Source organism: Anser cygnoides, chromosome Z (genome assembly GCF_040182565.1).
Source record: "Anser cygnoides isolate HZ-2024a breed goose chromosome Z, Taihu_goose_T2T_genome, whole genome shotgun sequence".
NCBI classification, from domain to species: Eukaryota; Metazoa; Chordata; class Aves; order Anseriformes; family Anatidae; genus Anser; species Anser cygnoides.
Window position 1 is genome coordinate 15,892,555 of NC_089912.1, and position 72,089 is coordinate 15,964,643.

Genomic DNA, 72,089 nt, shown 5'->3' on the forward strand with positions numbered 1-72,089 from the left:
GGTGCAGATGTTGCTGCTGTCCATACCCATGTTGGTTTCACAGAATGACAGAATCACAGAATTGTAGGGGTTGGAAGGGACCTCGAGAGGTCATTGGGTCCAAACCCCTTACCAAAGCAAGTTCCATATAGCAGGTTGCACAGCTAGGCGTCGAGATGGGCCTTGAATATCTACAGAGAAGGAGACTCCACAACCTCCATGGGCAGCCTGTTCCAGTGCTCCGTCACCTTCACTGTGAAGAAATTCTTTCACATGTTGGTGCGGAACTTCCTGTGCTCCATTTTGTGGCCATTGCCCCTTGTCCTGTCCCCACCAACCACTCAAAAGAGGTTGGCCATATCCCATTGTCTCCCACACTTCATGTATTTATAAACATTGATAATATCCCCCCTCAGTCTTCTTTTCTCAAGGCTGAACAGGCCTAGGTCTCTCAGCCTTTCCTCATAGGGGAGATGCTCCAGGCCGCATATCATCTCTGTGGCCCTCCACTGGAGTTTTTCCAGGAGATCCCTGTCTTTTTTGTAGTGGGGAGCCCAGAACTGGACACAGTACTCCAGGTGAGGCCTGACCAGGGCAGAGTAGAGGGGGAGGATCACCTCCCTTGACCTGCTGGCCACTCTCCTTTTAATGAACACCAGGATCCCATTGGCCTTCTTGGCAACCAGGAGCTGCAGCCCATGGAGAGGAGCCCACGCATGAGCAGGGAGTCTGGGGGTAGCTGCTGCCCATGGGGGACCCGTGCTGGAGCAGTTTGCTCCTGGGTATGTATCCTGTGATATGGAGCCATGTGGGAGCAGTTCTTGAAGAGCTGCAGCCTGTGGGCAGCCCCCTCAGGATCAGTTTGGAAAAGACAGCATTCTATGGGACGGAGTCCAAGTGCAGCAGGGGCAGAGAGTGACTGTGAAGGAGCAGTGGATACGAAGCGTCATGGGCTGACCACAGCCCTTATTCCCCGTTATTCTGTACTGCCTTGGGAAGCGTGGATGGTGAGAAGAAGTTGGATGGGGGGAAGGTGTTTGTACTTTGTTTTTAGTTTCTCACTGCACTAGCTTGCTAGTAATAGGTAATAAATTATATTATTCTCCCTATGCTGAGTCTGGTTTGCCCATGACAATAATTGTTGAGTGATCTCCCTGTCCTTATCTCAACCTTTGAGCCCTTTCCATTGTATTTTCTCCCCCTTTCCCCTTGAGGTGGGGGAGTGAGAGAGCGGTTGTGGTGGAGCTCAGCTGCCCAGCTGGGTAAAACTATCACACCCATTTACAAGATTATTGTGTTTTCAGCAAGTGCTAGTAACCGGCATGAAACCATTTCCATTTTCTTTAACTCCACACGTTCAGAACTCCCCGATGAAACATCAACTTTCTTTGGGGAATTTTCCCCAGCTTGGCCTTCCCCCCAAAACAAATCTTTAAAAATACACAGACATACAGGATACTGTGGAGTAGCTCTCATTTTAAGAGGCTATGGAAAAATTCACTTATCAATTCAGAACTTATGAATCTATAAACACAAGATTTCAAACAAGGTTCTTGAACATTATAAATGCCATGCTGTTTTATGTCCAAAGCGAGGACAAACTTTCACAATCACATAGAATCATGTGTCATGGGAGTGGCAGGCCCCCAAAATACAACTTTTTGTGACAAGTGAGTCTTGTGCTAACAACTGATATGGCAACTAAAGTCATAACAACTGGCAATGGCTAGGAACCATTAATTGTAGAAATTAAGAAACTGTGGATTCATGCTTTATACTCAAGCTTTAGAGCTAAAAGTATCCTTCTCTTATAAAAACACTGAGAATCACAGAATTCAACATATATCAAAATCCTTGTTCATGTGAACCACAGTTGTACGATTTCCCAATCTGGTCATCTGCCTAAAATGCAAGGAAATATCAAGCAGCAAAAAGAAAAGAATATAACTGAAAATAAACTGTTAATAAATAAATAAAAAAGAAACATAAAATTCAGAACAGTAGAGTACATGGAGATTTCTCCCCTTATGAGAAGAACCGAGTCAAGATACCATTGGAGCAAAGAAATGTAAAACAGAGTGTGTTACATGAGGAAAAATGAAGAGTGTTTACAGCTGCTGTGACTCAAACTGCCGCAGTCACTCTGGACACCAACAGAGGCAGAGCAAGCATTAGATAAGCCAAAAGACCCAGCCAAAAGACTGGGTAGAAAGTGTGGTGACAAGAGGAATCCTCATGCTGAGCTTAAGCAGTATCAGATAAAGGAGAAGATAAGTATAAGCAAGCAGAAAATTCAATGAGTCAATGGAAGAAGAGATAAATAGAGTTACACTGGAAATACCAATTGAAGTGAACATGACTACGATAGGAAAGCACAGTGTTGTCGGAAGAGTGAAACTGCACGTGTTAACAGCAGAAGAGAAATGTACTGATCAAAAGCAGTGGAGGAAAATTGTTTACAAATGGATACAACCAAAAAACCTCTCGGCATCAGATTCTGGGGAAATAAGAGACTACCAGTCCAATTAACATAAGGATAACCTAAAGGGGAAGAACAGGGAAGAAATCAGAAGTACAGACTGCAAATGAACCACTGAAAACAGAAAAGACATAGGAAGCAATAAATCAACAGCAGGTATAGCAAAAAACAGTTTCTGTACTACCTTGTTAGCCTTGAAAGAGCTGCCCAGAGAAGAAAGGGAAGAGAAATCCCTCCCAGCTGCTATCAGCTTTGGATCATTATCAGAATATTCCAACAGGGACTGTGCAGCTACTGCAAACACTGCAAAGGTGTCTCTGTCTTGTGGGGGAAAAGTCTTCTGTAATGCAATACTATATAGAATGGCGAACAAGGTAAATGAGAGAGGAAAAGTCTAGACTGAGGACACAGAGATGATAGGTAGGCCAGTTATTCACACCAAAAAGCACTTCAGAACTGCAGAATACAGCTGTGTCTTCTCATTCTCAAGTGTAATGACCTCCAAAATGCATCTGACAACCTTCCACAAATCTCCTTTTTGGAAAATTAAATATTGCAAAAACAGAAAATCACCAAAGTTAAACATTGCAATTATTGTATGGATCACACCTATTGCGTATATTTGCAATGCACAAGAAAGCAACCGCAGGAAGTTTAAAACTGTAATGTGTATAACATAAAAAGGCATATGAAAAGTACCTTTCTAACTTCTCTGAAAGGCTTTTACCAGGCCTCAGAATGTCTTTCCCTACTTTCTGTATAATGAACATGCTAAAACACCAGCAAAAAAATTTCTTAAGCAGCACAGAACTACGGCAGAAGGGTGCAAATGAGAAGTTGCTCCCAGTTTTCCTAAGTCATTATAGGTTCAATTGTCCATCTTACACCCAATTTGTCACAACAGTCATTCCTACCCTGCAAACTAAACTAGTATTTTGTTAGTGTGTAATTACCTTCTTTACCAGCAAGGGAAAGAAAAAGAAAATAAACGAATAAATAAATATCATATAAAGTGATTATGCAAAGTTTGGATATTGTGTGAATTAAGGTTAATAGTAAAACTCTAAAGATTCATCCGTTATATGACCATGACCTTTAACAACTTCTACCAGGGTGTTCTGGTTTAACCTGGCAGGAAGCTAAGCACCACACAGCTGTTTACTCACTACCCCCTGCCACCCTACAGTGGGATGGGGAAGAGAATCAGGAAAAAAAGGTAAAACTTGCGGGTTGAGATAAGTCAGTTTAATAGGACAGAAAAGGAAGGGAAAATATTAATACTCAAAATGATCAAAGACTATACAAAACAAGTGACGTACAATGAAATTGCTCACCACCTGCCAACTGACACCTAGCCACATCCCAAGCAGCATCAACCCAGCCCTGGCCAACTTCCCCAGCCTTTATTTGTGACCATGACACCACATGGTACAGGACATCCCTGTGGTCCATTTGGGTCAGCTGTCCTGGCTGTGTCCCCTCCCAGCTCCTGGTGCACCCCCAGCCTCCTCACTGGTGGGGCAGCACGAGAAGCAGTAAAGTCCTTGGTTCTGTGTGAGCACTGCTCTGCAAAAACTAAAACATTGGTGCATTATCAACGTTATTCTCATCCTAAATCCAAAACACAGCACCATACCATCTACTAGGAAGAAAATTAACTCTGTCCCAGCCAAAACCAGAACACAGGCTCTATTAGGATTATGATGAGCCTTAAAGATGAATAGGCTGCAACATATAGAAAACTGGTAAGTTTAATTCCACTAATATCCAGTTGAAAAACATTTAGTGGATTTTTACATTTTCGAAAGACAGAGAATGACAAAAGAAGACAAGTGAATTATTTTGGCTGAAAGCTGTGTTGTTGATGACATCTGGGCCAGAGCTAAATTACCGAAGAATTCCCACCAGCGTCCAAACTGTTTACATTACCCTTTATTTGTATTCATTATTAAGGGAAAGTGGTAAATAAAAACTGATGTAAAACAACCTGGTGCCATCTTGTCAAGAACATGGGCATCTGTCCTGAGTTTGCCAAGTCGATGCTGTTAAAAGGTCTTAGAAACCGATGTCCTCTCTTCCTTATGTAATTATAATAACTACATGAGTAATTTCTTCCTGATCAGGGAAAACTCTCATCTAGACACAATAGGGTGCTCACAATGTGTATTACAGTGACTTGGACCAGAAATGAACACTGAATCCTTTTCAAGAAAGGAAGCTTTAATATCAATGAGCCATAAGTCAAGAACTGAAGCAAAGATATATGAAATAGCTTTCCCCCAGTTGACTCAAGTAGGCATGACACAATAAGGAGCCACATCCATCTCCTTCAAGTACAAAACTAACAGCCTAACTTTTGACTCCCCAAGTTTTCCCTTTGTCTGAGGCACCTGCCAGGAAATTGCTGGCTACTGCCAGTTGTTCTGCTGTTCTCTGCAACCCTGACATCTGCGTCAAAAACTTAATTAAGGCCAGCTCAATTCACAGAGACCACATAAATGGCCAATGGCTGCCAATAGTTCTCTGCCAGTACCAAAGAGGGATAGATTTGAAACAATGTTGGACAATGGCAAGTCCCTATATTAGGTTAGTAGTTTCCTTAATTGGCTATTACTTTCACCAAAGTATCACAATTTTCAACACTGCTGCACATCTATCCCTAACTGCATTACTCCTTCATGTAAACATACCTAGAAACTTATTTTGTCCAGTATTCAAAAGCACTAAAACACTTTGAAAGACCATAGATAGGAACATTTCTAATTAGCAGCATGCTTTGCATACACTCATATATTTAAATAAGGTGCAGCAAATTGTAGATGGATTAAAGCTCAGGATAATTTTTCCCACTTTGTATTCATTTGGTACAGTAGCTATTCTGGTTTAATTATCCTTTCTGGTGTTCTTAATTTGAATCTGACAGGGCTGTGAATTTTTGCCTCTGTAAGTGCATGAATTTTGTCTATGATAATCCTTTGTTTTGTTCCTAAAACTGGGAGGTTGAATTAATATTTATTAGAAAGTAACTGTAACAAATGGCACAAAGTATTTTGGGATGATTATTTAATGCACAGTTTCATATATGCTAGAAGTTGTAGCCAATAGCTGGTCCTTTGTTTTCAATTTCCAGAGACTTTGGAATAAAAAAGCAAAGTTCCACAAAAGTAGTAACATTCACTTTGCCTATTGCAAGATCTTAATTAGAATGTGCAATCCAGTCAGCATGGGGCCTGTTGAAAGACATACAACAACAGTAAACTTTGAGGGAAGCTCAGAAGGGACTGTGCTGTTATCTGTCAGGGTAAAAAGAGCAAATGTACCATAATGTCTGGGTTTTGTTATTATTACTAATGTTATTCATATTGGTTCTTATGATAAATATACCATCTTTTCAAAGGCAGTGAATTTTCTTGGAACTTCATGCGTTATATGAATTAAGATTCAGCAGGGGATTCCTAGCTTAGATAAAAAGGAGTGGGGGAAAAAAAAAAAGCAAAAAAAAAAAAGCAAAGTGGCTTTATTCTGTAGTAACACACACGCACATGAAAATCAGTTTCATGACTTGTTTTTATTTTCCTAAAAAACACTTGCCAGGCATCATAACAGAAAGAAAATAAAAACAGTAGCAGCCCAAGGCTTTTCTTTCAAGACAGAAAGCCAGAACTCAAAACAGCTGCAGTTTATAGCCCTTTTTTCTTTATTATTTTATAAGAAACTGATGCTTGAATTAACATTTTTAGTGTTTAGCTGGAAAACACAGCTGTGCACAGTGATCAGAGCCAAGAAAGCTTTGACTGGGCACAAGCATCCTTGGTGTTATTTTGGTGCATATCAGGGAGAAATGAGCTAGGAATGCCATCTGCTGGAGGAAGGGTTTGCCAGGCCAAGGAGCAATGCCTCACAGCAGCATTGGTCTGGGTCCCAAACATCCCAGGCAGCAAGATCTTACCTGTCCTAACAATTTTTCCCATGACTTACCAGAAGGCAATAGTGGGACCGTGCTCATTTTGAGGGTAGAGGTTCATTCCCCTTCATGATCCTGCTTTGTCTTTGAGTCCAGTACTGCCCAATAAAGGTACAACATCTCTGCTGCCATATGATGGGAATGGAACTGGAGTAACAGAAGGGAAAAGAAAAATATACGGAAGTTAAATATATTTCATTGATTGTGGTTAGGAGACAAAAACAAGAACAGCTCCTCACTTCATGACAGCAACTTTCTGGTGATGTAGGTCAGCTATTACACCCACGCATTTAACCCTGCCAACCAGACTGTCTGGATTTACTCAATTACAGTTTGTCCAGGATGTGATGGGTTGTGAAGGTTGCCAGTAAAGCCTAATCTGGTAAAGGCCACACTAAGACTTGTTTTCTTTAGAAGCTGAACCACAGTGGCTGGAAATTTCCAAGAGTTATGAACTAGTTTGATCTACTCAGCTAAGGTCCTTCTAACTCAGCACAGAAATCATGCTTTTACAGAGAAAGAAATTCAAACAATCATGGCTAGGACAAACAGCCTTGTACAGTATTGACACAAGGCAGCAGGTGTAAGCTACACAAGCTGTTTAATTGATTTCAGCTATCTAGTTAGCACTCTATGACAAATCCCACCCTAGCGATCTTTCTCCCTTTCAAATCAACTGGACAGTCTGGGAGCCAACTGTAAGACAAAAAATATCGTTTGATTACTGTAAGAGCCGCTGTGAATCAATTGTTAGCGACTAAATGTCTTGGTTAATTTCACCCTTGGAAAGGTGCTTTGCTGCCTCAGAGGATGAGGATAAGGGTCTCATGAGCCAATGCCCCATGAGGTAGTTGCATTAGTGGGAATTTCAGGTTGCTGTTGATCCTAACCACCATAGTCCTAGGCCAATAGATCTGGGGATTGATCCATTCTGTAGCAATAAATCCATACTCATTCGGTGAGGTGAAAGAGAGATGGAATCCAAGCACTCTGCTGCGTTAAGAAAGATTCAGGCCTAAAGCCCATCCCTGAACTTGGCAGACCTGAAGCTTGATAATTATTCTCTTACCACTGCATGGGAGCTTACCCTCACTTCGTGCTTGCCTGTATTTCACCTCTCCCCTCCCAAGCCCTCCAAGTTCCTCCCCAAAACTCCAGTCTTGATTATTTAAGTCTTCCCTAAGAACTAAGGACCGAAGCAACATTATTCAGCTAAAAAGTTGCTGAAATATTCCTCTTTACCTGTTTGTAGCTAAAGACAAGATGCTAACTATCACAGAACAGTGAAGCTTCAGCAATTCCAGCATAGGTCCAGTAGCTCCTGTGCAGAGCTTTCAACACAACATCAAAGACTCTGGAGGTCTGAGCACAAAATGAGAGAAGAGAGGAAGGACTGATCTGTACCGTTCAGCCATTTTCTTCAGAGCAGCAGAGGGGCCAAACCTCCTCCCAATGCACTGTGGTGATTACCTGCTCAGGAGGGGTTCCCAAGAGCTGTTTAGATACCACTGAAGCCTCCAAGTACAGGTGAAATTTAGCCTCTGTTAAATTAAATGTGGAAAAATAGTGGGCTACAACAGCTCTACCGATCAAGAAAAAAAGAAAGAAACACACACAAATGTACCAAAACAAAAAACAACAAGCTCTAATGGATTAAGAAAATGGATGAAAAATTAGAGAAAAGAAGTGACTATCTGTTCTGGGAATATGGAGCAGTATATTAATCTTACCTTTACTAAGCACAGACAACTTGTTCAGCCTACAAACTAGCCTCAGGTTTGGTCTGATGATTGATGCAGCTCTGCTGCTAGCCCAATCAACCATCCAACACCTGCCCCTCAGCTCCCACTTGGGGTAGACTGAGCTTTTTCTCCAGATATTGTTATTTGGCAAGGCTGTCTGCCTGTGTTTATGTTCCCAAAGATAAAGGTAGGACTGTTGAAGTTACTGGGGGGGGTTGTGTCTTTTTTTTTTTTTTTTTGGCAGGGAGTGTTGGCCATTCATATTTAGTGGGGGAGTAGGGGGAGGAACAAAACTTATGCTCTTTTACATATTTAAGACAGCTACAAACAGAGGAGCTGCCTAATGCTGGTAGCAGATCACAGCTAGGTTATGCAGAGGTTAAAGTATTTCACTGGTTGTAGGTAGACTGTCCAAGCTCTGAGTTTTGTGGCATACGTATTTTAGCTAAGAAAATCTATGAAGAAGCTACAGTAACAAATCCAGTACTTGAAGGCATGGTTTACTGTCTTCTGAACAAGCATTTAGGATAAAGGACAAAAATGTTATCTACTTCTGCTGCATTGAAGAAAAAAATATTTTGTATATGATTTTGTAATTACAGGGAAATACAAAGCAAATCTGTACACAATTTGCAAGTGATCTCCATCCTGGTAGAAGCAAATAACTGAGAGGTCTCAAATAATAACTAGCTCCTTATGGTACCAATACTTGCATTATGAATTTGAAAAATTATAGAAGGGACTGAAATCACACTATGCACATAATGCTGTTCATTAAGAGTAGTTCTTGTTATGCAGAGTCCACACTTTTATTACGTCTGTCTGTACAGCTGAGTGAAAAACAGACACATTGTTGAAGAATGTCAAGTGTTTTTCTTAGAAATATTTCAAAATGTGAGCATTTTTTTTTTAGTCTTCTTCAAAAAATCTGATTTTTTTTGATGCAGAGATAGGGAAAAGACATCCAAAATTTTACAGAGCTTTATTATAACATTTCTGATTGGATTCATGATGACTTTATACTGTACATATAATCTAGTCGTGAATGTTCTCCATTAGCCACTGGTTATTAGCTGATCTAAAGACAGCAAATGAAGTTAGTAAGTCTCTAATTAACCACCGTGACACTTTGAATTAGTACATACATATTAGCACCTAACATACACATATATTCGCTTTTCACTCTTTGTACCAACTGCCTATTTTATTATTAGCTCTCTAATGCACTGTGGATCTCAATTTAGTTCTTTCTGCTACATTCCCCACAAGAGATGTGCATAAACACAAAGTTTAAATTCTTGTTTCTCCATTTAGTCATCTACCAGTGAGATATTTCTGATAGCCTGCCATGAACTTTGTCAGAGAATTGGCACAACATTTGTCTGTAAAACTTTGCAATGAGATATGGTTGAGTTACATGAAGTTTTTTATAATGACTGTGAGAATCTAAGGTGTCTAAAAACTGTTTCTCTCTTTCTGTGATTAGCTGGCCTGTAAGACCAAATTCAACTACATAATTGTAAAACTGGACTAACTCTGGACAACTGGACCAAATTTTAAATGAAATTTCCTAGCAAGGCTTGTTCCTCCTATTTTGGGATTTCAGGTACAAGGTGCTACCAAACAGATGGCAAATCTAAACCTGCACTGAATAATGAGTTGAAGTCAAAAGTTAAAGGCTGCATATGAAAAGGAGAGGAAAAAAAACACTCAGGATGAAAAAGAGACATGATAAAAACCTCATGTTGACACGGCAAGTTGACAGTTTCATCTTTCAGACCATAAACATGTTTACCTGTGCTGCTTGTCATTTTGATCTCTTTGAACCAAAACATCTCTGAGTTATCAGCCAATACAATATACCTCACAGCTCCTCTCTTTTCCTGGCCTTTACGGATTTAATGGGGTTGTGCAAAATCCAAGTACCAAAGGTAAAGCAGCATGTAAGTATGAGTTCACATGTTCTTAGCTGAGACTGCCAAGCTATTGATAGGTCAGTCTTCTGACCAAGATTACTTTACAAAGGTGTGTTTTATCTAACTATATATAAAACATAAAAAGAACCCATAAGGCAAAAGCTACCATTCAATTTATCATTGTATATATATTTATTTTTTAATTTCAATGAAAGTAATATTAAATATTATTAGATTTCCAATGCATCAGGTTGGGTGTCCTAACACTATAATCCCATGAACATGTGGTAGGAAGGAAATTATGGGAAGCCAGCCTATATCAAGCACAGCTCTACTTCTTATCCATGTAATTCCCCTAAACTTCTCTTCCTCATCATTGTGTCACACTCCATTCTCTTTCTAAACCACAATTTATAATTCATTGAGATAATTTTCATTTGTTAAAAACAAAGCAAAATAAACCTTTTTTAGAAGCAGGAGAAAAAAAAAAAAAAGACTGAAACATTTAATACAGGTCATACAAGTTTTGTATTTGTGGAATAATTTCAACTCAGAGTGAGCATATCTGAGACTGTAAGGATCATAAGGAAACATGTAAAGGCAGAGCAGGTCACATTCTGGCTAAAACAAACAAGGAAAGCCAGGTGAAGTCAGCACAGCTCCTTCAATACCCACCAGCTTAGTTTCTCTCTCCAACCACTACTTTGAAAGTCCTTAGGGCAATCATCATTATAGCAGGTGATACAAGAGTCCCCAGAATAATAAAGCATCTGATCTTGAAAGAAATACTGCAAAATGTTGCCTGAGGAACAAGAAGTGGCTGGGGTTTGGTTTGTGTGTTGCCTTGCATGACAGCTAACTTTCATTCCCAAATGCATCATTAACTGAAGTTCGCTTGTGGCAGAAAAAAAAAAATCTTCATTTTAAGAGCAGTACAACTCTCTTTATACGTGAGACGAAGGCTTGGTCTTCCTTTGCCAAGCATTAGGTTGTGCTTGTTCCTGACCAAGGTAGGCAGACAGGTACCATAGTGAATCTGGCACTCATCAGAAGATGTGTATCCCTGTGAGATACATCTGATCCACAGAGTAACACAAGTTTGGCTCCCAGGGGCTGCTGAAAGATGACATCCTTTCCAACATACCATTAGCCAAGGCTTCACATTCTACCACTGGATCAGAGACTTCAGGCATAACTGATGCCAACTGATTAAGATGTTTATTGATTAATGAGCGCACCATGAGGAAATTGGTAGAGGAGCAAAAGAATAAATGATCTCAGCAATCATAACAATTATATAATAATGCAGACTATTATGCTTGACTATAAAGCTGCTAATTACAGCTTTTAAGTCTAATGAATCACATATGTGAGCACTACTGAATTACAATGCTGTAAGTATGGAGGTATGAATCTGTTTCCCTCCACGCTGCATCTGGATGCTATGTCCATAGAGTGGAGCGGTCCTTCTGGCTTCCTGGTGGGCTGGAGAACACAAGTCAGCACCTCTGCTGGCAAGCACACTCTTGCCTGTAAAGGATCCAATTTGTCTTTTTTTTTTTTTCCTAATGCATTTTAAAATTTCACACTCATGTTTTTGCCATCCTTGCACCCTTGTTCTCCCTCCAAGCTTCTCTCAACAGCACACCCCTATTTGCATTTTCCTTTTTGCTCCCAGTTTGACTACCCTACCTAAATTTGCTATTTCTAGTACCATTTCCTAGCTGGTTGTGGCCATGAGTGGCCTTATTAACAGGATTACTTCAATAAGAGTGGCATTGTGCACTGAAGTTCCCCTATCATTATCCAGTCCAAGTTGGATTAGTTTCCCTTGTTTGATTAATAAACTATCCCTTTACTTGAGCCTCAATTCCCCTGCCAATCTCCCTTTATGCACAAGCAGATTGTCACCCCACATGCCCAAGGTTTGTGTACCAGGGTGCTAAAGTAACTCATTTGTCACACTTCTGCTGTGCACCACTGCAGAGCCCCAGCAGGGCCTTGGCTGTGGTGGGGTCACAGGTACCATGGGACCTCCTCTATCCACAGAGCTGCTTGGACTCGGTCTTCTGCAAGAGCAATACCCACCCGTGGCCCTTGAAAGAAGCAGTGGTCTTCTGAGTATATTTCTGTCACTGTAAACAAGAAATTTTTTTTTTTTTTTAATTCCCCAATTCAAATGTGATTGCAAATTTGTATGAGCACAGCCATGCCCATAACTCAGACCTCCACAGCCTTCCCCTCCAAGCAAAGGTCAGGGACAATTCAGGCCATGAAAGCTCTCTTCATAGCCTGAAGATGTTTCTCAGTTTGCTCCCTCTTCATGTAACAGGGTTTTTCTGCTTTCCCTCAAATGAGGTCACTGAATCAGTCTTCCTTCTGCCACCTGTCTCATTTTTGTCCTCCATCAGTAGTGAACCAACAAGTTATTTTTTATAGGTTTCCTTTTCTCTTAAATTTGGACGGTAAAGGTTTTCTTTAGTTGCTTGTGTTTGTTTGTTGTTTGTTTGTTTGTTTGTTTGTTTGTTGTTGTGGTGGTGGTTTTTCTCCTGAATTTATCTTTCCTAAGCACGCAGGCTTCATTTTTAAAATAAGATTTTAAAGTGCTCATTTTCCGAAGGCATCAGTAAATAAAACTGTATTATTTCATGGTCTGGTTTACTGAGATTGAGTTTTGCAGTTGGAAAATCTCTTATTCCTATGTGCTTTCTGAATTACACTTAAAAAAGGCTATTAAAGTTATTTGATAACCGTATAGAAGAAACAGATTATTTCCTTTTTTTGAAAAAGCACCTTCTGGCACAGTTTTTCTTTAAATTCAAGATAATTGCTTGGTGGACAGAGCAAAACAATATAATTAAAGTGATACCCTTTTTTGTTCAATCTCTTTGCTTAGTGCTAGAGGAAAACATTCAGGTTGGAAACATGCATTATATATTACACATGCTACCACACCAGGTTTCCTCTTCTCTTCTGCTGTAGGCAGCTAGTTCACCCATGCAATCTCTGGCAAAATTCTGGGGGTGTGTTTGTTAATTTTTCTGTAGAAATAGGATACAGTGCAGCTTTTGTCTTGCAGAAATGAGTTCCCTTCCCTTTCTTCCACCATCCCAAATAACGCAGAAACATTTTCTGTCACCATACCAGAGCAGAGCCTTTGTACTCATACCGCAAAGCACACAGTACTCGTGTCCCAGTAGGCATCTCTGCTCAAGATGGAAATGTTTCTGAAGGCGCTGGCTGTACCTAAACTAGGGAATGCACGAGTGTTTCCCAGAGACCAAGTCCAGAAGCATGCCCTACCTGTGTGCCAGATGTGAGGTGGAAACATATTGCTGCTCTATGCTATCTGTTCCTATGAAAAAGGGTACTCAAGCTGCATGGGAGCCAGGACATGCTTTAACAAGACTTTGATCTGAGTCAATGGCTAAACAAGACCTGAAGGTGCATTACAACATGTCCTGAGAATTTATTACAAACTCTGATTTTGTGTGTCCTATCATCTAGGATCATGTTAGGATGTCAGTACAACCATAGCTACCTAAATTTACTCCTACAGCACAATTCCCCCCAGGGGCATAAGTGATTTTACTTTAATGTGCCAAGCTTTGTTAAAATACAAAGTAGGAAATTTCACCTTTTAAGGCAAGACAGAACAATTGGGACGGAGTGTAGAAATACAAAGCGTCCACACACAATTCTTCTCCTGCCATCACTGTCTATGCAAGCAGATCCTTGCTTCTGCAGTAGATTCATTGAAGGTTTGAGCTGGAACACAGCGCCCACCTCCCCTGCTCCTTGGGGGAAATTTCTTTTCTTGGTCAATACCTCTCTACTCCCCAGTCTGTCTATAACTACCTTCTTGTCTACCACAGCCTGTAACCCTTGGAAATTCCACTTGTATGGACAGGCTCAATTTGTCTCCTCAGGGAGACATTGTCTCCTTTCCCTGGCAATGGCCTTTTCCATACATTTTTCCTAGAGGAACATAGTGTATAGCTAAGGCTGAAGAAAAAAAAAAAAAAAAAAGGATTACTAGAAGCCCCACTGCTTCTGTATCCATGGTCTGCCAAGGCTACTGAGACTGTGTGTTAAACTGACTTAAACCTACCTCAAATGGTGATTGCTTGCTGCTCAGCAGCAGTGTGCAGTCATGTAACCAATACCAAGAGATGCATGTGAACTTCTTGGCCTTTGTTGTTTCTTTATTCCTGTATGTTTATTTATTTATTTATGTATTTATTTATGTATTTATTTATATTTATATATATATTCAGAATTTGGTTCTTAGCTCAATTATGTTTGTGGAAAGCCAGGCTTCAGCAAGCAATAACACAGAGGTTGTGCAGGGCTCTGTTCTCCTGTTCTTGCCACCCTGCATGAGGTGCAGCGATAGTTTGCACTGACTCGTGTACACTGGCAGCAATGCCAGCAGTCACACCCTTTGCTTTCCCCTCTGCTGCCTGTATATTCTCATCCTCCTCCTGGTTTCTCAGTTTGGCCCACAGGTAAGATGCTTACAGAATATAAACCATCCAACACAATAAATCCTTCTACAGTAAGAGTTAACAGGCAGAACAACAGCACCAACTTAATCACACTTGAGCAGGTATAGGACTGCAGGAAGCACCAAGAAGCCAAACATCCAAGCCTTTGTTCAGTCCTCCCTCACCTGTCTCTCTTCAGTCCTCATCTTTCCTGTTATCATTGTTATCTTTATTTCCTGCCCGACTAAAGAAAGGACTTTCTTTTTATTCTTTCAAGTTTTTCTACTCTTTGGCAGCAGTCTGGGACAATCATTTCAAAAATGGATGAGCAGTCACTTCTACCATCAAAATAGCCAATGTAAGCTAATCTCACACAAGGAGTTTGGCAGTGTACTGCTAACAAAGAAACAGTAAAAAAATCTATGTAAGGATTGAAGCAGCACAACTGAAAAGGTTTTCTGGCTAGCAGGCTCTAGCAATGTTTGCTGTCTACAGGTTACGGTTTCCCACAACAGAAGATGACATGAGAGATGATGGCTATCAATTTCTTCTGTAATAAGCAATACATTTCATTTTTGCTTATCAAAAGCACACCCACTCTGTTTTGCAAGAATTACCAAAGAGATTTTGATATTTTATCTCAGTAGGTGGAAGTACAAACATGTCATTTCACACAATATGAACTCAGGAGGACTAACCAAGCTAACGATATTCTTTGCAAGCTTCACACAGCTGGAGAGGATGGACTAGATTTTTCTCCACTATATGTATATGTGCTGAACATAAGAGTATTTGGTAAGGAAGGAGTGAGCTCAGCAGAGTTCACCTTAGGCCTTTATTCAATTGCATAAAGTTATAACTCCAGCATGAGATGGAGCAGCCAAGAAACAGGCTTGACATGCCACTGCTCAGACAGGATCCTCTTTTCAGGAAAGCTACTACGTGCAAGCATGCATTGTGCTCTGTCATTTCCAAAAGGACTTCCTAAAAAAACAGATGCTCAACAGTCCCTTCTTAAAGGTAGGAGTGATACTTGCTGTCTTCCAAGCTTTTGGAACCTCTCCTCACTACCATGACATTTCAAAGATAATTGAGAGTGGCCTCACAATGACACCAGCCAGCTCTCTCCCCAAATTTCACTGTGCTCCCCAAAGCTGAACTCATTTAACACAATAATAAAAATATTTGTTAGTGTTCTCATCATGTTTAGGCTCACTGTCACTAGGTCAGAATCTTTTATCTCATCCTGACTTCCATCTCTATAAAAACTCCTGTCTGGAGAGGTGTCTCAGTGGGACCCAGCAGTGCAACAGAAAGTTGGTTCCATGGAGGAACAATTCCACGGTGGAAGGACAGGAAAGATTTTACTTATTTTATATACTGGGGAGTTAATAATCCACTTTTAGATATCCCCATGACTTAAGTCAAAAGTCAAAGCCAGAGATTAGAACAAATAAATATATGGTTTCTGGTCTAATGCAGTTAAGATATGAGAGGTAAAACAGATATGAAATCAATGGATGAGAAAAATACCCTTCAAGGGTTTATTAAAGAGTTTAGAATATACTGGGAAAGCCACCAGATAAGAAGTGAGGAGAAGAACCGTGATTCATCTCTTTAACATAAGTAAGAGCAAGAATAAATCTCTTACAAACACTGAAGTGAAAGAGAATTTGCTGATCTTTTCTCAGATTTGCCACCAAATATATATATATATATATTCTCTGAAAAGCAATAAACGTAGAATTTTAAAGCTTAGAAAGTTTTTTTTAGATTTTTGTTTGTTTGTTTGTTTTTGCCAGAGCCATAACCAAACAGATAAGCCTGAGAAGGATGCACATAACATCCAATATTCTGTTCACAGGAACAGCTATCATTCCTTTGCCTTTAGAGAAGCTATTTGAATCCATAATAGCTGCAAATCTACACCATATTTTTGGACTGTCATTTGTGCTTATTTATGGCCTGAATTTGATTCACTTAGTAGTTCCCACTGTAGAACTGAGTACTGGATGTGCAGGGACAGTGTAGTCTCATCACCACAGCAGACCTCAGCCAGATGGGGACACAACTTCTCAAGGTGTACCCTGACACCTGTTCAGCTCTCCAGTGGAGCTGTAATTATTGGTCAGTCAGGAATTCAAAAGAACTGAAGTTATAATGAACAAAAAGCTAGCACTGTACTTCCAACCTCGAAGCTGCCTGTAAAACGTTATCCTTATTAAAATATTTTCTATAGCCATTGTAATACATTGCAACTGTCTTTAGAAGAAAGTGATCTCAGATAACACAAACACAAAATACCACGATCTGAAGGTGTAATAGCACCTGTAATAGCACCACTTAGAAGAAGAACAATTGTATAGAATGACATTATATTTCCCTCTGATGGTTGCTTTCCTCTTCAGACAATATATACCTCCTGCATGCTAAGTATGAATAGAGGAGCTATTGAGAAAAATAAAGGTAGGTGCCATGAATTGTTAATACTTGCTTTTGTTCACCCGGCATGAATAAATCTAATCACTAAAAGTTTGAGAAAAGGCCCTGGAGAGTTTGTGTTGGCTAGTCCAGCACATACTTTCTTGGAAATATGTATATGTATATATATGTATATTCTTTTGCTTTTGGATGAAGTCTATACAATAATAAATATACAGCTCCTTGTGTACTTACGAACTTTCTTGCACCAATATGTAATATTTAGTGGGAGTCTATATTGATTAGAAAGAGTGTCTGTGCTGATTAGAGCACAACAAATGTGAAAACATTAAGAGTTACACTTTACGTATGAAGACTGCATTATTCTGGTTACACTAAAAATAATCACAGAATCACAGAATCATCTAGGTTGGAAGAGACCTCCAAGATCACCAAGTCCAACCTCTGACCTAACACTAACAAGTCCTACACTAAACCATATCACTAAGCTCTAAATCTAAACGTCTTTTAAAGACCTCCAGGTATGGTGACTCAACCACTTCCCTGGGCAGCCTGCTCCAAGGCCTAACAACCCTTTCAGTAAAGAAGTTCTTCCTAATATCCAACCTAAACCTCCCCTGGCACAACTTTAGCCCATTCCCCCTTGTCCTGTCACCAGGCACGTGGGAGAATAGACCAACCCCCACCTCGCTACAGCCTCCTTTAAGGTATCTATGGAGAGCGATGAGGTCGCCCCTGAGCCTCCTCTTCTCCAGGCTGAACAACCCCAGCTCCCTCAGCCGCTCCTTGTAAGACTTGTTCTCCAGACCCCTCACCAGCTTCGTTGCCTAACAATGTTCTCCAGTGAGAGAGGAAACAAAAACTGCACTGTTTTAATATTTTTGAAACCCCAATATTGGAAGTTCTCCCCAGCCAAGAAAACTTCCTGGTATCACGAATGAGTTTTAGGGCACAGTTGAAAAAAAAAAGTGATTTGCAATTAGTTGCAAAATATGTTTGAATTCACAGGCACAGCACAAAGAAAAAACAAAAAAAAAAAAAACAAAAAAGCTCAATTCTTGAAAGTCCAAGTGGTGCACTAGATGCATTAGTGTGCTAGGACATAAAAAACAACCTGACAGATCCAGCCTTAGTGGATCTAAGGGAAACCAGCTGATGTGATCCTTTTGGACTTCAGTAAAACTTTTGACAGTTTCCCATAGGATCTTACTGGACAAAATGTCTAGCATACAGCTAAACAAAAACATCATACGACGGGTGAGCAATTGGCTGATGGGCAGGGCTCAAAGGGTTGTGGTAAATGGGCCCACACCAGGCTGGCGGATGGTCACTAGTGGCTCCATTTTAGGGCCAGTCCTCTTCAATGTTTTTATAAACGATTTGGATTTTATACAATTTTATAAATGATGTAGGACTAGAAGGTGTTTTGAGCAAATTTGCCAACGACACTAAACTTGGAGTAGTTGTGGACTCTGTTGAGGGTGGAAAGGCCTTGCAGAGAGATCTGGACAGATTGGAGAGCTGGGCAATCACAAACCTCACTATGAAGTTTAACAAGAGCAAGGGCTGGGTCTTGCACCTGGGACTGGGCAACCCTGGCTATCCGTACAGACTGGGCGATGAGACACTGGAGAGCAGCCCCGCAGAGAGGGATCAGGGGATTGTGGTTGACAGCAAGTTGAATGTGAGCCAGCAGTGTGCCCTAGCAGCCAGGAGGGCCAACCGTATCCTGGGGTGCATCAAGCACGGCATCGTTAGTCAGTCAAGGGAAGTGATTGTCCCGCTCTATTCTGCACTGGTGCAGCCTCACCTCGAGTACTGTGTGCAGTTCTGGGCACCACAGTACCGCAAGGACATTAAACTGGTGAAGAGTGTCCAGAGGAGGGCGATGAAGATGATGAAGGGACTAAAAGGGAAGACGTATGAGGAAAGGCTGAGGGCACTTGGCCTGTTCAGCCAGGAGAAGAGGAGGCTGAGGAGAGACCTTATCGCAGTCTACAACTTCCTCTCAAGGGGGAGTGGAGGTGCAGGTGCCAATCTATTCTCCCTAATCATCAGTGACAGGACCCGCGGGAATGGTGTCATGCTGAGGCAGGCAAGGTTTAGGCTAGACATCAGGTAGCGGTTCTTCACCGAGAGGGTGGTCGCACACTGGAACAGGCTCCCCAGGGAAGTAGGCACTGCACCAAGCCTGTCGGAGTTTAAGAAGCGTTTGGACTGTGCACTTAGTCACATGGTCTAAACTTTTGGGTAGACCTGTGTGGTGCCAGGAGTTAGACTTGATGATCCTTATGGGTCCCTTCCAACTCGGGATATTCTATGATGCTGTGATTCTGTTCATTTTAGGCTTCCTCTGTCCTTTTCTTCTGGGACAAAAAGTAAACTCATGGATGGAGGTGACATTCAGGTACTTAAACCTTCAGCTCCTCTTCAGTAGAGGTGTTTTGGAAATGTTTGGCAATCTTTTCTTAGGAAATGAAGACATAAAACACATTTTGTCTAAGGAACTTTTTCCTAGAAATACGGTGTTTTGATTGAACACCTGCAAGGAGGATGTTTTCAGTGCAGAACAGAATTTGTAACTAAAGTGAGATCAAATGAGCCATTAGCTTTCTTCATGATATATGCCCAACACAAACTAAGAGTAAAGTAAACATCTGCATCTCATTTGCTAAAGGTCTGGTCTCTTATCCTTTGAATCTCCTTGGTTAATCATCAAGAGAGATTCAAAAAGGAAAAAATAAACTTGGAAGGTTTTGATGTGCTTCCAGTATAAAGCTGGGAAAAAGTCTCTTTGGATGGGAAGGTGCAGATCTTGTGAGAAGTTCTGCCCCTCCCAAACAACTCTAATCAGGAGAAAGCACTGAAGTATAAAATTGTCAAGCATAAATACAATCTAGTGTGCTCCTTTTCCAATATGTACTTATCCCACTGAGATATTTTTTTTCTGGTTCCATATGTGTGCCCCAATTTCCTGACCCTTCTGCTGCCCAGACCACTAGTCCCTCTCATCACTTACCAGAGGAGTAGGGACTGTGTAACACATCTTTCTGTCTCTCGTGCTCTCTGCAGACATAAAGCCTCCCAGCTTTACAATCTGATCTCTCAGTCTCCTGTGGGGCTAGATTTGTCATTATGGGAGACAGTGGAGAAAGGAGATTTTAGCATTTGCATTCAGCCTTTGAAGGTCTCAACACAATGCATAAATAATAGATAAATTAATTAATATTGGTGAAGGTTTCAGATAGTGTGGTGATAAATGCTTTCAGAAAAGCTCATTCATTAGGTTGTATTCAGAGCCATTAATCCAACTTTGGAGAATAAAGTCTGTCTTGAAAGACAAACAGGAAACAACACACATTTGCACTTGAGTGGGATGGAGAGACAAAACCTTATATTTTTCTTCAAAAATGAAGTTAAATTTTTATGCTTTAAATTCATCTTCAAAAAAAGTGAAATACTGAAACATTTTATATTTTATTGTTCAAGTATTTTGAATATATTTGGTACAAAAAATGTTTTATTATCACCACCAGGCTAAAGTGGGTTAGGAAAAAGTGGGGTAAGCTCTGCTTCCAGTAGAATATTGTCAGCAATTTCTGGTTAACTGATAATGTACTGTTTAAGATATTAGATAGAATGCTGGTCAGATTCATTGCATTTAAGGTCTCGGGATAACATAATTCATTTGGGTTCATTTGGGGGATGTAGAAAATATGTAAAATAGAGTTTAAAGATTTACGGTGAAATTTTCTCCATGCTCTCAACTGCTGACTGTAGAGTGAAAAGTCTGACAGCTCTGTGCAATCTGGGGAGAAAATAGTAACTTTTGAAATATATGGTCAAGTTGTACTTAGGAGGTAAAGATTAACCATGTATAGAAGCTATAAATCAGTGTAGGGACTTACATTTCTGAAGAAAGAACAGTTCTGGGCATAATTAATGACCAAGTGAGTAATATGACAAAAATGATTACATGTCTAGATTTAGATATTTGTGAAATTTGTATTCTTCTGTGTTACCCTGTGCTTACACTGACTCAATTTTTAGAAGTACAAAAAAAAATCATTTACAGCCGGTATAAGAGAAATTATGGTACAATAATACAAATGTATTTATACATGCTATTAGAATATGAATATGACTCCTCAGAGAAATGTAGGTTGTACAAAGTTACACTAAAAGCATTAAGGTTTGACTTAAAACATCGTCAAGGAAATTTCTGAATAAAACCAACATAGTTTTACAGAGCCACAGCATACTCTCAGTTCTGCTGAAGGTGGCATAAGTTATAAGAATTCACAATCAGGGAATCATTATTTGAGTGCTTTATCCAAACACAACAAAGTCTACCTTTTCAACACAAAAAACAGATTTCCTTGAATGGTCAGAGAACTGGATAATGAGCTATTCTGTTTGTTTGTTTGTTTGTTTGTTTTTCATGGAGAACTTAGGAGTAAAAACAAAGTTACAGACATAACTTTAATAGCAACCTGACTGTGTATGACTTCACAAAACAGGAGTGCATCTTGATATGATGCACTACAGGAGTATTTGTCTTGTATTGTTTTTTCTCATAGATCACAACTTACTCCCAGGTAATACTTTGCTTTCTAGGTATCCCCATGGAGCTCACTGAAACAACGGTAAGACAATTCTCAAGAAGGTTGGAATGGAGATGGTGTTTTGATCCTCATGTTTTACCTCTTTTCAGGAAAAGCAACACACAATAAAACATGCTTTAAGAAAAAAACGCTTTTTCATTTCATGTGCTGTTATTGATCTAATTCAAAATAAACTGTGAGCTAATTTGCTCCAAAAGTTTCTCTCATCTCCTGAAAAGTGAATTCCTAGCCACTAAAAAAAAAAAAAAAGTAGCAATTAGGAAAAGACCAAGTTGAGTACAGGATGAACATTTTGGGGAATATATGGTCAGTTCCCAGTAATTATCTGTCTGGATCCTTTCCAATGAAAATGAGGTTATAAGATGCCTTTCTTCCTGGCTTGCAGAAATGCAAGCATATTAGGAGCTTATACCTTGCCACCAGATTGGTGAGAGGCTCCTTACCTCTTCCTATCTTCCCAGATTCTTCTCAAATAATGATTTTATGTGCAGAATCTCATTCTAGACATTCACGTTAGCTCTGGGAACAAGTGACCGATGAGAATGAAAAAGATTAGCCCTTGACAAAAAGGCACAGTAAACTCTCAAAATTCCTATTTGCCTCCAATTTCATAAACACGGAGATTAAAGAAAGGTACCTGCTGTACGTAAGTGAGATATATTTCCCAAGGGATGATGATAAAACAGAGAACCTGCTTGAACACACAATCATCAAATCAGGACGCTGGAAATGAACACTGGCAAGTGTTTGTCAGGGGCTGTCCATTCCGTGCTCGTGGGCAAAAGACTGAGCTGCCTTTCTTTCAGGCTCTGCTTTTCTCTTTTCTGTTCTCCTGGTGAAAATTGCAGTAGTCTGGGAAACACGAGGTTTCTGCTTTTTTTATCATTCCCTCGGAGGGAACAGAGTTACTCAGACCTGAGAGAGTGCACAGGGTGCGGGGGACAAAGAGGGGAGGAGGAACTGCATGAGAGAGATGTGGTCCTGTGGAAGAGAGGTCCTGCTGCAAAATCTGACAAAGATGAATCCTGTGGGTCACTCACATATGCCTGTCATTTCACTCTTTGGTTTGCATCAGCCATACAAAACTAAAAAATATTAGGTGGTAGAACATAAAATTTGTCTCTATGAAACAGAGAACACAGTGAGGGATAGGGGATCAAAAACTCTCCAATCATTATGTATTGTGCTTTCTTTTTGCTTCCATCATCTCTGTCCAAGCCCTCACTGGCTGCATTCACAGGTTGCACTTTGTTCACATCTGAAAACATACCAACAAAATGTGGGGCTTTATATATCATCATCCTCACTTTCTTGTTCCAAACTGAGCACTCCACTTGACCCAAACTGCTTCTTCCTACCTCCTACATTCACTGCAACTGCTGAGCTTAATGCTTTTCATCTCTTGAGTTGGTTTTATTTTATTATGCATTTCAGTCTAAGATTTTTTTGGTTAAGGGAATTCTTTTTGCTTTTGTTTTTTATTACTATTGGTTTTTGCTTCAAGGCAAGTAGGAGAACAGCCTTTCCTGGAAGCTTCCATGCTTGCAGTAAGAAACAGCTGCAACTCCAATGCTACAGGCAGACACGGCAGGCTCTTGCATCCCAGGGATGACTCGTGGACATTGCTGCAGAGCCAGTGCAGCCAGATGTAAGAATAAATTCTGACTTCTCAGGCCTCCTTCCAGGTCTTTGTCAGAGTGATCCACATTTCAGACCACTGAGAAACCACTGACTGTTTTCACAATTTCCACAACATTCATGAGAGCAAAAGCTGGTGCAAAAGTGTTAGAGAGAGAAACTGAATGTATCAAATATCTAAAACTGCCAACAGTTGATCTAAAATAAATACACTGGTTTAAGAGGGAAAATAAATTCATTACATAAAATTAGTTCAGTTAAAAAAAAAAAAAAATCTGACCAGCTCTACTGTAACCATGGGAATAATTATATCAATAAAGATGTTCAAAATTGAGACTAATATGCGAAGGATGAAACCTAGTACAAAGACAGAGATAAAACAATGAACATAAGTAGCAGTGTTCTCTGCCCAAAATATACAAAGATTAAAGACCATTCTGAGCTAACTGATTTTATGAAATTTCACATGGACATTCAGGAAGATGCATTATAGGGTAGACAATTAATACCTTATGGGAGATCCATTGCCTTTAATAGGGTCCAGGGTTAAAAAGCAGCCAAATACCTGCAGTCAAGCAGAGAGCTCTGCTTCAGATTTACCTAAGATTTAAGATTAAGATTAAAAATTAAGAGACCTTTTTTTTGCAATAGCAGCTCCAGCTTGTGGCAGCATCTACACAAACGGACAGATATACGTTGCATGAAGTGGTGCCATTCCCAGCCCTGAGCCAACCCCAGGGCACATGTCTTCTCTGTACCTGAAGGCAACCTGGTGAAGGACCATCATCCTCTGTCTGCCAGATTCTCTTGAAAAAGGAAACTCGAGTGCATGGGGAGGGAGGAAGACATAACATCCTGCAGCTGGCTCCCAGGTCTGGGCAGCTGGAGGTAAACATTAATGGCCCTCCATAAAGTACATCTGCATATTGTGTAAATAAAAGAGCAGCAATGGACCAAGGTCTCCCTAGTGACATGAGTCTAGACTTCTAAACCTGTTTAAATATTTAAATTCCCTTGAGAATGGTATTCTAATTTATTTTTGAAAACAGTGCTTTGTTGTCCAAGAAATTGCAAACACCAAAAATCGAATTCATAGTCGAGGCACATTCCTTCTTGCACACTTTTATTGCGCATATTAAAGCTAGAAACCACTCTGTCATCTCTCCTTCACGTTAACTGAGCCCTTTGTCTATTTCAACCATTTATTCTCACATTATGTTGTGGGAAAATTATAATTCTGCTTCCCCAGCCCCTCTCTCTAATTTATTTAGAATTGACCAGTGAGTTTAAAAAATTATCAGCCAGAGGTGCATATATATATATATATATATATATGCACATTCTTTTACAAATGCTGGGTGATCACATAACCTTCATTTCTTCAGGAAACCAATCTAAATATATTTTTACAAACTGTGAAGATTTCAGGAATGCAAGGCTACCTATGGACAATGTGTTTTGTCCATACCATATTCAATCACATGAATTTTAATTGATTTTAAATCTAAATGAATTTCTGACACCTTGAGAATTGGGGGACGTTTATTTAAAAGGAAACAGATGGCCAGTTTTTATCTAGCAGTTGCATTCCTCTTCTCCTTTAACCTGAAAAGCCCACTTATAAGAGAGAGGGTGGGCAGATCCCGTTCCTTATTTTAGCTCCTGTTCCTCCTGTGTTCTTGACAGAGGAAGAGAAATAAGCATATTCGGAGGAACAGCTGCAAGACGCTGCTGTGGAAAATGGCTGGTTATCTGTTGCTGCAAGCAGATTCCATTATTTGATTAAAAAGCAACTGGTTATTCTTCATCCCTATGACTGACTGTGCTCTGCAGAAATCTTTTTGGCCAGACTCGGTAAGAGAGGGAATGGAATGCAATCTCATTGTAGAAACAAGACTGGGAAGCATTTACAAATGCTACTGTTCTTTTTTTTTGCAGAGAGTATCTTTGCATTTCTTATTCTACTGCTTGGTAACTGAATTTGCTTACACTTACATCTTTTAATCATAAACACTTATGCACAATGCTGTGGGGGAGGGCAAAGGAGCTGGGGGCGCAGGGGCTTTAATATGAGGATTTCTTAGGCATTGCATCTGAGCGAACAAAGGGATGATACCTTGATTTGCTAGTGATCAATCACACTCCAGGCAGCCAGCACACAAATCAGAACTGATAATGTCCCTCCGTGGCATATTGTTCTCTGCGGCAAAATAGAACTCATTTTTAAATTCTGCTCTGCTTTTCATCTGTCAGAGGACAAAATCAGAGGCTCAGGAAAGAGCAGAGCCCAAGTAATTCTTACAGCTGAGCAGACATCAATACTTATAGACCTACTCAGGGTTTACAAACACTGCACAGTAGGGTGTCTCAAAACAGGACTGGCTAAGGATCGAAACAGATTATGAGACATAATTGGTCAGGAACACCAATGTTTCTGGCAATACAGAGTTACTCACAACACTGATCGTTACATACACCGAAGGTTGCAGAGGGCAGCTTGGAAATAAAGAGAGACAAAAACAAAGTGTCAGGTGGCAGCATGGATAACAGCCTCCCTTACCACGTCACAAACACTTGCTGGATACTCTCATCCCAGTGTGTCCGCCCAGGCTTTGGTATCCAGCCTACACAGGTTTTCTCCTGATATCTAATCTAAATCTACCTTTTTTTTTAACTTTAAAATCATTACTCTTTGTCCTATCACTACAGTCCCTGATAAACAGTCCCTCTCCTGCTTTCTTGTAGGCTCCCTTTAGGTACTGGAAGGCCGCTTATAAGGTCTCCCTGGAGCCTTCTCTTCTCTGGTCTGAACAACCCCAACTCCCTCAGCCTGTCTTCGCAGGAGAGGTGGGGTCTCACAAGGGCAGAGCAGAGGGGGAGAATCACCTCCCTCCACCTGCTGGCCACACTGCTTTTGATACAGCCCAGGATACAGTTGGCTTTCTGGGCTGCAAGCACACACTGCTGGTTCATGTTCACCAACCAACACGCCCAAGTCCTTCTCCCCAGGGCTGCTCTAAATCCAGCCTGTATTCATGCTTGGGATTGCCTTGACTTGGGTGCAGGACCTTGCACATGGCCTTGTTGAACTCCATGAGGTTCACACAGGCCCATCTCTCAGGCCTGTTCAGGTCCCCATGGATGGCATCCCTCCCCTCCTGTGTGTCAACTGCACCACACAGCTTGGTGTCATCAGCAAACCTGCTGAGGGTGCACTCAGTCTCACCATCCATGTCACTGACAAAGACATTAAACAGCTCTGGTCCCAGTACTGACCCCTGAGGAACACCACTTGTTACTGATCTCCAGCTGGACATTGAGCCACTGACCGCAAGTCTTAGAGTGCAACAGTCCAGCCAATTCCTTACCCACCAAGTGATCCATCTGTCAAATCCATGTTTCTCCAATCTAGAGACAAGGATATCATGCAGGACAGTGTCAAATGCTTTACACAAGTCCAGGTAGATGACATCAGTTGCTCTTCCCCTATCCACCAATGCTGTAACCCTGTCATGGAAGGCCACCATATTTGTCAGGCATGATCTGCCCTTAGTGAAACCATGTTGGCTGTCACCAACCACCTCCTTATTTTCCATCAGCCTCAGCATAGTTTCTGGGAGGATCTGCTCCATGATCATGCCAGATACAGAGATGAGATTGATGTCTGCTTTATCTTCTTCTACAGCTAGGCTTTTAACATCTTTTCCCAACTCAGTTCACAAAACAGTGCAGGTATAAGGAGAGGTGCCCATCCTCTCCTGAATTTCTTTCAGGAGAGGGGTCACTGTAAACACCAAATACAGAAATAGGACTTAAGCAAAATAGCATGGAATTCAGTTTATCTGAAGAAAGCTGATTGGAGTTCATGGGTTAAATGATAAAAGCTTAAGTGCCAGAAAAGATGTGGACTCCATGTATGCTACTTCACATTGTATTATTTGTAAGACACACACAAGAATATGTAACATCAGCATTCATGTTCCAAATCTACTGCTTCTGGAAAACCTCCTGTAGTAGTTCTGCTCATTCAATAGTCAATTACAGTCTATCCTCAACCTTAACATCTTGGTGGTAAATTAGAGGTACTAAACTCACAAAAGTGAGAGCAGTTCATCTCCTCAACACTCTCGGTTAACTGGGGATGAATATACTGCTGTATCCATCTGTGCAGCCCAAATCCATGAAATTTGTATTATTTTCTATATTTTTTAAGTTTTTTGAGCTCATCTTGTCAGCATAAACTGGGTCCAAAACTCTTTCATGGTAAGAGTCCTATGATTCAGTACCTTCTTCGGACTCGTATGTCCATTTAAATTAAGGGCCAAAAATGAAGTAAGGAATATAAGCTCATCTGCAGTCTTCCCATGCCTGGACACATCTTCAGGTACTCAGAACTGAGGGCTGAGAGGGAAAATATGTGGTCAGATTAGCCTTATTTAAAATGAGAGTAATCATTGTATAGATTGCATTTTTATGTCTAGAAGCTCATTTCTTTAAGGGTCATAACACCATTTGACTAATAGAAGATAGACTATAATGTTAAAAGTAGCTACTGTAACTGAAGCGACAGAATATTTTATTGGAACAGATGTTCTTTGAATGAGCCGGGAATAAGGAACGCAGTCACTGTTTTGATGCTGTTTAAAGGGCAAGAGTGATGCCAATCATAATTACCATCTGCTGTAGTACATAAAGTATCCATATGCTCTTTAGATGGCCCCAAAGTTGATTTGAGCTAGCATATTGAGATATCTCCTTCGAGGACAAGACAGCTCTACATCCCCTTATTAGCTCCTGACTGACAAGAGCCCTGAGAGCAGTTAACACAAATGTCTCAAAATCCTGGCTCAAGTAGTCACTGATTAAATTCAGAGTAGACCAACCTTTACCATTCTCCTTTCTTAGATACCCTGCCACAAAAGCATTTACCATCTGAAGTTTAACTATGCCAGGCAGCTATTCAAATACATAAACCCAACCTACAGCTCCTTGTTCCTATACAGGGACTGTAACGTTTCTCATGGCTTTGCAAATGCCACGTTAGAGACAATACTCTCCAGGGCATCAGGTCAGGAACCAACTCCATAGTTAACCTATGCCCACCTTCCAACTGAAATGTGTTTCTGCTTTGAGCTGAGCACATTTAAAGCAATATTTCACAAAGTAAAAAGACAGCCTTCTCTCACATCTATCTAACATGTAGTGGAAAAAAATATCTTCTAGCCTTGCATATCCATTATCCTCTTTCTGCTTTGCAGCGAGATTGTACATAAAGTTCATGATCTTTCCAACATAATTTGATGGCAACTGGATTAACAAATATTTATCATGAATGCAAAGAATTAAGAACAAAGTACAATGATTTCCAGAAGTTAACACATTTCACATAACCAGATTTAAACACACCATCACTGATTATCTCTGGTAATATTTTGGCTGTTGTGTTTCTGAGAGTGAGTGGAAAGGAAAACTTGTATATTATTTTTAATTCATATTTATATTATTAAAATATATTTTTCCTTGTTTCCATCTTTTCTCACAAGGCTGTAACTAAATTGTGGAGTTTTTTTTTTCCATTTCTGAGCTGTTTCCACTTGGACTCAACTTTTTCAGTGACCATACCTGAATGGCCAGCATACAATAAGATCAGTAGAGTCCTCCTGCAGCTATTTATCTTCACTGTGTCCAAAATAGAGGACAGAAGGTCTTTGGATTCAGTGGCTCCTTTGTAGTTTCCTTGGAACAGACACATTTCTTTAGTTTTCAGGGATCATCTCTGAAGCAGATTGTCTTCATGGCTGCCTTGGGGAGATAAACATCTTCATGGGTTTCTTTCTTCTCCCTTAGTCTGTTATAAGAGTCTATTACAGCTCCCTTCCATATTGTTTTTTTAAATCGGCTATCTCCCTCTTGGGCATGAGAGTGATCATATTATGATGTTGGGGGACCTTTTGCTGTGAAACAGCTTCCTTTGAGTCAGGGATAAAAGACCAAGCCAACAAGTAAGCTATTTCCCTCAACAGCATCTATAAATAGCAGCAGAGCTACCAGATAACCTTCCATGTTCTGCTCCAGTAGCAAAATGCACATTACTGACACAAATCTTGTAATATAAACATGCAGAAAAATGTGTGTACTAATAGAGACTGTGAGGTAGGAACCCTTACAGATATAACAGTTCTATAAACACAATTACTCTCCTTCAGAAGAGGATGAGGGAGAAAATTAATCTCAGGTGACAGATTGTTTGTCACGTTACCTAATACTGGAGGGCATTCAGCTACAACAGTGATCCAGTGATGAACCTGCTAAAGAAATATTACAGATAGTGTGGTGTTGTATATATGCTTTTAATTTAAATAAAAAATAAAAATAAAAAATCAAAGAGGAATAAGATCAGATCCTGTTACAAACCTTGGAGTGTGTCATTCATTTTTATGGTCATTATAGTTTAAGCACACTCCATTTTGTTTTATTTTATTGTATTGTATTATTCCGCAAGTAAGAAATTGTACATTTAGGTAAGTGTGGGATATTTTACAGAAGCCTATTTTATGTTAACATAGATACCCATTATTAGGAAATTGCCCATCACTAGGTTTTATCTGCAATATGGTTCACCAAAAGCTTAATTAACTTTCTTTGCTCTGCTGAAATATTACATGATATTGTTCCTAATACCGAATGCAGTCTTCTATCTAGAGCAAAATTAGGAACTGGAAAGTAGTAAGAAGGTAGTAATAAGGTAGTAAGATATATTGATGATATATATTATCGTTCATTATCATTCTAAAAGCAGCATAAAGGCCATAGGGAATTGTAAGGTTCATATAATTTCATTCTAATTATTCTAATTTACTGTAATTAACACACTAAAAAAAAAATCCAGTGAGAGAAAGCAATAACATGCTTTCAATACCAATAAGAGAACAACAGTCTTGCATTTATATGGTATTATTAACCAGAACCCTGTGAGAGGGGCAAAATGCACAGAAGACTTTCTGATATTAAAAGTGTTATTTATATATTTGTGTAAGTGTTTATAGAGGAAGAAGTTTTAAAATATATTTGTTTCTGCATTCTGTGTCCTTTAAGTTCTTTCAAGGTCATCACCTGCATTAAAGCCAGTGAGACAAAAGCCTAGATGAGATCTCAAGGGCCCTGTCTGCCTATAAAGTCTCTTACCAGCAGAGGATATGCAGCAGACCAAGCTGGTTCACCATTATTTTCAGATATGCAGTTTGGAGTCTGCCCTGACCTTTGCTTCAGACAGTTAAGATATATGAATAAATCTGTAAAGTCATATACTAGCCAGCTCTGTTGTATACCCAGTTACTCTTGTAGTCTCTGATTTTCTACAGATTATATTTGTGTATGGAGTTGAGCAATCTTTTGCACACATGATGCATGGTAGGTCAGTACCACATAGCTCGTGTGTTTACTTGGTAACTAATCACTCGAAACTGTGCTAACACACTCCCAAAGCTATTGTTGATGCATAGGTAAAGCCTTAGCTGTTAGATGGAATCACAGAAAGCAAGGGAAAAAAAAAAAAAAAAACTTATTTTTGATTCAAAAAGGACAGCGAAATGCCCATCTCTGTGCTAAAACCACTTCATATCAACTGCAACTGTAGTTCAAGCTGCAGGACAGGTGCTTGACCTTCCTACCTCAAATCAACAACCAAGATATTACAGAGGAGCTGGGAAAGGTCAGGAAGCATCAGTTTCTTGTCTTTGAGAGCAGAGGTGCACACAAGTGACTCAAGGCAAGGGACAGGAGAGGAAAGCACCAGGATCATGTGCTCATCACTCACCACTTCAAAACTGCTGCCTGAATTTCTCTGTCAAAAATAGCTGGAGCGTTTCTGAATCCTACTCTATCGAGTCCCTTCTGTTACTGAACAAAATCCTCGGTATTTTTCCCCCACTTTGGCTAAATTGTTTCCACCACATATGTCTCAGATGTTATACAGCAGGTAGTATGATTTTCTATATGCCTCCAAAGTGCTTTATGATCCTCAATTGAAAAGCATTAAGTGCAAAATATTATTGAATATAGTAAAGAAATTAATATTTGAAATACGGCTGCAAAATCTTTTAGGATATATGTGATAAGGAAAAGAGATTGTCATTGTCTTGACAGGCCATGATTCCTTTTTTATGTATAATCACAGGTTTAGACACAGAGTTTCACTTTTACGAATGTCAGAGAATGACAGAATAAGAGAAAAAGATCTTAAAGAACAGGTCAAAAAGAGCCAGCAATCTGATGTCTCAGCAGCAGAATGGCAGAAACAAACAAAAACAGTGAATTTAGAAAGTTTCTTATCACTTACAAATGTTTCTGAAAATATGTCTGACAAGATACAGGGTTCAGATTACAAAATATTTTCCATTCTGTGACCAGGACAGTTTTGGCTCCTTAAATGTTATTTGTAATAACTAAACATGTCTGTGTCTATATCTGTGTATATACATATCTGTGCTACATTTGTAGCACGGGGAAATTGCTGATATATTGGTAGGAAAGAAATCCAGTTTTAGCCAGTTAGGGTCTAAAATCAACTTCTTCTGTAGGGCTTAGAATATGTCCACCACAAGCAGAAACAAGATTTCAGGTTGGAAGTACTACTAGAGACTCTTCTGTGCCTTGGACAGATGGATAAACCTCTCCAAATCAAAACTTTCCTTCTTTGCATAGTTTTCCTCTACATTTACTTCTCAGCCCTGTTCACAACATAAGCACAGTTTACAGCCAGCAGTAAGCATAGTGGGAATCTCTATTTCACAGACGATGTCTAAGCACTGTGACAATGCAGATGAAATCAATATCATCATGCACTTACTATGTTTTACAAGAGTTTCCAGTTTTCAGTGACAGTGTGAGAATATAGCATGCTTTGTGGTGGTGGCATACAACAGGATGTAACCTTTCACACTAGGGAGGGACGTTCATGGAGTTGTGCTTCGTGGAATGGCAGACTGAGACAGTTTGGGAACAGCTGCTGGAAGTCATACAGCCCAGCCCTTTGTGGATGACTGGAAGAGATCTGCTCCACAAAGCACAGCCTCCTACTACTGAAAACAGGTATGTTATTCACCCCTTCTCTAGACCAGATGCCTATTAATTGCTGTGTCCAATATGACCCTGACAACCTTCTCATTTATTCCAGTGAGGTTCTTAATTCTCAAGTCCTCAGATCTCTTGTAAATCTATTTTTAAAAATAAATAAATAAATAAATAAATAAGAACCTAATGTACAGGCTGCTAAGACAAATGGCAAGAGGTGCGTAAATGGGTTCATACCTTAGAGTACTGCAGGCACACACAACGCCAGATTTATATATCTTGAAGTATAAGCTTAATTAGTACATAGTCAGAATCATGGAATCATAGAATCATTTAGGTTGGAAAAGTCCAATCATCAATATAACACAAACACATAATGCAAGTCCACAACTAAACCACATCCCTAATTGCCACATCCACACGTCAATTAAATACCTCCAGGGATGACAACTCCACCACCTCCCTGTTAGCCTGTTCCAATGCCTAACCACCCTTTCCATGAAGAAATTCTTCCTAATCCTAAACCTCCACGGCTGCCACCGGAGTCAGTTTTCTCATGTCCTGGCACTTGTCACATGAGAAAAGAGACAAACACCCTCCTTGCTGCAACCTCCTTTCAGGCAGTTTTAGCCCTCTCATCCACCTCTTCTCCAGACTAAACAAGCCCAATTCCCTCAGCAGCTCTTCACGTCTTGTTTTTTAGTCCCTTCGTCAGTTTAATAGTTCTTCTCTGAATGTGTTCCAGCAGCTCAATATCTTTCTTGTAGTGAGGGGGGCCAAACCTGAACACAGCTGTGGTCTCACTAGTGTCAAGTAGAGAGGGATAATCATTTCCCCAGTTCTTTAAGTTTAGACAACATTTCATAAAACAATCCTGGTAGGAGTTACTGTAGGGTTATAAGAAAGCACAGAAAAAGACTGAATTGACCAAAAGCATTAAAAAAAAATGCTATTTACAATTTAAATTTATATATTAAGAATTTATATTTCCCATTATAAACAGACCTTAAAAAGCAGAAAATAAATAGCTTACAATTTTTTATTCCCCTTGAGGAAAAATGTACTTCAGAGGTACTCTTCTCCTTCATCCACAAATTTATAAAACAGTGCAATGCAAAGTATGGTATAGTCAAATCTAATTCAAGTGGAATACTCCCCTTCTTCTTACCTCACCTATCCTCTGTTCTCACAGCCTTCCTACCCACACACATCTGTTTTGTCAGCACCTACTTCAAGAGGAAAGAAGAGTTGTATTAAGATGAATCAAATGTGTACATTCCTGTCCAAGTTAGATTAAAACAAAGGCCAACGAGATTCCAAAGTCCCTCCTATTCCTCTTGGAAGAAAGGTCTTGGAGGCTGAGCAAGATCAATAAAGGGGTTCAATAAAGGGGTGTTCAAACTAGCTCGGAAGGATGTCTGACACAATTAGAGCCCACATCCTAAAGCCTGCACACTCAGTTCCCAGCTGCCAGCTTGCAGTAGGTTGTACACCAGATGTTGCGTAGTTGACCTTCATCTGTCCGGCAAGACTAATGCATTACTTTATTATGCATGCATTGACTACCTTATCCCACCTGTGATCTTGAATCCTGTATGCTTACCTTGAACTTCTTCAAGATGCTTTACCCGTTTGAACTTGCTCAACATGACATGCCTCCTGAATCATTTAAACCCCTCTTCTGGGACCCAGTTTTTGCTTGAATACTACACAGATAGAAAAACGTGTCCATTAAATTTAGCAGCTATCAGCAAGACAGAAAAAAAGAATTGCAAAAAGATAGGTAAGCAGGAAAGAAAAAGTGATATAATGAGAGGTCTGTATCTTTCCTCTGACAGGGTTTATGCCCTGTAATTACAGGAGGATTCTCTCTCTCTCTCTCTCTGCTCTATCCCCTTTTTAATATCAGGGAGCTCATATTTCACATGTGAAAGAAATGAAAAAGATTTAATTAAATAGCAACATATCCTAGCAGAAAATATACTCCGACACACTGATCTCTTATCTTTAGTCAAACCAAATGGACTTTTGGGGGGGAAATTGTTTACAAACTATAATCCATCAAGCAAAGCTTATAGGGTTTAGCACCACAGACCTGCATGCAACAGCTCATCACAAAACAGCAAACACCACAAAGCATGCTTTGAAGAGCGAATAAGACACAAAAACAGGCTGTAGCTCACCAAGTCTGTGGCAATGCATTTTAAGAAGCTGAAGTCAATCTATGTGAGGTTGTTCAAATGTTTGGAAAAATAGCTGCAATTTTTTTACACATTCTAAATTACTTTTCTTCCTGTTAACTTGCTCCTGCTACACCCAGGGTCTGATATTAGGGGACAAAGGGAGAGGTTACTGCATGCTCCTGCTAATTCCAGATTAAACCCAAAGGATTAGCTACTGCTCTTCTTAAGGAAAATTGAATGCATTAACTCTTTATGTTATATTTCAAAGTGTCAAATACAGACATTTTTTTGTTTGAGACAATCACTGTCTAAAAGTAATATTTCAAGAGGGGTTAGGACAAAGCACCTACACCCCTAACCTTTTACTTACCTCACATAAAGGCAAGGTGATGAACAGATGTGTTTACAAACACACATGCACTCACGGAGAAAAGAGGTATACAGTGCTTGGGGTGTTTTCTCATTTCTCTGTATTTGCTCCCTCTATGTTTGACAATTGCTTTTGGCACTACTAATTATCAGGTGCCTTCAGGAAAAGTCATCTGCGGTAAAGACTGATGGGCTGAAAAGCAGCTTGGACGCTGGCAAGACCAAGGTCAGAATTCCCACCTGCCTACAGTGCCACAGTGATTCCCCTAGGTTCTACACTGAACTGTGCATCCTGATTTGCTTAATTTTGGGGTCTTCAGCAGTGTTGTCAGCATGCTGATCCCTGACTGCTATCAAAGATTAATTATGGAAGCTGGTTTCTACCTTAACATTTTGCATATGTAGGACAAACCGTGTACGCTTTTTATTTCCAGCTTAAATTAAGAAGCCTATTACTCTTACATGTACTACAATGCTAAGATTCAACAGAATATTGAATTTCTGATCTTACCACATTTGATCAGATGATGTTGAAAGATTTGAATTAAAATACTGAATTAAAATCTTTCTCTCTGTAAAGCAGGAATGCAAACTAATTGAAATATTTGAAAAACTCATGTTGAACTTATATCTCTGAAGAATTTCTAGGTGAGACCTTTTTATATTATTTTTGTGTTTATTTGGGATGAGAGCTTTATTTTTAATACTGGCATTACTTTTATTTTTGTGGATTATAAAAACTAAGATAAAATATTTTGTTTCTAGTTGCATAAACTTCAATGAAAAGTAAATTAAATGCTATTTTTTGAAAATTATTTACCAAAAATATTTTTCTGTTAATGGAATATCTAAATATATGGACAGCTCTAAATTCTAATACAGAATGTATTGCTGTGGTTCTAAAGGCTTACAAATGCTCTTTTCAATATGTATGTGAAATATACTCTAATTCATACTGAATTTTGTTATAACATGAAGCAATTTGAACTAAGATTGATAACGGTAGGAGTTGTACAATTGCATAAGAGAGAATTCCTGAAACTAATTACTCAAGTTCTCACCAGCTCAGACAAAGGAAATATTAATCTACTTTTACAGGGGGGAAATCAGCACACTGGTTTAAAGGACTTGACTGGAATAATAATAGTTCAGTTCTTCAGTGACAAATACAACACAGTATTACCTTGGCCCACAGAAAGTTTTATAGTACTCCGCAGTATCTTAGTGAAACTCAGCATTTCATTTCAATGTCTTTGACAAAATTATGCAGCTCAATAAAAAAAAATAGCCAGCTTAGGTACATGGAAAGAAAATATGCTTTATGTACTTCGCAGTTATCAGTGAAAGGAGGAGACAATACAGAAAAAGCTGAAAAAAGCTGAAAAAGTTGGAAAAGTACCAAGTGCTTTCTTAATGCCCAGAGTTTCCAGAGCCTTTTTCTCACACAGAGCTTTGAAAACAAAATTAAACAAAAATAGAAATATTCCAGAAGGGTGGGTCATTGTTTTGCCTTTTTTCACAGAGAAAACTACTAGTAATATGCATAGCCAGTTTTACACAAAACAGCAGAACTAAGGTTGAAGACTGGCTGAAAAGTATGCCTGGTATTGTTTCAAAGACAAACCCATAAAACTGCAGTAGGACTGAGTGAATGACACCCACAGCATAATACATAGTCTGGAAGGGTTCAGGACTCTGCTGTGCTGTTTTCCAGCCCCCCAATACTGACAGCCTTCAAGAAGACAGAATCAAGGCATATTCATAGACCTCAGAGGTTTCAGAGCAGAGGAAAAAAGTCCTAAATATTTCCATAAATATTTTTTTGTTGCTAACCACATTGGCCAAGAGAGGACCTGTCACTGAAGAGGCTGGGCAAAGAAAACGGAGACAGACACAAGGGACTCATTGCATTATTGTTATATTACTCTACAATTATGAATCATCCAGCACAGAAAATGAAATCTACTTTTCAGATTACAACATTATATTCATAATATGTTTTTACAAGGTGAAGCAACTATAAATAAGTCTGTCCAGATTAATGATGATCACTGCTCCCTCACAGTATCTAGCAGTCATCTTACCGCAAGCTCAAGCACAATAAGGAGGACAGTGCAGATAAAGCCATTTTTAGATGCCCCAAACTCCAGAAGATATTTTGTTTGCTTGTTTTTGCACACACCAGAATGAAAGCTGGGTTATTTTTGTACAGGATAGCAATATCAGACACCCAAGTATCCTGCTGTTTGAACATTCATGAACACTTGCAAAGAGAAAGTGTGGATTGTTTTGCTTTTGCTACCAATTAAAGCAAAACTCCCCAGATTAAATTAGCAGTTATATACCAAAGGACAGATTCTTTAATTATTGATATATCATTTTAAAAAGCTCCTGCAAACTCTGAGGTTTTAAATTGGGCATATATACACTTCTACTCCCTCAAGTACTCCCCGCCTGCTGGAATAATGAAAGTCAATTTAGCATAAATGAAAATCAGGCACCCCAAAACTCCTTATAATAGTTGGATTGAAGCCTTCTCAGGAAAGCCAGTCTGATGCAGAAAATGACAGTTCACAATCTGTCACTCCTTTCCTCTGCATCTCTTTGGAATTCAAGTCCAGTCTCTGAGAACTTGGCCTTCCACATATCAACACTGTACTGAAGAAAGCTAAATGCAAGGGGCCATGGAACAGAAAGCCAAAGAAAACCAAAACATATGACTGAGATAATGTAGAAAGCCATTTTGACTTCCAAAAATTTCCTTCCTGTTGAACAAATTTCAGCCTAAGGAAACGTACCTCACCATTAATTTGTTTCAAGCTTTCATGCCCAGAAATTAGAACTAAATTAAGATGCAAGCTTTCGTTGACTGTGCGCCAGCCATCTCTTCCTTCAAGAAAACTTTATTATTTTTGTACAAAACAGGGACAGAAAACTCCCATGCACCTAACATTACAATGGCCTCACACAGCCTTGCCTTTCCACAGGCATATAGCCCCTTCACTGGTTTGCAGTCTACTTCCAGAATGTAATTACTTATGTGCACTTTTTTTAAATTTGATTTATTAACTGTAGGCTAATGTCTTCTGGATGCCAGAAGAATTTCATGCATGCTACTCTCTAAACAAAGCCTGTATTAGCTTCCTGAAGGAAAAATACATATATATATGTTTCCAACTGAAAGTATTTAACATGCAAAACTCATTATTTTCTCCTCTTTCACTTTGTGTATGAAGTTAACTGATAAGCTTCAACACAGTGTGCATGTTCCATACTCCACACTCATCTGTATTCTTCCTACATTTTTTTGCATGAATTAGAGTGAGCAGGATGTCCTGTATTTATTAATAATAGGCAAATACTTGTGAACATTGCTCTTTTGTCAGCATTTATATAAGCCAGACCATTTAGTTTGGCAAATGCCCCAAATCTACTTTCATATAGTAATAATCCTATTTCTGTGCATATAACTTATATTCTAAGCCACCTGTTTTGAATGACTTTGCTTATGCTAGAATAAACAAACAATTTATGTTGTGTTTTTTTTTTTTATTTCAATTAGTACTATTAATGGCTTATGCTATTTTTTTAGAACAAAGATAAATGCTTCCATGTCTTATCAAGATTCATACTCAGTAGTTCCCCTTCCTAACTTTTAAAAGCTGAAATTTGCATAAGAATAGTTCTGAAGTAATGCTTCACAGAGTACCAGTGGAAAAGTGGTTGTGTTTCTTAATACCTAGGCCTAACTAGAAGTGTTGAACAGGAATATGTAAGTACAAAATTGGATTTAAATGGTCTTTTTGCTACATCCAGAAAAATTGACATCTTTGTGACATTTTAGATGGGTTTTTAACAATATTATTCTCAAAATAGCTGGAAGTTTCTTCTGGGTAAAAACACGGGTTTTAGGAAAATCCTACATTGAAAGACGTCTTTCATTAAATACTTAAATAAATGGTAGTTTGAGCTATTATGACAATAAACTCTATTCCTTATCTTTTCATTGTTGAAAACAAACAAACAAACAAAAAAAATCCACATAAACTTATTTTGGTTGGTTAATTATCTGTACCACTTGAGACAGTCCAAAAACCCCCAAAAAGTTCTAATTTTCATTCCTAGTTTGAACTTCTTCCAGTTACTAGACTCAATTTTGTTTTTGTCTGAGAGAGTGAGGAGTCGTCAAGTATAAGCAATCATCGCCTTTCAGAAGTACTTTTGTATTGATGATACTTATCCAGCCCCCACTATCCAAGATATACATAAGCACGCTCAAAGTCACAAAGATAAATGTGAAAAAGCAAAGAATGATAAAATGATATTGGCTTCTGTGAGAACACCTTAACATCTGGATTATTCTTCATCTGTTGAGCTCACAATTTTGCCACCTATTCAAATGATCCCAAATGGCAAAATAAAAAGAGCTTTAGCAGTTTCTCATTGGATCATCTTTTACACTGACTTTTCCAAGGATACAGTGCCAGACTGGAGCTTATTGCACTTCTCCTGTGTTAGATGGACACAAACAGATAGCACACCTCTCCAAATAAACAAACAAACAAAAAAACAAATTGGGGTATTTTGTATAAGATAATGTTTATGTGGTGAACTGAAGCTCTCAAATACATTGATCATTCACTGTCTTCACTGTCCAGACATTGAGAAGAGGCTATTGCAAGCATCCATGTGATGGTATCATCAGCAGGATTGAACAAGATGTGCTGGAACTGGAACTAGAACTGTAGTTCTAGACAGTTATCATGACCCAGTTCACTTATGAGTCCTATGCAACTGCTCCAGAATATGCATGATCTTTTTCTATTGGTTATCTATGGCTGCTAAAGAAGAGTGTCTTATTGGTCTTCTTCTGCATAAGAAAAGCAGTTCCTACTGAGTATATAAAATCTGATTATGGCTCGTTCAGAGCCTTCTTCCACTGCAGGAATAACCTGGGGTCATCCCTGCTGTAGACTACTACAGATTTCCCATGCAGGAGGTTAATTAATGCATCTCAGCACAAGAAAAGTGCCTATCGGTGAGCCTCTGCACAGCAGGGCTCCCTACAAGGGGGTATCCAGGACTGCTTGGATTCCTCCTCACAAGCTCCTTTACCAAATGGTCAGTTGCTCTACTGTGAAGGTGGCTGTGAGTTCAACCACTGCCTCAGGTTGACCCATCATCTCAAACCAACCCATTGTGTGATTTATGCAGAGACAAGGCTACGAGGACTAACTGCATGGGGCAGGAACACAGGCAGGTACCCAGCTATACCACAGCTGCAACTAAATCAAATCTGCACTGCATCCATATACCACAGTTACAGCTTCAATCCCACAGATGCTGTTCCCCCTGACAAAATCCTTGAGGATTATTCCAAAAGATGCTTTCCTTTTCACCTTGTAACAACAGTTGTCATGGATTTCTAAAAAGAAAAATGAAAAAAAAAATCACACTCACCTTAGTGTGATCTGCAAACTTCCTGAGGGTGTCCTCAATCCCACTGTCTATGTCATTAATAAAGATATTGTATGGGCTTTCCGTGGCAAGATTTTGGTAGCAGGGAGCTGCAGAGATGGCTTCTGTCCACCTCTGGGTTCTGGAAGGGTCCAGAAGATGCCCCATGTCAGAGCACAGCCAGCTCCAGCTGCTCCAAAAGGGACGCGATACTGGTTGCGCCTCTGGGAGAGCAGAGTTAAGGAAGGGAAAGAAGTGCTGGGCAACAGCAGCTGGGAGAGAGGGGTGAGAGCCAGCCCTGCAGCCCCCAAGGGCAGTGCAGCAGGAGGGCAGGAGGTGCTCCAGGCACGCAGCACAAGTTCCCCTGCGGCCTGTGGAGAGGCCCCTGGTGGAGCAGGCTGTCCCCCTGCAGCCCACGGGTCCCACACGGAGCAGATCTCCACGCTGCAGCCCGTGGAGGAGCCCCCGGTGGAGCAGGTGGATGTGGCCTGGAGGAGGCTGCGGCCCATGGAGAGCCCCCGCAGGAGCAGGCCCCGGGCCGGAGCTGCAGCCCGTGGAGAGGAGCCCACGCAGGAGCAGGGGGTCTGGGGGGAGCTGCCGCCCGTGGGGGGCCCGTGCTGGAGCAGTTTGCTCCTGGGGGATGGATGGACCCCGTGGTACGGAGCTGTGTGGGAGCAGTTCTTGAAGAGCTGCTGCCTGTGGGCAGCCCCCGCAGGCTCAGTTCGGGAAGGACGGCATCCCGTGGGAGGGACCCCACGTGGAGCAGGGGCAGAGAGGGACCCTGGCGGAGCGGAGACAAAGCATCATGGGCTGACCACAGCCCCCATTCCCTGTTCCCCTGAACCACTCAGGGGGAGGAGGTAGGAAAGGGTGTATGGGGGGAAAGGCGTTTTTAGTTTGTTTTTAGTTTCTCACCCTTATAGCCTGTTAGGTAATATATTAATTAGTAATAGGTAATAAGTTATATTAATTTTCCTATACTGAGTCTGTTTTGCCTGTGACAATAACTGGTGAGTGATCTCCCTGTCCTTATCTCAATACTGGTTTTCTGCCCCTAACACTTGATTTCTTATGCAGGGGGATGCAGAGTTGTTCTTGTGCTCTAAGAAAAACATTCTTAAAGGGTTGCCAGCTCTGTTCAGCTCCTTTGTCCGTAAGGATAGTGTTCCAGGGGATCTTATCCACTAGGTCTTTAAACAGCTGAAAGTTTGCTCTTTGGAAGTTCAGAGTCATGACTTTGCTCCTTGCCAAGCCATGTTCCCTGAGATCACAAACTCCACCAGGATCTTTTTCCTCATTCTCTGCTATCTGTCTGCCTATGCTGTAAAATTCTCCTCTTTTCCTTTCATCACCCTTAAAAACTGTATTCCAAAGAACATCAATACCCAAAAACTAGGTGATGTTACCATGATAACTGTTATAAAGGAAAGCAGGAGATAAGTGATAAGGAACAAAGCCAATGTTTACTCTGTCACTGCAGGAATGAGCAAGACAAAAAAACTTCTTCCCAAGACTGCTAGGGGGTGGAAGGGTTAAGAGAGTGCAAACAATGGTCTGGGGAATTATATCTGCTTTCTCAGGAAGTAGAAATAGGGATACTCCAGCTGAGTGATTGAGAATAAAATGCAGAAAGGAGTTGTACAGTCAATATGAGTCTGTTGCAAACAGTCCAAAGCTAATACATCTCCTCTAGCTTTAGGTATTTACAATATTGACATGTACATTTTCCTGGATTGTCTTCCTTTACAAGTAATGAAGAGAAGTGGACAGTTCCACGGCATTAGACATCTTGTCTATTTCTGGTATATTTTTAGCATGTGATGAATCTTCACTGAATGGGCCATGTGTCACCAGTAAGACACACAGTACAACTTGCATCTCTGCTGCAGAGGACTGCATGCAGCCATTTGATATTTGGCAAGATAAATTCAATCCTTTGAAGGCAAGAATGTCCTCAAAGCCATTCAACATTTGCCCAGTGAAAGTGAAAGAGACATTAAATGCACATATGTACATTAAGGGGCGGGGGGGGGGGGGAGGAATCTGAGGTCCTCTGAAATTTTGTTCATATAAAAGCTCAGGCTATCCAGGTTGATTTGAGTCTGTAGAGTTTTCTGCTTTGTTGGTAATACTAAGCTTGTTTATTTGGTTGAAATTTTCTCTCATGCTTCATTCACTGTTGCTGGCATCTAAATCCAGCATATTGCAGAGCAATATGTTCTACATATTGCAATACAATTGTACTTAGGGGTTATGCCAAGAAAAGGCTTTCCCATCAACCATGTTACCAACTATCTGTTTGCTCCCTTTCCAGAGCCCCCAGCACAGTGCAATTCTAGTAGCAAAGGGTTCTCTAGGTATGGCCACAATCTGCAGCAGTCAGATCTTCCCATTCTTCACAAGTCTCTATCTTCTCGGCTGAGAGGTTGTAAAATTATTCAAAAGCACCTCAGGTTTGCAGTCAAGGGAAGTAATTACTTATTTATTTATGACTGCATCACAAAAAGACTGCTGGCACAAGTAACCATTTCTAGCAGGAAGGGGAAAAGGGTTGCTCTGAGGAAAGTCTAGACTATGACCTACCCACTGCCAGCAACCCCACCTTCAGCTAACATCCACCAAGGAGTAATGGTAATGCCCTTCTTTTGTATTTTTATTTTCTCAGCTCACCTGTGGAATTTTCAAGCTTTCTGAACTGATATTTATTTGGTGAGAAGGGCATTACAAGAAGTGTGAACAATCTTCTTTCATGCAACCAGATGCAGACCATGGTGTTATGCTGTTTCAAACCTTGCTGAACCTTGGCTCCCTTTCTTAAAAGGCATAATGCAAAAGAAATAAAAAGAAAAAGACAAAATAAATAAATAAAAATAAAAATAAAAAAGCAGGAAAGTATCTGAAGTAGGAGAAAGACAAAATATAAGGTGCTAAACTGAGAGCAGCTGATTAGAAGCTGTTACAAACACTAAGTCTTAGAGTTTGTTAGTAAAATAAAGTTACTTCTCTGAACTAAATTACTCTGATGGAAAAGCACGTAAGAGTGATTTCAAAAAAAAGAGAGACAGAGAGACAGAACCAGTAGTAATTCTTAAGTTTCCCTGGTGGATACTGTGTACTACCCTGGTTAATTTCAGATGGGTATAGCACAAAGCAGCAGAAGGACTGTCTTTTACCCCACCCACTCTGACACTTTCCACACTGTATTTTCTCTATTTTTTAAGCACTCATAAAGCAACCAGCCTATCCGTGGACTCAGATATTGATCCAGTCTCAGTGGTGCTGAGACATCAATTTACTAATCAGTATGTGCTACACTTTATATTACCTTTCACTTTATATTACCTTTTCCTTCTATGCAGCAAAAATAGCTCGAGGATTTCAGAAGCAGTACAGCAGGTGATGTTGTTATGTATGATGGCAGAATGAATCTCTCCCTCCTAGGTGTTTAACAGCAGTCATTTTCCCAAGCATTTTATTACGAGCAAGTTTTGGGATGTGTTGAGTGTAGGGGAACAAGGGTCCAATCAAAACTGCTTGTCAGACCTCTGCAGACCACAAAGTCTCAGAGAGAAAGCTTGGAAAATTCATCAATGGATGGGCACACCTCGCTGCTCACCTGGCCTTCGGCTTCCTGCAAAGCCACCAAAGCATTCCTCTTCAGATGGGCTGTGCAGGATTACCCGTTTAGGTTTCTGCACTGGAGCTGTGGTGGGAAGAAAGATAGCAGCCAGGCAGCACGAGGAAAGAGAAAGCAAGGTCTTGTAATGACACCACTTGCATGAGACTTTGCAGTTCAAGCTGCAGTCAAGCTCTCAAAAGATTCTGCCATGCTATTGAGGAAGTCAACGTGGCCCAGACTGCCCTCCTTCCTGTGCAAAACCAGGCTGTGGAACTTTACTTCCTGAGCCTGCCTCAGATAATCCAAAAGCAAAATCATTTTGGGCTAGTCTAGAACTCTCTTCTTCCTCTCCCTCTTCCCCTTTTTCTCTATCCTAATTTGAAGCACATAGTGACTGAAATTAGGTAGAGATAGAAAGATATATGTATTCCAAGTATATTTTGTCTCAGTGTTTTCTGAAAGCAGTATTAACATACTAATTTCAAAAAAGAAACACAGATTGTTTTTCTTCCCCCTTTTTCTCTATCTACCATCACTGAAACCATCCAAAGTTCAGAAACTCTTTCAGAAACTCAGAAGTGCACTCCTGTGATAAGTGCCCCAAATTGTCAGTTGGCTTTCACTAACTGTTTCCTGTTTCTCCTGAGAGTTGATAAGGAACAAAAGGAGAGAAAGTGTAGGTAAGGCACTCGATATTTCAGAGGTAGAAGACCTTCCATTGAACAGAAAGGAAGTGATGCTGGGCCCGTGGGTATATGACAAATGAAGGAATAAAACTAAAGCCAAAATGTTTATTACTCTTGTCATTGGCAGGTTAGCAGATGAAGCGTGAATTTGTTTTCCTCATTAATAAATCTCATTGCACCATGTGCTGAGGAAGCATGTCAAAACCTAATGTACATCAGTTAAAGATTGTCTGCATCATACTCACTACAAACTGGCATAGATTTCCTGTAAGGATACAATACTCCAAATAATTGTCTTCACCAGCTGTACCTTGGAAGAGCAGTGTAGTTATGCCCAGCAAAATACAGGCAATGGTCAGTCATTTAAGATGAGAACAGAAAGGACAGAAGAGCAAAATGAAGAGTGTTGCTTATCACAGTGTCAACCTCTGCATAGGGAGGATAATGGTGAGTTTTCATTCTACGCGTTCTAAGAGCAGACAAGACAGGGACCTACAGCCAGCCCTATTCAGAATTTCAGCAGCTTCATAAAAACAGCTCAGCTCAATAAGTAATTTGTCTATTAGTTTCATATGCTAATTTTGTAAATGAATGGTAAAGGATCATATCCTGGAGAAGCATAACCCAGCTCCAAATGTTCATTCACTTCCCCAGCAAGTGGTTATGACCTAAGTGCAGGACCCAGCGTTTAGCCTTGCTGGATGCCATACAACTGGGTGCAACCCATCAGTCCAGCTTATCCATATCACTCTGCAGAGTCGTCATACCCTCAAGCATATCAACACTCCTACCCAACTTGGTGCCATCTGCAAATTCACTGAGGGTGCACTCAATCCTTTCATCAGTATAACTGACAGAGATATTAGACAAAACTGGCCCCAGTACTGAGCCTTGGGGAGCATCATTTGTGACTGGCCTCCAACCAGAATTAACTCCATTCACAAAGACACTTTGGGACTGGCTATCCAGACAGTTTTCTTTCCAGGAAGCAGTTCTGGGCTTTCTTAAGGTTTGTGCAGCAGATTTGTATCCAATCTTTGATGAATGGTATTAAAAAGATGCAAAACATTAAATCAAATTAAATTAAATTTAATTAAATTAAATTTAATTTAAAAAAAAAAAGATATTGTAACTAGGCCAGGTTAAACAGTGGTGATGACTTGCATACCACAGGGTAGGATTTCTCTGTCTATCGTTTGCTTATCAGCTAGCACCAGTATTATTCAACTGCATTCAGAAGATCTTTAAAGGTCAAAGGAGAGTAATAGAAATACAGCAAAAGACAACAAGCATCCACATGGAAGATTTCTGACAAAAACAGTCAGTCACAGCTGATGCTTTCACAACCTTTTTTTATTGCTCTAATATACACGCACAAGAAAAGAAGACTCACTTGGCACCACTGAAGCCAAGAGCAATGAGATTCAGGAGAGGCCCCCCATGTTTAGCATGCTGTTCTGTATCTGTGAAACGCTCAGAAACAATAGGGGTTTCCATTGACTTTGTAGAGAGCTTTGAAAGGTGCTTTCTTCTCCCTCTCCTTTTTCTTCCCTCTCCATTGACATGATATGCAAAAAGTTTCTTCAAAGCCTCGGTCGGCTGTCAAGCTTTTTCTTAGCTATTTGGCACTAGAGATACAGATGCAGCAGATAGTACTGCAAAAATATAAAGAAGATAAAGAAGTTGTGTTCAAATTTATAAAAAAGCAACCATAAAATAAACAAAATAAAATAAAATAAATTAAAATAAAATAAAATAAAATAAAATAAAATAAAATAAAATAAAATAAAATAAAATAAAATACCTTTATAATAGGAAAGAAGTGAAAAAGAAGGAATAAAGAATAACCTTTTTTCTGAATCTTGCTGTTTTGGATTCATTCTACCTATATCTCTCATTTCTGCTTTAGTAGGGCATACAAAGGTGTATCAAGAGGAGTGAATTGCTAAATTGCTGTCACATACCAGCTGATCATCTGCAATGTTAAAAGATGCCTTTTGCTATCTACCATTTAAACATGAATCTTTTAGAAGGCTTAAGTATACTATTTACCATAATAAATGTAAGAAGCAGTACGTGATAATGAGAAAATGAGATATTTGCTGGAACATTCCATAAGCAAATTTTAAAAACAAAGAACTGGGGTGCCAAGTAGCCAAAACCCAGCATTAATTTTTTACCTTTTTTGCAAATATGATCATACAATATTATGCAATACACATATAAAGACAATTTTAGTTACGGAAGTTATACAATCTGTACTATACATTGTATATTCTGTTTTATCTGTCCTCTTACATAATTTGTTATTATTCTATTGATCAAGTTAATAAAAGAGGTATCCAATACCATGACTGGGTTCTTTTGCATTTGGAGTTATGTGTATGAAATAATTCCTATTAGGAGGTACCTGCACACTTCTTCAAAATCATGGACAATGGAAGAGTTAACCAAGACTCCTGTCATAGAAGGCTTTTCTTCTAGTAGTGTTTGTCTGAAAAGGAACAGTCTTTGCTTTACATACAGTACTAACCACTTTTGTACTTGATTCTGTGTCTATGTGACAAGCAATTGCATATGCTTCCTGCATGTATATTTCACTGTAGCGCAGGAATTTGCCATATCACATCAACATTGTTTCACCTGTTATGTACTCACAGTATTGCATGATTAAACTGATGGTTAAATTGTCATTTAGTTTCTTTGTGGTGCATTTTTTAAGTTCTTGTAATTTCCCACTCATTTCTTGGATTCACTAATTACCCTAATAGCATTCATTCCCTCCCTAGTTGAGGACAGAGCTTATTTGTGAGAAATATACTCCGAGTTCAAACCTGGTTAGTTACTGCTACTGTATACCTGTAGAATCACACATGAGAATACATCAGTTATGATCCCCTTAAGTTTTTAGCTGCAAATCCAACGCTAAATAGCGAGGCTTTACCCTCAACACCTATTGCTAATATTCACCTCCAGCTAGACTTGAATGAGGGTGATGTATCCCAAGTGCTTTCTGTTGTGGGAGAAAATAGACATTCTCCCCTAAACCATGATCAAATGCTTGCAAAATACCGATGCAGTAATTAAGATACCTATTACTAAGCTTTGTAGGCAAGATTTTGCATTTAGCTCGTGCAAAATGCTGCTATACAAACTGTAGAACTTTTAGTTTAAAAATAGACTATACAGCTTAGATATAGTTTCTAAACATTAAACAAGAAAGCTAAGGTGCAAAGTAGAACCTCCATGACACAGGAAGGAGGAAAAGCTCCTATGTTTTCCAGAACCGATGTGATGCCACCCCCTCTTTCATCTGTCCTGACAGTCCATAACCATCTATATGTAAAAGGCTCCTGGATTATGCATACAGGCACAGGGCCTACAAATCCAATTGCCTGACAAACATCCTGCTCAGTGTCAGATTACTGCATAGAATACAAGAGGCATTACATCTTCATTCAAAGACATCGAAAAATGGTAAAAGAGTGGCCACCGTGGGAAGAAGATTTTCCATATCTCTCTCACTTCAATTCTGTAGGGTATACTTTCCCTTTGCCTGCAGCTGCCTGATGCCAGCACCCGGAATTACACACAGTCATGGGTGACAAAAGACAAGCCTACTTCATTTCTAGGTCTGGAAAGCTATTAAAATGTATTGGTGGGAAATAACAGGAGCAAATACCCTTAGATGTTTCCTACAACCCCTCGTCAGAATCACTTATTTCTGTAATTAAGGCAAAAGAATAAAAGCTGGAACCCTGTCCATTGATTTGTTAGACTGAATGACTGACTAAAATGAAAAAAGGTATTTAATGAACTACAAGCTAGACAGTGACAGTGAGGAATATTTTTTTTTAATGACATGCATTTCTTTTCCTACCTTTGGTAATGTTTCTTCCAAATTCAGAGCTTTGACTGTCATGGCTGGAGTTCAGTCCTGACAGATAACTTTGTTACTGCAACCCTCTCACTGTGAATTACTTCAGTTTAGGGGGTGGAAGTAATGTAGAAAGCTGTCTCTTCCCACTCAGACAGCTGCCTACATGGTGGCAAAATATTTCCTATACCAAAGGAACCAGAGCGCTCAATACACTGCTTGCAGCATTTCTTAATAGGAACGCCATCACCATGAGAGCCCCTGGAATCAATGCAGTCTTCTTGTGGTTAGGGAGATCGTGGTTATTGTTTCATATCTCAGGTGTCTTTCTCAGTCCCAAATAGCAGCTATATCACAACTCGTAGATATTGACCAAAGCAGGTAATTTTTCCTAGAGAGTACTGGGTGTGCTGTTGCTTCTCCCTGTTTCCAATCTATGAAACAGAAATTGCACATTTATTGTGCAATTTGTTGCAGACTAGCAACAAAACTTTAACTCAACAACCTTTGGCAATGAGCTCTACCATGGGACTTGACTTTGTCTGAAAAGCTAATCCAGGAGCTAGTGACTTTTTTTTTTTTTTTACTCTACTTCCTTAGACACAAATCAGATTAATGTGCATCTGTCATCTGTCTTTGAGGCAGGTCATCAGCCAAATTCATTTTCCAGAAAGTTTTATGATATCTAGACAGAACCATTCACAAAGCAAGCCATTGCACCAGGGACTCCTTCATTAACAGTAATTATGCAAACCAGTGTGCCACATAAAAGACTGAGATTATCAAGTGGGTAGCCTGCAATGCAGGAGAGAGTTTGTTAATTTCTGAAAACTGATTAGCATTCTGCTTCTGGCTTAGGAAGCATAGTAGATTTACCTAGTCATCCTTGCCTTAATTATTATTTTGCCTGTTTTCATAACTCAAATAATCAAATTAGGCCTGCTTTTTTTTTTTTCCTAGGAACAGATCTCCCTACCTTTTTGTAAATAATTCCAGCACATGCTATTACTCAGTTTCTCTTTTTTAATTACTCATGTCCAATTGAATTATTCAATACTATCCACTGTATGTAAGAACTAATCAAGCTAGATTTCTGAGACAGACAGGCACACTTGCCCTTTCTTTGTAATAGGTAGCAGTTTCATAAATACATAGATGTGGGAGCACAGTCTTCATTCTGCTGGGTTTACATGGCAAGGTATTGGTAGCAGGGGGCTGCAGGGGTGGCTTCTGTGAGCAGAGTCCAGCAGCTGCCCCATGTCAGAGCACAGCCAGCTCCAGCTGCTCCAAAAGGGACCCGCCTCTAGCCATCACTGCGCTAATAAGCAATGTTTTTTGCACATCTGTGAGAGCAGATTAAAGAAAGAGGTGGAAAAAATGCTGGGCAACAGCAGCTGGGAGAGGAGTAAGAGCCAGCCCTGCAGCCCCCAAGGGCAGTGCAGCAGGAGGGCAGGAGGTGCTCCAGGCACACAGCAGCAGTTCCCCTGCGGCCTGTGCAGAGGCCCCTGGTGGAGCAGGCTGTCCCCCTGCAGCCCATGGGTCCCACACGGAGCAGATCTCCACGCTGCAGCCCGTGGAGGAGCCCCCGGTGGAGCAGGTGGATGTGGCCTGGAGGAGGCTGCGGCCCATGGAGAGCCCCCGCAGGAGCAGGCCCCGGGCCGGAGCTGCAGCCCGTGGAGAGGAGCCCACGCAGGAGCAGGGGGTCTGGGGGGAGCTGCCGCCCGTGGGGGACCCGTGCTGGAGCAGTTTGCTCCTGGGGGATGGATGGACCCCGTGGTACGGAGCCATGTGGGAGCAGTTCTTGAAGAGCTGCTGCCTGTGGGCAGCCCCCGCAGGATCAGTTTGGGAAGAACAGTAGGCAGGGCTCTGTATTAACTGGCAATAACTGAAATCATCCCAAGTCAAGCTTTTTGCCCCTGATGGTAACATGAGTGATCTTTCTGTCCTTGTCTCAGTCCATGAATATTATATATATGTATCATCATATTTTCTCCTAATCTTGGTGAGGAGGGGAAGTGAGAGAGCGGCCTGGTAGGCACCTGGCAATTAGCCAAGGTTCACCCACCACATTCATTAATAACTGCCAAATACTTGAAAATCCATTTTGGTCCCCCTGCTCCTAGCACCCATATACCTTTACTAGTGGCTGTGTTTCTGGGCATTCTTGCACTACAGTCGGGTGTGGCACAACAGCAGCAGGTCAGCTCCTAAACCCACCAGTCAACAGCACGACCATGTGGCTGTACTGTTTTTGGACTAGGTAGTCAGTATCATCATGGGCAGCTGTGAACACTGCCACATGGTAAGACTAGGATTTCTCACTAAAAATGTCCAGAAAGCAGCTCAGTCTTAAAACACTGAAGTGTTTGGTACACCTACAGAAAGGTCTGCACGCTCTTTTTTCAAATTATGCCTTCGTAATTACACTTACCGTCAAGGGAATGGCTCATGGGTGATTAATGAGTGTACTCTCTGATACCTTAATAGAAATCAACTCCTTCCCTTTTAGCCTTTCATGTAATATAAAACTTAATATTTTATTTTTTAAAGGGTTATATTTACAAAATAAGATATAGGATTCTCAACTGGAACAAAAAAAGTATTTGCTTTGTGTTTCCATAGAAATTTTTCTTTCTTATTGGGAAAAGAAGGAACTACTAATATGAACATTTAAGAAAAATAATGCACACAGCTGAAAAAAAAGCAAGCACCATTTAATTCATCAAGGAATCACCTAAACCTAGAAGTAAATATAGCTGACACTGATCTTCTGTCTTTCTAAGTTTATGTGGGTGATACTCTTTTGAAAACACAGTTTAATCTTATGAAATATTACTTTATACCACTCCCAAAATACTATTTATTAATTTCCCACCTCTTCATGGAGCAAGACACGGAGAAAAGACATTTCAGTTTGATCCAATTTAATATTAAAAAAGTTGAAATTTACATATTCTCATTTTCTTTCAAGAAACAGAATTGGGGAAGACAGAGAGAATGAGTTGCGTGCAGGAAAGTTCACAGTGTTTTTTTTTTTTTCCAGCTGTTTATGAAGTTTGCTTCTACTGCTGGAAAACAGGAGCAAGACTGACAAAAAGGGTGCAAGCCTTGATATAAGTTACAATATTTATATATATATATATATATATATATACACATTTATATATACCAGTTGTTGAACTAGTATATATAGTTGAATATAAAGTTCAGCATTGTTTTTGTCTCCTTCAGGTAACATTACTTGACTGAAGTAATGAATCTACTCCTGATTTGCTGCAATCTGATTTTTATATTATAAATTGCACTGTTTTAGAAAATGGGTTCTGGGTTCAGAAGCCAACATTTACAATCTCTTCAAGAATACCAGGTTAGAGAAGTTACAATGAAGGTATGGTTTCTGAAGTCAACAGGAATTGTTAGCAAAGATTGCTTTTAAAAAATTATCAAAGAGGCAGCAAAATGAATGTAATTATAACTGCTTGCACAAGATTTCAGTTCTTTGCAACAATCAGTTCCATAAATCCTTCTCCTCCACCATGAACGGTTATGTTCAAGAATACACTTCAGCCAGGTGACCTTTTATTTTTTTACTACGTTAAACATTTTACTCATGTTCCTGTTTCGGGAGAAGGAGTGCTTGCTCAGCTGAATAAAATCTTTTTTTCTTCCTCCCAGGACATTAAGGACTTGAATTATCTATTTTAAAAACTAGATTCATTTTAATTCAATGTTCTAATCAAGGCCATGCATATAATGCCATATTCTTGACAAACCTAATTTGAAAGCCTGTGTTTCATTTTATGTGCTTTTATTGAATGTAGTTTCATTGTTCTAAAACACAGTGTCAACACAAAGACAAGAAAAGCCTTTTTCCCATCTGGTATAACAACACAGCACCATTGTTTGTGCAAATGTTTACAGATTAGGTGTTTACAGGCTATTAACACATCACTTCTAATTTCTTTTCTTCTAGATAATCCCAAACAAATGGATTTAAAAAAAAAAAAAAAAGCTTAATTTACATTCAGAAATAAGCAACACAAAAGTAGACAAAAGTGTATTTCAGCACCTGCTGCCTCTTCCTTCTCTTTAATGAATCTGGCTCAGCATTCAGAGTAGGTTTTTGATGTAGATATATATGGTAGTGGTTTACACCTGGGAATCTTTCACCTCCATCAGTTCTCCCTCCCCAAGACCCTACAAGATAACGCACATGCAGGTAGATAGATAGATAGACAGAGAGACAGATGGATAAACAAATGGTTGTAAATTACTTAGGAACTTAATTCCAATTGATTTTTCAGGGAGACAAATTATTGAGGAATATTTTCAAACAGCTATTAGAATTCAAAGTCATGCAAATGCTTCTGGAAAAGTTGACCAGGATTTCCATTAAAAGCACACTTTTAGTTAAGAATATAGTAGAAATAGTATGAATTATTAACATGTTTTACTTAGGCTCCTTGTACTCACATTTCCAAGTTTCAAATAATGATATCTAAATGAAAGGTGAAATGAGGAGACATTTTGTTGGAAGCACAGTGGAGGTGAAAAGCAGGTAATGATGCTGGTAACGCTTTCCACCATGACAAGACGGCTAGCTGTTTGCCAAAAGTATTGCTGCTTAAATGATCAGCACTGGTTTTATAATCATCATTAAGTTTATGTCAGTGTAATATTGTGGTGCATCTGATTTTGTATAGACATAGCCTTTTATCTATATCTTTATAAGAAAATCTCAGAAAAAAAATAATGAAAAACAAACCAAATGGTGATGGATGATGTCGTATTACTCCCTCAAGCAGCTGAATTCAATAAACAACTCATACAAGTAGTCTCACACACTCATGCTAATTCTCCCCTCCACAAAATAAAAAATAGAAATAATAATAATAAAAAATAGTATAATTCTCTCTCTCTCTCTCTCTCTCTCTCTCTCTCTCTCTCTCTCTCTCTCTCTCTCTTTCGCTCTCTCTCTGCAGGAAGCTGAGCATAACTGTCTCCATAGGGTCTCTCAGCTTGTCCAGATCATGATACTGTTTCGAAGTCCAGGGCTATACCCTGATAACTGTGTTCCCTCCTCTTTTGATATCGCCCCCAGACAGTCCGTCTGATTGCGTTAGCTGAACTCAAATACTGTAAAACCCCATCTGGAGACACTCAGCACCATGAAAATCTCATTCTAAGCATCTTAGTGCTGTACAGACCTCATGCTTTCAACCTTAGCAGAACTGTAATTATAGCACCCAGCATCAAGATTAAGATAAAAATGCAAATCCAGTAAGTAACAATAAAAACTGAGCATTGAAAAAATCCAGGGGCAAAAGTCATCACTGCTTCTTCACCATCAGTAGTCCCCCACCACCATCCAGTATACTAAATTTCCCCTATACCACCTGAAGCACTGAGCTTAGATAAGATATTCTTAAATCTCACTTTTATTTTCTGTATATTGAAGTGCTTTTCAGTTACATAAAAAATGCTGCACGTTTGTGGTGGTGTGGCTAATTGTCCCATCCTCTCTGCCTCAGAACTAACTATGGCCTTATTGTCTCTATTCTGTCTCTTAATTAAATAATTTAATTGTCTTGTCTTTTTTTTATTATTATTATTTTAACTACATCTACTTCAAATGTTTGGTAAATAAGTTTTACAATTCAACAGTTGTTGGCTTTTTTCTGTAGATAAAATTTATATAATATTCATAATGCAATACTTATTGCTCATGTGTAACCTAGCACTGTAATTAAATTATTTTCCCAAATTAACTTTGGTTATGTAGTAGCTAGAGTTCAAGTTCTAATTTAATGTTAGATTAGTGGAACATCTCCTCCAGGGATAGGCGTTAGAGAGCTAACAAAGCTCATTCACCGTACTTATAAATGCCATGAGGATTGGCACACTCCACTGGCTGCTGCAGGCAGTGGACCAGGCACATATTCCTTGTTCAAAGTTCCAGAAATTGAAAAGAGAGAAGAAAAAACATCCATGAGAGCAAGCAGCATGAAAACATGTCTTTCCTGTACAAATAAAACAGGAAAAAGCCACCTGCCATGGCTTTTTTGCACTAGGTTTGTGGTGAGCACCAAATAGTTTTCATAGCCAGTGAACTTGAAACAGTTCTCCTTTTCCTCATCCCCTCAGTGAAAATGGAGTAGGACTCAAAAGGTGGAAGGAGTTTCATAAGAGGAGACCAAGCTGAAAAAATACTTATGCATGGCTGGGAAGGAACCAAGACACAGGAGCCTGACAAACTCACAAAACAAAAGGCCACCATCAAGTCGTGTGCATGGTGTTTGCTGGAGTGAACGTAAGCCTGCCATTGAACACAGGTGGGAATTAGAAGAGAGACATTGATTCCTTATGAATCAATGGACATTTTCTGCTGGGATAATCACTAATAAAGATTTTTAAAGCTCCACAGTAATATAAGTTGCAAACTAATGGTCTGCAGGCATATTTCTGTCCACATTTTGAAAATACTGGCAGAATACTGCAGTAATGGGCTATCTGAACAATTCCATGAGGCACTTTTATATTGGGTTAAAATTGCAAGAAAATATTCTCACTTGAGCATATGAAATTGCCAGCCAAAATACCTGTCAGTTTCCAAACACTACACAGATAACTGCTTTTAACATTCAAAACACAAATGCTTGTACTTCTTTTTTTTTCTTTTTTTTTCTTTTTTCTTTTTTCTTTTTTCTTTTTTCTTTTTTCTTTTTTCTTTTTTCTTTTTTCTTTTTTCTTTTTTCTTTTTTCTTTTTTCTTTTTTCTTTTTTTTTCTTTTTTTTTTTTCAAAGGCTGAAAACAAAAGTTGAACTTTTTAAGCCACACAGTTGACAAAGTCCAATAAGGTACTAATGCCTTAACAGAATGTAATTGAGACAGTCTATTCCCCAGTGCTTAAAGCACAAATCACAAATCTGAGTCTCACTGAAATGTATACAGAATGAGGTTCCAGGGCAAAAAGGGAGAGACACACCCTGCTTCGCTTTTAAACAGTCAGAAGCATTTCCAGAAACCTGTTCTGCCAAAGTTTCATATACTCTGAAACATTTCTGTGTTACTTACTAAGTGTGGAAAGCTGGCTCTCTCTAAACTTGTATCCTATGTCATGCAATTTCTATGCTCCAGCATCACCACATTATATCTCATTACAGGACTCACAATATATGATGTTATTAAGACAACTTCTGTGCTTTTCTTTCAGGGTGATAAATTTCAAGGCTTTACTTCTTCATACTTCTGTTTACTCTTGTGATGAGGTGGATATTTTATCAGCATTGTGCAGTGCTGAAAGGCTCCCAGGGTATGAGAATTAATTTGGCTGCTGTACTAAAGACGTAAATTACACAGGAAGTAGTGAACTTTTAAAACAACTATTGAACATCCAGGATCTGCACTGTTAATGATTTTCCAACCCACTCCTGTTCATTCTCAACAATAATAAATAATAATTTTTAAAGGAAGTATTTTAGTTGTGTGACTGTACTGAATCTTCACATAGTGCCAGATGATTTTTGCAGGTGGCCAAGTGCATTGTCTCCATAATGCTATTCATCCCTCCAGGAAGGAGATGCTCAGTTCTTTATTGAATCATGAATGTAAATTCATATGAATACATATTTGCACATGGATCTAGTTTTGCAATCTGTGGCAATGTTTCCTTTCAGCTCTGCAAAAGCAGAAATCTTACAAAAGGATTCAAACTGCCCTTCAATTACATGAAAGTGCAAACTTGCCTTCTGACTTGTGCTCCTAGGTGCATGGAAAACTTCTGTCAGCTATCAGTTGAGCAGTAGTGCAAAATTCCCTCTGAAAATACAAACCTGACAGCTACAACAAGCCAGCCAGGCCCTGAAGGATTATTAAGAATGCTAGTGGATATGGGAAAATAGAGACAAATGCAGGTTTCTAAAGTTTAGGTCCAGAAGGCATCTATGAGATCTTCCATGTCAGATCTCTTGTGTAATATGGAAAATGAAGCCTCGTCCATTAGATCAGATTTCAGTTGTGCTCCTACATTTTAAGGCACAGAAGTATTAAAGACAGCACCTAGGTGAGTTCCAGGTTTAGAAACACTTCAGGATCAGTAGGCAAGTTGGTCTGATAGTCACCCTCAGCTATGAGATCTGTACCTAACATTCAGAGTAGTGGAAAAATGAAAGTACAGGTGCTGACATTCCTGGAAAGAAGATAAGGTTGCACAAGTTCATCCATTATGTTTGTTACCAACTACAGGAAGAAAGTGTACCTTTGCAGAATATCTCGTGCTTATCACCTCAATAATTTGGCGCAGAAAACCTGGTATCAGCATTGTTTGTTTTTTAGTAGGTGGCTGCCTAATTTTCTGTTTCAACGCCTACAAAAAAATGTTGACACTACAGACATAACATGTTAAAGTGATAAGCAAAGTTTTGCTGAAAGGCCCAGCTGCATTGGCAACTTGCTTTTCAGGTTGTCTTTTGAACTGCACAAAGATAGCTCAAGCTGCTCAGAAACCATGCAAAGGGATACTGTATAATAAAACTCACTTTTATCCCCTGCTCAGACTTCTGGTACTATTACTGAGATAAACCCAAGCACATGGCCTCCTATGGCTATTGCAAAGTGATGAAATGCTGACAGCTAAAAGCAGAGGACATTACAACTGTTTTGCCCATCAAAGCCAAAGAAGTGTTATTGTGCAATTTATTGCCTCACATACACCATGCTCGACGCAAAGAACGATCCTGTTTGTATAAAGCTACCATTACCTGTTTGAAAAGGAGCCAGTCTTCAAAGAAAGTGAAAAAATAATCAACCACAAGAAGTGTGCACTTATTTTCTCTCCCTGATATCTATTACTTCATTTTACACCACTTCTAGCAGACAGAAAATGCTGAAATAATGGCAAGCTGGGACACTTTATTACCTAGAGCATCGTAATAACACATGTAGAGTGGCAAACCTCAATTCCAATTTCTCACATACATTTAGTTTCATTCCTTGGTGCTGCTTGTACAGCAGGAATTTACTTTGCATTTAAAATGGGCAATTCATTGCTTAAGCTGCTTCACATACTTTGAGATCTCTGAGCTCGTTGTCCGTGACACTCTGACAGCATCAGTAAGATGCATCTTATTTTCCCCATGTTTATAGCGCTGATTGGGAGTTTGAATTTAAATGCAGCTTTCTTGTGTTTTCCACTGTAGGTGTCAAGTTCTTTACTTTCAATTTTTTTTTATTATTATTATTACTATTCTACAGTCATACTGCCTCAGCTATTACAGAGTTTGCTGCTAGAAAAATGCTTTCATCCCAGGGACATGACATTTCAGAAGTTCCACAGTTTTATATTTACACCTGTAAAAGGAGTTACTAACATCTTCTTCCAATTTGTGTGGTTTTAAACTTCTTGTTTGGGCTTTTTAATTATCATATCTGCTCTCAGTGCCTGATATAGCCAGCTAGAAAAATGGGTATATACATCTAAAGGGATAACAAATAGTTACCAACAAAATATGATATTGTCCAGCCTAACTCATTCAATGCACTACTGCCTGTATTGCACTTGTGTGGAATCCCTTGCAGTGAGAATATAGTGCTAAAATGTAGGGTTGACTGAAGTTGTGCATTACCTGCCATTTGTGGGACATACTGCACCTGAGGAAAAACATTACCTCCCCAAGAGGACAAATGCATCCACAAAACCTGATAAACTCATGCTTGTTGCATAATCGCAATCACCTTTAATCCCTGTGACCTTTTGCACAAATGATCAAATCAAATACACTGTGTGTATTTTTTTTTTTTCAATTTTGTTTTGTAGGCATGGGGAACTAATTTTAATTTCTGACGGGAGGAGGAAGTAGTATGATAGTCTTGTGATACAACGAAATGATGAAAAAGCTAAGCTGAAAACATTCCAGTGCCACTTTTGATGGTCTTGCCTCCTCTACAGCCATTTGTCAACAGCATTCTTAAGGTCCTGTCAACACAGCTGTCTTCTAAACTGAGAAATAGATGCTTATTAGCAACCCCAACCCATCACCAGCAAACTGGCCATTTTCTCACATTGCATCCCTACTAAATCTCTTAATTATGGTAAAATGAACTGACTATGAATGCTCAGAGCAACACAAAGAAACAGAGGCACACATAAACTGCCTGAAACCACACAACAAATTGCAAAATCAGAACCAGAAAATTTCTAACAAGCACACATTCCTCAGAATAGCCACTTTTCTATTGACCCCTGGAGATTCTCAGGTGGATCAAACAGACAGAAAATACAGTTAATAGAAAACCACAGGATCTACAAATGGCTGCTTAGGGTGCAACCATTGCCAAAGGTCATTTCACTACTCAGTACCCACAAAATAACCAACTTACAGCAAAAAAAATCATCCCTATGAAGTGAACCACCACAAAGCCTGCCTATTACTCAGTCCAGACCAAGAGTAAGGCTAACTGGGATTTAAAATATGTAGCCTTCTATAAATTAAGATACTAATCATACTTATGCATGTGCCCCAAAAGATGAAAATACAATTAGAATCTGAATGCTTTATTTCTACATCAGGTTCCTGACTGAAGAGTGACAGTAGCACAGCCTCTAGTAAATTAAAGTTACGGAAGATAACACCACTTCTCTGTTACTCACCGTGCTTTTAGTTCTTCTGCCTTTCATGCCAGATAATGTAGTCAATTCGCACTTGAAAGAGTTAATGATTTTACCACAGAATAGAATAGTTATGTGGCTTACAATTAAATCCATTAACATGCATAATGAAAGAGAGTACAAAGTTCCACGACCTTCCTGAACCCACAAAGCAAAAAGGGTTAGAAGGAAGATAATTATTGGGTGTTACCTAAGTCTGTATATAAATGATACCAGCTTTCTGCCTTTGCCAATCTATCCAGCTGCTCTCCGTATTTGGTGTTTCCACAACCATCGCAGCTCACCAGATAGATTTGTCAATACTTGTTATATCAGACTTGTTACATGGCACCTCAACAACTTTGTCCTTTCATTCAGTCTTGTTGGAAATGTGTTTCCTTCTTCAGATGTCACAGGTTCAGTTCATGAGCATCCAAGACCAAGTGAAAAATTGTAGTGACATTGGGAACTAGAGAGGAGAGCATCTTAGAAAGGCAAAGTTTTTCAGACATGCAGCGTAGCAATTGCTGCTGCAAACTAGCCTTTGTGGTCTTACTCTTTTCACACAGAGAAAGGTGATGACATCCTAATGAGACCTGACAGAGTCCAAAAAGAAAAGTAACTCCCTGTATGACTTCACAATACATTGCAGAAACTTATTTTCATTAAATAACTTCATCACTTTTTTGTACTCAACCAAAGTTAATATGGGTTTATCTTGGAGAAAAGTATTAGTGTAACAACTTAAAAAGAAAGTAATTTAAAGGGTTTGAGATTTTTTCTACATAGGTCTTTCTTGACCCTTATTTATAAATTGTGGGAGACTCTTTCTCTTTCCAGATTATTATTTCTTGCATTTATTTAAGAAGCATGATTGGACCTTGTGTAATGTTGCCATGAGGATGTGCACTTATGGCTAAATAAAATTTGGGCTAAATTCCAAGTAAGCCATTATTATCTCATGTTTTTTCCAGTTCATTTTGCTTGTTTCCCTATATGTGCATTGTGGAAGTGTATAACACATAAAATTTTGCAATTCTTCTGTCACATTACAGAATTGATGAAAAAAAAGCTCAACTGCATATCTAAGTCTGACTTCATGGATAACCTAACATTTTTTTTTGCCCAGTGATCTGTCTTCAGAGCTCAAGAAATTCTTTTTATATAAAACTTATCTTTCAGGAGGAAATCCAGCTTCAGTTTTAAGTAAGTAAATAAATAATCATTAAATAGAAAAAAGCTTTTCTTGCTTGAAAGGTTGGTCAACTGTAACAAACAGCAACATGTTGAAAGAGTGTTGATTGTGAAACATCATCTTCTACACTTTGTCCAACACAATTCCAGAATAAGTAGATACAAGATTCTAATATATTTTTGAATGTCGTATTTTATATAAATATATAAAGAAGATACAATGGCGACATAGCAATTTTAAATCTCTTCTGGAAAGCATATGAAAAAAAAAAAAAACTTTTTTCAAGTAAGAAAATATGTGAAATAAAAATGAAGATAAAGAAGTGCAGTCTGATATGAATTGGAAACGTTCAAGAAGTTCCAGTGTGGGCATGCAAGGTAAGTAGCATCCCTTTAAAAGCTTTAATTAAATTTAAAAAGTAACTAAGACTGATTCTTTCCAACTCATCCCTCCTTCTCCATTGTTATGACAGAATTTGAAACGTGGTGAGAATAAAAAAACAACATAGGAGATATGCCCTTAGAGACAATATTTCAGACTTATTGTCCAGATTCCACCAATCCAATTAGATTATTTGAAGTGATAGCTCATAAATTGTTAATATATTGCTCTGTAAGTGATGAAAAATACTTATCTCATTTTTCCAGCCCGCTGGCTCAATTTCTGTACTTTACAATCATTTGTTACAAAATTTTCATTTTTCCATTACTTTTTATTGTTAGTTCAGAAATAAAATCCTGTTAACAGAGGATTTATGATGACAAGATAACTATAGTGCAGGAGTGGAGAGGGTGTGAGTTTAATGACACACAAATAAAGTTTAATGAAATATTATGAAATGGAAATAACATAGTGTCTGAATAAATCTCACTGGTAACTATGCATTATAATTGTAAGAAAAGAAAATTCATAAGAGAAAGAGTCTGTAAATATGAAGAAAAACAATACACTGATTAGACAGCAGAACCATCCAATATGGTAGCCCCCTTCAGAGTTATACTCGTAAAGATTTCCTCAAAAAAAAAATCCTTAACTCTGCAGTACTACCCCAGCCATTGTTTCTTCTCTTCTGTCTGTAGGTATTTGCCAATTTTTCCAACCTGAATGATTCTATGATTCTATGAATAAGGAAAAGGAATTAATAAAAAATCAATATGCCTCAATGATAGGGATTACATGTTCAAACCCATTCAGAATGAATAGTAGCAAAGAAATGGGACAGAGATTTGCACTGGAACATACAACAGGGAAACATGTATCTAATGCCCTATTCAAGATGGAAATTTATTTTAAGCATTCCCTTAAATCTTCTAAGACAAAAAAAAAAAAAAAAAAGACTTTTAAAACATAGTATTATGAGCATAAAACTGCATTGAAAGGAGGGATTTTTAAGGCATATATAATGCAAGCCATTTGGTACAGGGTAATTTACATCCTTTGGAGGAGAGGACATGATACTCAGATTTTAGGGAAGTTAAAAGTAAGTCAATGAATAGCATGCCATGCAGTTAATGGATTTCATCCTTCTGATTTGAGATTTATTAATAACCTTAACTTAAAACATTTTTTTCTTTATAGACCTCCGAAGTGATATTGGTAGCAAAGCTGTTCTGTTCTATAACCTGCATATCCTATTTATATTTGCATAAATGATTCTGTAAACGTGATTTTTTTTTAAGTCACCCAAAGACAGGGATCCAACAAGTACAAGCCTAGGGACAAAATTGTCCAGACAAAATACTGTATGCTGGGTTTTGAGGGAGGTACAGCTCTTGGTTGTGCATTCATTTCTCCTTCCTACCATCATTTGTTAAGCTGTGTTAGTGAAACAGGTTTTCTACTCTGCAGAGAGATTACTTCTAAGATGCCTCTCCTTTCCATATAAAAACTCAGACATTTTGTAGTGGCATTAAAATCAAAGCACTGATTGATTCATAGATGCACAGATGCATGCAGGCAGTATGAACACGTGTATTGGGTTGACATGGCAAGGTTTTGGTAGCAGAGGGGCTGCAGGGCTGGCCTCTGTGAGAAAAATACAGAAATTGCCCCATGTTGGATAAGGGCCAGTTTCAGCTGGCTCCAAAGGGACCTGCCACTGGCCAGAGCCGAGCCATGAGCAATGCTGTTTGTGCCTCTGGGAGAGCAGAGTTAAGAAAGGAATAAAAAAACAGCTGCGCCACAGCAGCTGGGAGAGCAAGGAGTGAGGAAGGGCAGTGCAGCAGGACAGGAGGTGCTCCAGGCATGCAGCGCAAGTTCCCCTGCGGCCTGTGGAGAGGCCCCTGGTGGAGCAGGCTGTCCCCCTGCAGCCCATGGGTCCCACACGGAGCAGATCTCCACGCTGCAGCCCGTGGAGGAGCCCCCGGTGGAGGAGGTGGATGTGGCCTGGAGGAGGCTGCGGCCCATGGAGAGCCCCCGCAGGAGCAGGCCCCGGGCCGGAGCTGCAGCCCGTGGAGAGGAGCCCACGCAGGAGCAGGGGGTCTGGGGGGAGCTGCCGCCCACCCGTGGGGGACCCGTGCTGGAGCAGTTTGCTCCTGGGGGATGGATGGACCCCGTGGTACGGAGCCATGTGGGAGCAGTTCTTGAAGAGCTGCTGCCTGTGGGCAGCCCCCGCAGGATCAGTTCGGGAAGGACGGCATCCCGTGGAGCAGGGGCAGAGAGGGACCACGAAGGAGCGGCGGAGACAAAGCGTCAGGGACTGACCGCAGCCCCTACTCCCCCCATTACCCTGCACTGCTCAGGGGGGTGATATAGAAGAGGGTGCATGGGAAAGGAGGTGTTTTTTATTTTTTTGTTTGTTTGTTTGTTTGCTTCTCACTGCTCTAGCTTGTTAGTAATATGTAATAAATCTTATTAATCTCCCTATGCTGAGTCTGTTTTGCCCATGATGATAACTGGTGAGTGATCTCCCCATCCTTATCTCAATGCTTGAGCCCTTTTCATCGTGTTTTCTCCCCCTTTCCCTTTGAAGAGGGGGGGTGAGAAAGTGGTTGTGATGGAGTTCAGCTGCCCAGCTGAGTAAAACCACCAGAACGTTAGAAGATTGAAAGCATCTGCATATATTTCAGCTAGATAATTTGTAGACAATGGGCTGCTAACTTAATAATCAGTTCAACTATTCATTATATTTTTTTCAGGATGTATTGTATAATCATAAGTTATTCTTCACATGTTTCTGCTTTGAAGGCAGTAAGTTTACTGTGCTTTTGGTAAAGTAAAATAATTCCTATAGAAAAAATCATGTGACAGTCTTTCAGTTCATTGAGAAGGCTTGAGACAAAATATATTACTGAAGGGCAGAACTGTAATTATAGATCACTGTGCCCATTTTTGTGAAAACTTACAGGTTTCACTACACTTCGTTTTCCCTAGGGAGATTATGCATCTATTTACAACAGATATATAACATATCTGTTTAAAAATATAACAAAGCCAATTTATCGGTTCTGTTTGTTGAGGAAGGAATGTCATCCCTGCTTGCTTAAGAAGTGTGACAGTACTGTGGAGTACCATGGTAGATCAATATTGGCTAACAAGTATATGCATACTATTGTAGTGGTAATCTTACTGTGTATCTTTATACAAGAGAACTTTAAATTTTTATGCCATTAAAAAAAAAATCTGCTGAACATAGTAAGACTCAGAAATTTGGGAATAATCACATTTAATTTTTCCTAGGTCTTTTGCAGGTACTTTAGCATTTTTAAAACACAGTGAAAGATTCATGAGTGCCTTACATCAGGAAAACTGTTGTCTCCTTTTCCCCTTCCACCTCTTTTAATGTTTTTTCAATTTTTTATTCTGATAATGCCTCATGCCTAGAGTCCAGCTCTAGTCTTTTTCATTTTAAAAAGCTTCTGTTCTGGAGGTGATAGTTATTTGTATTTTTGTGTGATTTGCAGACAAAAAATGACCCTACAACAGAAACATCTGCACTGGGATAATACCATGAACATTTCTGCTCTTCTTGCTTAAACCCACCCCACCCCTTTGAAAAACAAAGAATCAAAAAGAGATTAATCCAATCTACTGGAAAAGTTTGAGCATACGGCAAGTTCTTTAAAACAGACAATTTTCAAGTGCATGAGGATGGTGGAATTAATATTGTGCAGTTCGTTGTCCTGGAAGCTTTAGACAAGACTGTATATTAAAAGGTGTCCTGGAAGAAGGCTTAATATCTACAAAAATACAAGAAAAATGTTGAGAACAGCCACAGAGATCAAACAAAAAACTTAGCACAAATAGGGAATAAATTTATTTGTCTGTTATGTATAATAAAACTATGAAACTTTAGATAATGTGGATGCCAAAACTCGGTATTTTCAAAAAGCAAGCAAGAATTTACAAAACAAAAATTCTCTTCCATAGTTATAAGGCACAAATGTGGAATTATTCCCTGATCTTATAAGCACTTTCCTAATAATTTCTAAGTGTTAAAGGAAGTTATTTCCACTACGTCGTTATCAAGAGTATCTTACAAATACTTCCCTTTAAGAGTTATTCATATTGTAGAATATTTCCCCTTGCATATCTTCAGTGTGTTTATACTGAAAATCTCTTAATTTTTCTTTTTCAGATTAGATGGGAGCTGTTGGAAACATTTTCTGATCCCTTTTACTTGATAGAACAATGCTTTAATTACCAATTTAGGTCGTGGTTGGTGGGTTGTTTTTTGTTGTTTTTGTTTTCTGTCTCTATGCCTCACTTTTTCCCTTTGAATCAACAAGAAGATTATATCAATTTTTACGGTCCACTAGGAAACCCTGGAGAAAATCAATTGTTCAACAAGAAATACTTTCTGAAAGTACCCTCCTTAGCAGAGTTCATTCAGGTTATCTGCCTGTTTATGAAATCTTTGTCTAAACGGATGTTAGTCTCAGTAGCCCATTAAAAGGTCCACCCCCAGGAGTGTGGGAATGCAAAAATGTAAGGGTTCACAGGGAGGACACGCTTCAAATGGGTTTTAACTCACCAAAACCCTTGAGCATCAACCCATGTGCACAGTGTGTTAATCCTCTCTGGCAGGCAGGTGAGCTACAAAGCAGTCCTTTCTGCCACAGAAGGTTGCTCATTTTCTAGTACAGTAAGAATTTCCCCTTAAGCTGAAGAACTATCATGCAAAAATAGAATAGAAGGAGTGCAAATTCCTCCACTGCTATAAAATCAGACAGATTTTGTTTCTGCATTGTGTATTTTGTAGGTAGTGGTGGGGAGGCTTGTATAGCTTACACAGTCATTTCCATATACTTTCTTGGAACTTTGTCTTTTTCTATAAAAAGTAGTTGAGATGAAATATGTCAACATAATAATGCTCACAAGTGCTATACAGCTTACGCATGCAAAGCTCATACTACTCTGTATTCTACATTATGTATTTCAGTAGGAGCAGCCTGGTCTCAGCTTTCTTGTTTTCAATTGTTTTTTTTCAGCAGCTATATGAATGAAAAGTATAAGCAATCACGTAAATTAATATTGTTTGTTTTACATGCAATAGAAGCCATAAAGTTGGGCATTACTTATGCTGCAAGACAAAATATGAGAATAATGCCTTACCAGTTTACAATAAGCAAATTAAAGTGTTAGACAGAAGTGCCTTCCAGCATCCTGAGACCGAATGTTTGTATGTGTTTGTACCAGAAGAGTACGATCTAATGGCAGATTACTCCAGACATACAAGTGTGGTGTCTTTCAGACAGAACATGGAAATCAACAAACTAGGAAGTTTTGAGGGACTTTCTGATTGAAGAAGTCTTGAACTGACTGATCTGTATTTATACTAGGTGAGCTGGGAAAATACAAACTATTGTCACTAAGGTACAGATGTCTTAATTGCTCAGCCTCTGAGTGACCCCAAAATCACAAGAATTAATAGATCTTTGAAGTTTTCGTACAAGATAATTAATGAACAGCATAAAGTGACACTTCGAAATACTCAGTTACAGCCTGAGGCATCACAATACCTTCACAGTGAGAGAAGAGCTCATGGGAAACTTGAAGACTCAGAACATTTTTCAGGTTTGTAGGACAAGTACTGTGCTGTATGCCTTCAGTGTTCTTCTAGCTTGTCAAACATTTCTTATGGTCTCCTACGCTCAAACTTCCAACAAGAAGATTGCAAAGAGGCTTGAGACACTTCTAGTGTCATAAATCATCTGCTGTTCATTCATCATGATCTCTGCAAGCCAGAAGATCTAATAAGGTAACCTGAATTTAAGTTGTTGCTGTTAAAGTTTTGCTGTTTAAGATGATATCATCTGTATTTACTACCAAAAAAAAAATAGGACAGTTATATTATTTCTGCATGTCATGGAGCCGTCATTTGCCACTTTCTAATACATCCTTTGATTTCCATGACAAAGTACTGCTGCATTTGTTCAGCTTTCTAATGTTTTGTCCTACATTTTAGTTGTGGGCCTCCCTAGTATACCTGCAAGAGATCAAACTGGAACAGCTCAATCCAAAAGATCCGTAACTTTCCAGAATTGCAGAACCAAACATCAACTCATGGTTTGCAGCAGACAGTTTGATTTCTTTAATGTGGAATCCATTCCTAGGCTCAGTCCTTATAAGAATCCTGTAGAAGAAGCTCCCATTGCAAAGAGAATTCAGTGTGTTACTAAGTACGAACTAGCTATATGAGAGACAACCTGCACACGTGTTTTTTTCTCATTTCACAGGAACATCTTCTGCACTTCTCAGACCTGACTTTTTGACTGTTACCTTTATCCTTGTATATATGCCTCCACAGCGTGCCCATTACTCACCACTGAAAAACACATATTCTGTCTTGCATGAGAAAGGAACACAACGATAAGTATGCTTCTGCTATACTTGTGCTGTAAGAGCATTATTCAAGTATAACAACAATCACTCATAAAGCACAAATGCATAATAAAGTATAATGAAAATGGATTGTCCTTCCACAATTCTGCACTTCCTTCCTATTCCATCTGAACATTTTCTTGTATTTTGGCAAGAAAACACATTTCAGTACAAGGTAAAAAAAATGAAAGAATGGGACATTTCAAATATACAAAATGCATTTTCCAGAACTGAGGAACTATAGGCCTTTTTTAAAACATTGTACTTTAGAGCCTTGTGCCCTCATGTTTGTAAAAGGATATAAGAGGCAAGAAGTATTGTACCTCAGACACAAGATTTACTGAAATGCACTCCAATCAAATCTGCTTGGTAGGAAGGAATGCTCCATGATTAACAATTAAGCTTCTGTCTTCTTATTTTTGCAAATTATGCTCTTCATTCCTATTCCCTGCTTCAAGAACACTGCTAAACATTTCAACAAGAAACATTAAAGCCTGCAACATGGATTAGACTTTGGCAAGACTGTTCTCAAACTCATTCCCTTTATGAGTCAGATTTTTCCCTCAAGTTTGACTAGTAAATTGTATTAAAACATTCCTTTTGTATTGTACATGGACTTCCATGGTTTACAGCAGCCAAAGTGAGAACTAGCAGTGTTAAATCCTTAGGCAGGTCTACTCCTAAAAGTGTCCTTCTTACATGTATTCTGCAAGGAAATCATGCTTCCCAAAGGCAAGCCTTTAGGGCTTCATGCTGAGGTCATTCAAAGATCAGAGGTTACATAGGGCTCTCTTCATTTCAAGATCTTTGTGTAGTTGCTCCAAGGCAAATATGTCCACTTATTATTTGTGTTGCAGCAGCATCTGGATAACCCACAAATCCTCATTAGCCAGTCCTGTACCTCAGGGGACTGAGGTCATAGCTTGATTCATCAGGAAAAACAAACAAACAAACAAACAAAAAAATCTCTACTGTGACAGAGGGTAAAGAAACATAGAGGGAGTGACGGTTTTTGGGTTTTTTTTGTTTGTTTGTTTGTGTTTTTTTTTTCCTAATTTGACAGTGGCTTTACACTGTATTCAGTCACTGTAGACCCTAGGAAAGGGCAAAGAACACACTTTGCTTTACAGCTCTGCTAGCTTCTCTGCAAGACATTTCTTTTGGTGGTGCTGAGGTGCAGTTTCTGAGGTATTTAACATTGCCATGGCCATGCCTCCAGGAAAACCCATGGCTGGGGACCCATGCCCTTTCTCTGTATGTCACATGGAGCCCAGGACTTGCTCTCCCTTCATATCCCTCACACAGCATTTTAGGCGTCCCATAATGTTTTGGGCCTCTGCAGCATCCCTGATGTGGCAGAACCCCTTCCCAGTGCATGCTGTCACTCCCTGCTCTCCTACCTCATTGCATCTTACCCCTCAGCTCACGCCTGTAATATGTCTAATCAGTGATAACATAAAATAAATTTTCAACTGCAATATTTTGACTTCTTTGATTAAAAGGTTGCAGCTTGCCAGCAATGAATAGCAATGTTTTCCTCAAACAAGCCTTAGTTACAAACTGAGTCAACTTCAGCAGCATACTCAAGCCAGTCTTTTCCCCTCCCTACTCATCCACTTGTAAGTTATAACATATTAACACACATTGTCAAATACATTGACCTGACAATTAAATGAATATGTTGTTAGTACCACTGTCCTCTTTTCTCATTAGAGTCAATGTATACAGATGCGCTATGTGTTGACTTGCTCCATGCACAAGTGTAAACTCTTGTTCAACTACGTTGCATGGAAAGTGTCTTCCCCTTCTAAATTAAAATAATTTGATCCCAGGCTAAAGAAAATGTGAGTGGAAACAAAATTGCTATTGTAACAGAAAGAAGAAAAACAAATCCTTTTCCAATGTCAAACAAGCCAAGAAACTGGCTGTCTTGAAAATGGGATATTTACAGAATCAGAAAAGAGTTAAAGAGAAGTAAAGACTCACTAATTATGAGGAGGGAGACCAAATAAACACTGAAAAGTGAAAAATCTGAAATATTAAACGCCTTGTAAACAGAGCTTTGAAAACAGAACTAATTTCAAAATTGATTTTAACACAGAGATGAAAGTACAAGAAGGATGTTGAGCCATCTCCAATTAAGTTAAAAAACAAGTCAATTAATTATCTGATTATAAAATTATCCACATTTATTGAGAACTGAGGTTTCAGTGACAACAAAGTCATAGAAATATGTGAAAAACAGGCAGCAGGTAAGCCATGTTGGTTCATGTTGATCAGGCCCATCAATGAGGTAAAAGTCCTAATTCCATCAGGTAGTACTGAGAAACTAGAGAAAGTTTCATAACCACTTCAAACCTCTAAGCATGATTTTAGTAGAAATAGCATAATATATATTTATAATATATTATATTATAATATAATATATATAATATATAATATAATAGCATAATATATATTTATATGAGAGGATATACAAGAGGCATCGCATTGGGGTTCCCTGGACATATTCAATCTTTTTTTTAAGATTTCAGTGATTTGACACTTTAAAACACTGTGCAATTTTAGGAAGTTTGATGAGTTTCAGAGCTGATACATAGAACACACAAAAAAATCTCATATGCCAAGTGGAAAGTCTCAAACAGAAAAAGGCAATCCCACACGTGTAAAATGAAAGGGAAAACTATAGGTATATAATAATACTGGGAAAAAAAATCAAGTTTATATTGGCAGGCAAACTGATCCTAAGTTAATGATCTTGCTTCAAGAAGAGCAGCTGTCAGTCAGAAAAGTACAATAAGCAATACTGTCTGGAAGGCATGGGAGATAACACCATACAGAGCAGTGCAAAAGCACTGGATGGAATGCTGTCTACGGTTTTGGCCCCTTTCTTAAAAGCTGGAGAGAATTCAGAAATAAATGATGACATGGGACTTGAACTGCAGGGAACCTGAGGAATCAGATTCATTTCATCTAGGAAAGACAAACCTGATGTGGGAATAGGTAATGATGTTACAATTCCTGTTGGAATAAAGGGACTAGAAATCAATCTTTCACATTTGGAGTAAGTAACAAATAGCTCCAACTGTAACAACAGATTAAATGATGAAAACGATCAAAACAAAACAAAACAAAATCTATCATCATGCATCTGGCCAGAAGTCCAATTAGCCCAGTAGTCTACTTTCAGTATTATTTAGTATTGAGTCACTAGTGGGGCTCCCCAGGGCTTCATTTTAGGGCCAGTTCCCTTCCATGTATATGGAAATATATACTGATATAAATGATCTGTATGCCCAACTTGAATGCACATTAAGTCTGAAGATGACACTAAACTGGGAGGAGCTGTTGAGTCTCTTGAGGGCACAGGGGCATAGCAAAGTGATCATGACAAATTAGAACTTGGGGAAATCACCAACTACATGAAGTTTAAGAAGAGCAAGTCCCAGATTATGCACCTGAGATGAGGCAACCCTGGCTGTACGTACAGTCTGGGGAACAAGAGGCTGGAGAGCAGCCCTGCAGAAAGGGATCTGGGGGTTGTGGTTGATGAAAAGTCGACCATGAGTCAACAGCATAACCTGGCAGACAGGAGGGCCAGCTGCATCCTGGTGTGCATCAAGTACAGCATTGGTAGCTGGTCAAGGAAAGGGATTTTCCCTCTTGTGCTCTGTGGCCTCAGGTTGAATACTGTGCATAGTTTTGGGTGCACAATGTAAGAAGGATAAAAAACTGTTAGAGAGTGTCCAAAGGAGGGCTACAAAGATGGTGAGGGGTCTAGAGGGTAAGACGTATGAGGAGCGGCTGAGGTCCCTGGGTTTGTTCAGCCCAGAGCAGAGCAGGCCGAGGGGAGGCCTCATGGCGGCCTGCAGCTCCCTCACGAGGGGAGCGGAGGGGCAGGCGCTGAGCTCTGCTCTCTGGGGACAGCGACAGGACCCGAGGGAACAGCATGGAGCTGGGAGAGGGGAGGGTCAGGCTGGGGGTTAGGGAAAGGTTCTGCACCCAGAGGGTGGTTGGGCACTGGGACAGGCTCCCCAGGGCAGTGGTTACAGCACTGAGCTGCTGGAGTTCAATATGCATTTGGATCAACGCTCTCAGTTATATGGTCTGATTTTTGGGTGGTCTTGTGTGGAGGCAGGAACTGGACTCCCATGATTTTTGTGGGACCCTTCCAACTCGAGATATTCCATGATTCTAATTTTATTCTGTGCAAAAAGTGTAAGAGCAGTCCAGCAATTCCTTCTCCTTCTACAGACTTGCAGATTTCAGTAAAAGTCTACAGATGGAAGAAGAAAAGGATATCCTTATTTCAGGACTGCCTTAGCAATGTACATCTGCATTTGTAATGACAGAGGTAAACAAACACAACCTGCCTTTTGCAAAGAAACCGTGACCTCCACATGAAGTGTACTCCTTAAGCTGAAAAGAAAATACTAATATTTCCTAGCTTTGTGTCTGTTTTACCAATACTTTCTAATATTACCTGCTCTGTAATAAAAAATTTACATTTTCAGTTTCTAACAGATTTACTTTTGAGAAACTCCTTAGCAAGAACAGTTGACCTCATTGTGAGCCTAACTGAGAAAAACATTACACAGATTGCCCAACAAGTGGGACACGTTTATGATAGCGACAGCAACTCTAGAAGACAAACAAACAAACAAAACAACAACAACAGAAAAAAAAAGAAAAAAAGAAAAAAATAGAAAAACAGAATGAATCAGGAACAATTACCAGTCGAACTGCAAATTCTTAAACATTTCAATTATTAAAGTCCAGTTCTATTTTCTCCTAAAATCTGCATCCCTCCCCTTAAAAGCTCTAAATTTACTCATAGTGAGTTAACATGTAAAAGTAATTTCCGAATACAAAATTTTTATTAATACCATAAT

General features: G+C 39.4%; 3 long non-coding RNA genes across 7 annotated transcripts; all 3 read right to left on the reverse strand.

The window, feature by feature from the left end:
- Positions 1 to 5,561: 5,561 nt before the first annotated feature.
- Positions 5,562 to 40,719, reverse strand: LOC136789019 (uncharacterized). 3 transcript variants are annotated; one of them, XR_010827723.1, is made up of 3 exons: positions 40,357 to 40,719; positions 6,437 to 6,569; positions 5,562 to 5,688 (listed from the first exon to the last, which is right to left on the reverse strand). It is a non-coding gene; the product is annotated as an uncharacterized lncRNA (long non-coding RNA). The 3 variants fall into 3 exon arrangements; XR_010827725.1 differs by lacking the exon at positions 40,357 to 40,719 and adding an exon at positions 33,948 to 34,075; XR_010827724.1 differs by lacking the exon at positions 40,357 to 40,719 and adding an exon at positions 20,029 to 20,720.
- On the reverse strand, positions 20,716 to 29,653 carry LOC125181081 (uncharacterized). Of its 3 annotated transcripts, none has more exons than XR_010827722.1 (4): positions 25,729 to 29,653; positions 25,389 to 25,472; positions 23,782 to 23,872; positions 20,716 to 20,817 (listed from the first exon to the last, which is right to left on the reverse strand). It is a non-coding gene; the product is annotated as an uncharacterized lncRNA (long non-coding RNA). The 3 variants fall into 3 exon arrangements; XR_010827721.1 differs by lacking the exon at positions 20,716 to 20,817 and adding an exon at positions 21,689 to 23,405 and having other exon boundaries at positions 25,748 to 29,653; XR_007160109.2 differs by lacking the exon at positions 20,716 to 20,817 and adding an exon at positions 21,689 to 23,405.
- A 4,152-nt stretch (positions 40,720 to 44,871) lies between the features above and the next one.
- LOC125181082 (uncharacterized) lies at positions 44,872 to 53,895 on the reverse strand. The gene is made up of 3 exons (XR_007160111.2): positions 50,670 to 53,895; positions 47,069 to 47,152; positions 44,872 to 46,313 (listed from the first exon to the last, which is right to left on the reverse strand). It is a non-coding gene; the product is annotated as an uncharacterized lncRNA (long non-coding RNA).
- Between the last annotated feature and the right edge of the window lie 18,194 nt (positions 53,896 to 72,089).